The sequence below is a fragment of the Pelodiscus sinensis genome, chromosome 22 (genome assembly GCF_052426305.1).
Source record: "Pelodiscus sinensis isolate ZL-2025 chromosome 22, ASM5242630v1, whole genome shotgun sequence".
Taxonomy (NCBI): Eukaryota; Metazoa; Chordata; order Testudines; family Trionychidae; genus Pelodiscus; species Pelodiscus sinensis.
Window position 1 is genome coordinate 4,885,259 of NC_143073.1, and position 71,727 is coordinate 4,956,985.

At 44.8% G+C, this 71,727-nt stretch overlaps 2 protein-coding genes and 2 pseudogenes across 5 annotated transcripts in view; all 4 read left to right on the top strand.

Annotated features, from left to right (window-relative positions):
* LOC102460670 (immunoglobulin gamma-1 heavy chain-like) overlaps window positions 1-3,159 on the top strand; it is a 4,267-nt gene extending 1,108 nt beyond the window's left edge. The window contains exon 2 of the mRNA XM_075907591.2: window positions 2,653-3,159. Within this exon, the coding sequence (XP_075763706.2) occupies window positions 2,653-2,984 (332 nt within the window). The 3' untranslated portion in view covers window positions 2,985-3,159. The remainder of the gene's footprint in view (window positions 1-2,652) is intronic.
* Window positions 3,160-14,907: 11,748 nt separating this feature from the next.
* On the top strand, window positions 14,908-23,317 carry LOC102460416 (uncharacterized; annotated as a pseudogene). The gene is made up of 5 exons (XR_016347719.1): window positions 14,908-15,089; window positions 16,206-16,541; window positions 21,597-21,908; window positions 22,940-23,053; window positions 23,133-23,317. The product of XR_016347719.1 is annotated as an uncharacterized LOC102460416 (transcript).
* Window positions 23,318-29,506: 6,189 nt separating this feature from the next.
* LOC142819671 (immunoglobulin gamma-1 heavy chain-like) lies at window positions 29,507-40,811 on the top strand (annotated as a pseudogene). Its single transcript, XR_016347754.1, has 6 exons — window positions 29,507-29,616; window positions 30,743-31,078; window positions 34,795-35,106; window positions 36,054-36,164; window positions 36,244-36,418; window positions 40,780-40,811. The product of XR_016347754.1 is annotated as an immunoglobulin gamma-1 heavy chain-like (transcript).
* Window positions 40,812-44,147: 3,336 nt separating this feature from the next.
* LOC102450048 (immunoglobulin alpha-2 heavy chain-like) lies at window positions 44,148-54,618 on the top strand. 2 transcript variants are annotated; one of them, XM_006134665.5, is made up of 6 exons: window positions 44,148-44,499; window positions 45,620-45,955; window positions 49,630-49,938; window positions 52,963-53,076; window positions 53,156-53,208; window positions 54,579-54,618. In XM_006134665.5, the coding sequence occupies exons 1-6, from the start codon at window positions 44,283-44,285 to the stop codon at window positions 54,609-54,611; spliced, it is 1,062 nt and encodes a 353-aa protein (XP_006134727.4). In that variant the 5' UTR covers window positions 44,148-44,282; the 3' UTR covers window positions 54,612-54,618. The 2 variants fall into 2 exon arrangements, with proteins under 2 accessions (XP_006134727.4, XP_025046279.3); XM_025190494.3 differs by having other exon boundaries at window positions 52,963-53,208; window positions 54,579-54,609.
* Window positions 54,619-71,727: the final 17,109 nt, after the last annotated feature.

A 71,727-nucleotide genomic window follows, 5' to 3' on the forward strand; every position in this document is an offset into this window, starting at 1 on the left:
GCCCAGAGCTGTGGTCAAAGAGGAGCTTGCAAGGCGGGTATGGGGAGACCTCAAAGGTCCCTGGAGAGCTTGGCAGAGCCTTTTGGACCCTTGTGGGGACCGAGCTGATGGAACAGGAGGGAGCTGAAGTGTCATTAGAGGAGGTTTAGAAATTGATTGATAAACTGAACAGTAACAAGTACCCAGGACCAGATGGCATTCACCCAAGAGTTCTGAAAGAACTCAAAAGTGAAATTACGCAACTTCTAACTATGCTTTGTAAACTATCCTGTAAATGAGCTTCTGTACCCAATGACTGGAAGACAGCTAATTAATGCCAATATATAAAAAGGGCTCTAGAGGTGATCCCGGCAATTACAGACTGTAGGTCTAACATCAGTTCCAGGCAAATTAGTTGAAACAATGGTAAAGAATAAAATTGTCAGACACATAGAAGAACATAATTTGTAGGGCAAAAGTCAACATGGTTTCTGTAAAGGGAAATCATGTCTTACTAATCTGTTAAAGTTCTTTGAAGAGGTCAACAAACATGTGGACAAGGGGGATCCAGTAGATATAGTGTACTTAGATTTCCAGAAAGCCTTTGACAAGGTCCCTCACAAAAGGCTGTTATGTAAATTAAGTTGTCATGGGATAAGAGGGAAGACCCTTTCATGGACTGACCCTTTCATGGACTGAGAACTGGTTAAAAGGCAGGAAACAAAGGGTAGGAATAAATGGTAAATTTTCAGAATGGAGAGGGGTAACTAGTGGTGTTCCCGAAGGGTCAGTCCTAGGACCAATCCTTTTCAACTTATTCATAAATGATCTGGAGAAAGGGGTAAACAGTGAGGTGGCAAAGTTTGCGGATGATACTAAACTGCTCAAAGTAGTTAACACCAAAGCAGAGTGTGAAGAACTTCAAAAAGATCTCATAAAACTAAGTGTTTGGGCAACAAAACATCAAATGAAATTCAATATGGATAAATATAAAGTAATGCACATTGGAAAAACTAACCACAACTATACATATAATATGATGGTGGGATGGAGGCTAATTTAGCTACAACTAATCAGGAAAGAGATCTTGGAGTCATTGTGAATAGTTCTCTGGAGACATCAACGCAGTATGCAGTGACAGTCAAAAAGGCAAACAGGATGTTAGGAATCCTTAAAAAATGGATAGAGAATAAGACGAAGAGTATCTTATTGCCCTTATGTAAATCCATGGTACACCCACATCTTGACTACTGCATACAGATGTGGTCTCTTCATATAAAAAAATATATTGGCATTAGAAAAGGTTCAGAGAAGGGCAAATAACATAAGGGGTTTGGAACGGGCCCCATACGAGGAGAGATTAAAGAGACTAGGACTTTTCAGATTGGAAAAAAGGAGACTAAGGGGGGATATGATAGAGGTCTATAAAATCATGAGTGGTGTGGAGAAAGTGAATAAGGAAAAGTTATTTACTTGTTCCCATAATATAAGAACTAGGGGTCACTAAATGAAACTAATGGGCAGCGGGTTTAAAACAAATAAAAGGAAGTTTTTCTTCACTCAGCGCACAGTCAACCTCTGGAACTCCTTGCCTCAGGAGGTTGTGAAAGATAGGACTGTAACAGGGTTTAAAAGAGAACTAGATAAACTCATGGAGGTTAAGTCCATTAATGGCTATTAGCCAGTATGGATAAGGAATGGTGTTCCTAGCTTCTGTTTGTCCAAGGGTGGAAATGGATGGCAGGAGAGAGATCGCTGATCATTACCTGTTTGGACACCTGTCATTGGCCACTGTCAGCAGACAGGACGCTGGGCTGGATGGATGTTTGCTCTGGCCTAATGTGGTCATTCTTATGTTCTTATCTGATCTTTCCTTTCTGAAGATTTTTCCACCCACCGCTTCTCTGTGAGGCTGCCCCATTCTGGCTACAGCCCTGGTTCTTAGATAGAACCTTGGACTCTTACCCCCCACCCACTTAAAGCCCCATTTTGATTCTGAGTCATCAGTGTTCACTCCAAGAGGGAAAACGGTCCCGGTAGTGAATGCCGTATGAGACTGTTAATCAGGAAATCTACTTTGTCATCCTGAAGCTCTAGTCGCCCAGTAGGCCACCTCTAAAAGAGGGTGATGAGTCTCACTTGCCTTGGCAGAGTGCTTTGAGATCTATCCACTGTTGAGAGGTGCATTGGTCTGAGTCATTATTCTTCTCCGGCCCTCTGCTACTCACCCTCCCTGGTTGTGCCTCGTCACAGCAGCCTGAGTCCGGGGCGTGATGCGTCTTCCTGTTGGCCTTATGCACCTGTATTAATATAGCTCTTTACGAGACCTTCGTTGCGTTTCCTGAAATGATTGCCATCAGGTGGCTTGCACAGAGAAATCTCGAACAGGGCAGCAGGAGTTCTACATGCGAATAGGATGCAGTAAAGAGGGATCTTTGAGTCTCTGCCCTCAGCAGGCACCCAGAACTCTGAGACCATCCAGGAGCGGTGGACAAAGGAGTGTAACAGGATGAAATTAATAAGAGAACTCCGCCTTCATGCAAGGGAAGTCCCACTATTTAAAACATGGGAGACAAAACTAGCCAATGCACAATCCAGGGACAGAGGCAGGAGCTGGGGGGAGGAGGGACTAGCTGGCTGGTCTTTCCAATCTCTTGTTTCTTACTCTTTTAGATGCCTCCGAGCTGAGACTTTCCCTCCTGGTGCCCTCCACCCGGGAGGAAGCTGAGTTTCCCCACGACGTTCCCCTGCTCTGCCTGATCTCGGATTTCACTCCCACCTGGAGCGTTCTCTGGGACACCGGGGTGGGGGACTTGGCGGGCCAGATGGATGCTGGAGCCATAGATGGGGATGGGATCTACAGCGTCTGGAGCCTAACGACAATCCCATACAAGAGGTGGAACCAGGAGACAATCTGGACTTGTGCAGTCAAAGACAACAGCACGGGGAGAAACATCAGTGCTACCATGGCCAAGCAAACAGGTCCCGTATCGTACCCTATCTAACCTGTTCTCTCCTTTACATTGTGCTCATCGCCATAGTGTCTGGTACAAACGTCACCTCAAGTCAATACAAATATACAGATTTAAAGGGTTACTGCAGTGCCAAAGAACTGAAATGAGGCAGAGTGGGGACGAGGTATAAAAAACCCCCATCTAAACAGTGTTTCTTAAACCTTTTGACACCAAGGAACACCAAACAATAATATCTTTTTATGCAGAACACTATAAAAATGTTCATCAAAAAATTGTTTTGTCAGACAAGAAAAGACAAAAACAAAGAAGTAACAAAAACAAAGAAGAGGTCGTGGCACACCTGCAAGTTGCTCACGGAACACCACTGTTCCACAGAACATAGTTTAAGATTCTCTGACCTACTGGGCTTGGCCTGTAGGAGAGACATGGTGGATCGGGCTTTATCTTTTATTGGACAAGGCCGAGCTAATCAGCACTCTTCTTCAGATCTGTGTAGTTCAAAAGCTTGTCTCTCTGCCCCACAGAAGTTGGCTCAGTAGCAGATATTACCTCACCCATATCTAAGATCCTCGTTATTTAAAATCCTGGGAGCCATATGGCTACCACAGCGAATTGAGTCAGTCCATTATGGTAACTCCCTGTCCCCCGCCTTTCCTCGCTCTCTCTAAAAACCATTTTTCAGCTGTATTCACTGAGCAGCGGTAAGAGGCAGGGCTGTGGCAAACCTGCCCCGAGATCTTTCTCCTTGCAGGCCTGCTTGACACCCTACTGAAGTCAATGGAAAGATTCCTATTGGCTTGACTCAGTCTGGTGTCCGGCCTGATCACCCCAAGAGTGGGAGGAGTGTAAATGCCACGGAGACAGTAGGGTGACTTGGGGGCTCTAAGATGGAACAGCTAGGATAATGGGGTGAACTGAGCACATGAATAAATAAATAACTAACTTCAGTATGAATACCCAGGATTCCCGATAGTGAGATCTCCTGAGCTGTGGGCGTGTCTGTCACCTGACAGCGATGAAGGCCTATTTACAGTAGGACTGGATAAAGCTTAGTGGTTAAACCAAGGGTGGGGAACTCAAGGGCTTGCCTGGATCTATCCCCTTTCCCCAAGGTTCGGGCTCTGCCCTCCAGCATTGGGAGCTCGTGCTGATGCTCCCACCCCACACCGTCCTGCCCCCACACCTCTCCCCATGGGGCTAGAGAGCCAGCGCGGGCTCCCCACTGTGTGGGAAGGGCCCTGAGCCTCACCAGCTGGACTCGGGCAAGCCAGAGCTAGTTCCTATCCATGGCACTGCCTGAAGGGCCCCCGGCTGGCACAGCAAAGCACTGCCTGAAGGCTTTTCCCCCACAAAATCTACTAGCTCGGGCTCCCGTAGGCTCTGCTGTGCAAGGGGAATTTGGGAAGAGTCTTTCTGATTCTCAGTCGGGGGCCATGTCAGTGATTATTTTGTTTTGGTTTTCCTTCGCTTCTCACTTCTGTGTGGCCCCGACCGATTTTTCTGTGGGTCAACGGCCCACAACCCAAAATGCGTTAAACTGTACGGATTAGGCAGGTAAGTGAACTCCAGGAGACCTATAACAGGACTTTGCTTTCTCTAACATTTATGATGGTAGGATGTTTAACTCACCACAGCCCTCAATGGGACAGTGATTCTCAGACTGGATCCGTGATTGTCAGGATGAAATAAATCACCCCTTGTGGTAAAATAACTGACAGTGCAGGCAGGAAGAATTAATAAATACACACTCATAACTTACCTCAGACAATCAGTGGCCTGAATACAGCGCCAAAGACTCCTACGGGCCCCCCAAAGGTCACCTCTAGGTGGGGAGAGTGACAATGCCTTGAGGCAGTGGATTTTGAAGGAAAGGCCTCACTTCTGGGCATGGCATGCAGATGACACAGACCCCACGCCTTTTAATGGGATTTTTCCACTGCTCAGCACCGAACGTTATTCTCCTCTCTCTGCAGATGAGGCCGAGGAAGGAATCTGTGATTATGTGTTATATTTTGGCCTGCTTTGTATTTTCATCCTTGTCATCATCCAGATGATGATCCTGCTCTTCAGGAAGCGTCTCACCAAAGGTAACTTGTTTATAACCCTATCTGCCACACAGCAGCCCTTCATCGCACATCTTGTAACCGTCCTTTCCTTCTTCTCCAGCAGGGAGAACTGTGAAAACAGGGAACCAAATGCCCATGAGGCAGATTCCACAGGTAAAGTGTTTTTTTCAGCCACAGGCATGTCAGAAAGATACAACCAATTAACAGGGTATTTAACTAGTTCTCCTAGGCAAATTCCGGCACTGATGTTCACAGTCCAACTACCTGATATGTCTCTGTAAGGTTTCAGAGTGGTAGCCCTGGAAGTCTGTATCTTAAAGAAACCTTCAGATAAAGAGGTGGATTGTGCCCATGACAGCTCATTCTTTTGTTGGTCTCTATGGTGCTACAGGACCCACTAGCTGTTTTTTATACTTTGTTGGGTTGCCAGTGTAGAATTCCTATTGTACAGGTTGAACCTCTATAGTCCGGCACCCTTGGGACCTGGCTGGAGCTGACCTAGAGAATTTGCCGGACCACATGAGGTCAATATTGTCTAGCAGCATTACCAACACTTACTGGGCTCTTAGAAGACATTTAGGGATAAATTAGAGCTAAAGAACAGCACAGAATCATGGGAGATAGGACTGGTGGCTGTAAACTAACTTTATGGGACTGCAGAAAACTTGGCCACATCGACAATACGTGAACATCTGGCTAACTATAATTATGCTGCACCATAGATTTACCTGGACCGGGAAGTGCGCCTTAGACCATGTTACACTGCATGAAGCAGTACTTGATAGGTCTCTTTATGAGTTTTACATGGACCAGGAAAAAAAAATCTGGATACATGATTATACACTTTCAAATGTTGCTTTGAGTTCCACGGGCATATTTACTCTCCATCGGCATTAGTGAAGTTACTCAGCTCCTCACTGGTGTCTCATAATTCAAAAGCAGGAAAATTGGTGGCCAGCAAACATTTTTTTTTTAAATCACACTGAGGCCCAGTCTAGCATTAAAATATTTAATCCTTCTAGGAATTTTGTGAAGAGTGAAAATAGGAATTTAGAATGGAATGGCTCTAAAGACAGATTCTTGAAGCTGATGCCCCAATACTAATCCAGTCCCAGGGACTGTCCTGCAGTAACTGAGAAGAGAATTTAATTTGTGGTTACTACTGCAATCTTTAGGGTCACACTTTTCTGCCATTAGTAATACCCCACTGACTTCAGTGAAGTTAGTGGGGATTTACCCCAGTGTAGATTAGATCAGAATCTAACTTCTTGTCTATAAAACATCTCTACAGAAAATTCTTTCCTCTACACATGAAGTAACTCCATTGATTTCAGAGGAGTTACTTCACTATTATATCATTGAGAGTAAGAACAGAATTTGGTTTCCTGTCTTGTTATTCAAAAAAGTGGTATTAGCTCAATGTATGAAGTTATAGATTCACATTAAGACCATTAATAACTGGTATCTACTTTTTCTGTTTCAGACTGAATATGCAGCGGTGAGGTACAATAAATGAAAACTCCCTTTTTAACTGAGGTGGTCTGACCAATTTATATACAGAGTTTTTTAAAAAGCGCTGTACAAGAGGAAAAAAATGAAAGTGAAAGATAAATTCTGAGTCTAATTTATTACTAAGGTGTGAAGTGGTTGGGCTTAAAATACAACTTATTGTAAATGTATCTGTCTCCAAACCTTTTTTGTCACTGCATATTTGAAGAAATATTTTTCTTTTTGGTTATTATTGCGAATTACTTGTTTTTTATCCCAACATCCTACATAATTTTTGTCTGTGGGAGCTTTGCCCTTGACTTCTATGAGCATAGGATCGAACTTTTAAATGGGATTGTTTAACCAAGGAGATTTGATCCTAAATTCCTTGTGCCCCCCAAAGTCCCACTGAAGTAGATGGGAACTTAGAGTACACCAGAAAGCAGAACAGAACTTTAAGATTTATGATGTTTCATAAATTTATGAAGTTTGCATAGGGGGTACGATTGTCAAGTTTGCAGATGATACCAGGCTGGGAGGGGTTGCAAATGCTTTGGAAGATAGGGTCATAATTCAAAATGATCTAGACAAACTAGAGAAATGGTCTGAGCTCAATAGGATGAAATTCAATAAAGACAAATGCCAAGTGCCTCACTTAGGAAGGAACAATTTGTGTCTCATATACAAAACAGGAAGTGACTGTCTATAAGGAGTCCTGCTGCAATGGGTTTAGTGGTCTTAGTGGACGCCAAGCTAAATATGAGTCAACAGTCTGACACAGATGCAAAAAAAGCAAACGTGATTCTGGGATGCATTAACAGGCGTCTTGTAAACAAGCCATGAGAAGTCATTCTTCCGCTCTACTCTGCTCTACTTAGGCCTCCCGTGGAGTTTTGTGTCCAGTTCTGGACACCACATATGAAGAAAGATGTGGAGAAATTGAAGAATGTCCAGAGAAGAGCAACAAGAATGATTAAAGGACTAGAAAACATGACCTATGAGGGAAGACTGAAAAAAATGGGTTTCTTTAGTTTGGAAAAGAGAAGACTGAGAGGGGACATAATAGCGGTTTTCAAATATCTAAAAGGGTGTTACGGGGGGGGGGGGGGATTGGGAATTGTTCTCACTGGCTCTGAGGACAGGACAAGAAGCAATGGGCTTAAATTGCAGCAAGGCACATTTAAGTTGGACATTAGAAAACATTTCCTAACTGTCAGGGTGGTTAAACAGTGGAATAAATTGCCTAGGAGGTTGCGGAATCTCCACCACAGGTTAGACAGACTCCTGTCAGGGATGGTCTAGATGGTGCTTGGTTCTGCCAGGGGACTGGACTCGATGACCTCTCAAGCTCCCTTCCAGTTCTAGGATTCTAGGATTATCTCTGCATAATCTCCAATTATCATCATTTAAAAAATATTATTTACATTTTTTACATTTGTATTCTTAATTACTCCAATATATTCGTACCATCTTTGTGTTGGTAGCCTGGGACAAGAGATTTAGATCTGACTTTTACTCAGTGGCTGGCTGCCTTCAGCGTACAGTAAATCTGAAGCCCTGCATGAATTGGCTGAATGAAGGGAAGCATCATAGCAAATCATAAGCTAAGCACATCTACTGGTAGAAGAAATTAGGAGATACCTGCATCCCACTGCCATCTAATGGTGAAGAGGCAGATGGTCTTTTCCTTGCAGGAGGAATAACAGTAGTTCAAATTAGGAGCTTTAATTTGAACTACCTAGTCCGTGCCGAGTATAGCTGTGGGCAGGTAGTTCGAATTACGGGCATTTAAAAATGGCGCCCGCACAGGAACATGCAATTGAAGCCCGGGATATTTAAATCCCGGCCTTCATTTGCAAGTTCGAATGCCTACATTAGCCACCCTAGTTCTAGCTAGGGTGGCAGTGTAGACATACCCCAAGAGTTTTTCCGGGAAAACTCTTCCGTGTACAGGGACGCGTTTGCTCTTCCATTTTTTCCCTCTCTTCAATCCCAACAATCCGGTCTGTGAGTGGTAAAAGCATGGGCCACTATGACCAATTATTGCCTTAGAGTGAGGGCAAAGTCTCCTACCAAGCTCTAAGTGGATAAGGGAGTTTCTTACCACCGGCGTTATTAAGGAATCCTGAATTAGTGACAACCCAGCAAAACGTTGAGGCTGGTGGGAGATTTTACATCGCAACCATTTTCAGTGGAAAACCAGATCTGAAACAATGAATTTTTTCTTTGTTTTTTACTGAAAACAACTGCCTACTGGATGAGGGAGGTAACCTACTAACGGATGATGTGGGGAAAGCTGAAGTACTCAATGCTTTCTTTGCCTCTGTTTTCATGGACAAGGTCAGCTCCCAGACAAATGCACTAGGTGAGGCAATATGCCCGTGGTGGGGAAAGAACAGGTTAGGAACTATTTAGAAAAGCTAAACGTACAAAAATCTATGGGTCCGGATTTAATGCATCCGAGGGTACTGAGGGAGTTGGCAAATGCCATTGCACAGCCTTTTGCCATTGTCTTTGAACAGTCGTGGAGAACTAGGAGAGATCCCAGATGACTGGAAAAAGGTAAATGTAATGCCCATCTTTTAAAAAGAAAACAAAGACAATCCAGGGAACTATGGACCGGTTAGTCTTACCTCAGTCCCCAGAAAAATCATGGAGGGGATCCTCAAGGAATCCATTTTGAGGCAAGAATGGAAACACCCCTGTGGCTTGAAAACCTTTGGTTAAGATCATCAGAACAGCGAGACTTGGTCCCACCAAAGATCCAAATAGCCCAGTGTCCTGTCTGCTGACGGTGGCCAATGCCAAGTGATCCAGAAGAAATGAACGGAACAGTTGAGAAATGAACAGGCCAGCTGAGAAAATACTTCCTGCCTCCCTGCTCTGAGCTGAAAACAAAAACAGATAAACCACTGCAGACAGTATTTCCAGCCCAGCACAAACCAAGAATGAAACAGCTCTTTGGATCAGATGTTTGGGTCAGATTTTTCCAGCCCTATTTCCAAACTCTGTGTTACAACCTGTTGCTTCATTAGGCAAAATTCCCAGTGATGTACAATTTTGCCTGAGTGAGAACTGCAGAATCATAACCCAAAGCATGCCAGAGATTGATCCCAACTAACCCTCCAAATCTCTTATGGTTCAGATGACTCTCAGGCTGTGTCCAGACTCCATGCCTCGTGAAACCAGGTTTACCTGTGTCGATGAAGAAAGGCTTCTTTGTCGGGGCATCGCGTCCAGACTCTCCCGATCTGCCGACAAACAGCTGATCGGCAGATCGGGGCAGCCATTTAAATTTAAATGAAGCCGCGATTATTTTAATCGCGGCTTCATTTCCCTCTTCCGAGCTGGCTAATCTACATGCCTCCGTCGACGGAGGCATGGAGTCTGGACACAGCCTCAGGGTACACAGAGCTTATCTAGAGGGTACAGTAACTCATTTAAATATGTGCCTAGTTTTATGGGAAACCACACTGTGATGGGATGGATCACAGGGGTCCCTTTAAAGGTGTCACCCGGTGTGCTGGTCATGCCACTGAGCCTGCCCCCTACTTTCTGGAGCTCCCCTCCATGCTGTCCAGCTGGGCCAGACCCTCTGGTCTCCCCCAGCCAAGGCACAGAGTTGGGGTTACCGTCCCCCAACACAGCAACACAGATGCTTAACTGGCTCAGCTCTGGGAGGGTTCAGCTCTAAGGCCATTGATAACACCCAGAAACACAGCCCCAGAGAAGATCAAAACCTCAATAAAAACATTTTACCCAGAGAAAGCTTATAAGTTCATCCTCTTTATCAATGAAAGAAAGATATGCATGGTGGTTGCTCTCCCCTTCCCCACCCTGGGGTAACCATTATTTACATTGGGTAAACCACATAAAAACTGCAGAAAAAAACACCAGCAAAGTCAGTGCAAAGTAGAATTTCACACAATGACTAGTTCATACTGCTCTGCTATCTATTTAAAAGGATTTGTGCATCTTTCTGTGTGTCCGTCCATCCATCTGTGAGCCTGTTTGCTCAACAATTCCTTCTAAATGGTAAGAGCTAGGACCACCGAATTTAATACACTGCTTCCTCTTATCATAACTTAAAACAAGGTCATGGTTTGGTTGTGCCAGGATAAAGGGATGTGCCTGGAATCTGATTGTTTCTCATAAATTGGAAAGGGAGGGGTGTGGTAGGAGGGACAGTTATACTGCAGAATAACCACAGGGGGCACCAAAGGGCCAAAGATGGGGACTGGGACAGCTATAACCTCATTGGGCTAGCAGGGGGCCAAAAGGGACAGCTATCTGTTATATATTTCAGAGAGTTTGTCTGTGTGTCTGTCTGTCCCCCAGCCGGGGACATGGGCCCCTCTACCAGCAGTGCCTACTGCACCTGTTGTGGCCACAGAGAGACATTTCTCACCCGCCTCCAATCTACCGTGGTGAGAGAGGGCTGGGATTGTCCTCTCTCTCAAGGGCAGCCTATACCTGAACCACCCATCCCCACCCCACCCCATGATTTAAGTGAAGAAAACCAAAAATTGTTGGAGTTTGAACCCAAGCAATGCCAGATAAGTCTCCTAGTAAGGACAGTATTTATATTCCAATTGATTAAGTTTATAATTATATGGGGAAAAAGGAGAAAGTCTGCAACAGCAACAGTGTGTTGTGACACTTCTATTTTTATGCCCAATTTTGGAAGTAAGGCAAGTAAAGGGTACGCAAGGCAAGTCAGACTCCTCAATGGAGTGCAGTTGTCTGAAAAGATGTAGAGCCTCTGTCATAGGGGACAGAGAATGCAAAAGCTATTGCACCATATTGTTCTGTCTTTTCATGGAAGGCATGATATGGCCCACATAGCCTTCACACGTGCAATTTCAGGCAAATACGTATGCCAGGTAACCACTGTACTCACTTTAAGTCAATGAGATTACTCACGGTCAGCACAGTATTAGTGTTTGCCACACTAGGGCCATAAATCTACACATGCATCTTAATTTTTTTTCTTGATAGATGGGCTAAGATGATATGCAGAAGGTAAGAGAAAGAAAAATAAGGAGATATATTTAGATGCACATTACAAATACATGTAGGCTATTTTTTCCCCTGTGGTTCAGTGAGCCAGGAAGCTCATTACAAAGGCTGGCCCTTGTATGGTAAAACTGTTCGACAACAAGTGACCACAGACAATAAGAAAAGAAAGAGCTTTGCTGTGTGACAAAGAAACAAAAGCAGCAAGTAGAAACTGGCCAGAGCGAAGTGGAAATCTCCCAGCAGCCAGCTCTCGGCTTTTGCAAATGGTTTTGATACTCACCGCACTGATACCGCACTCCCTCCAAAAAAGCCCAACCCAACAAACAAAGCAAAAAGACAAGCTAACGATAAATAAATAAATAAATAAAAAACCCTAAGCCATCAAAACACTTCCCTGCAATGAACCAGCCTAACTAACTAAACAAACCAAATTGTAAAATAATAAAATCCAAACTATAAATAACAAAATCTCAACCCGAAATTGAGATTCATCCCTCTAGGGAGTTGAGCCAGAGACTTACTAAAGCCCACAAGATATTTTGCTATTTCTGTTACTTCTGCACGTCAGGTACTCAGATACAACAAAAAATAAAGGGCTTTGTTGTGTGAAAAACAAAACAAGAGCAGCAAGAAGAACCTGTCCACAGGCAGGTACAAATCTCCCAGCAGCCAGCTCTCAGCTTTTGCAAATGGTTTTGACGTTCTCCGTACTGATATGCTGCTCCCACCAAAAAATCCCAAAAAAGCAAAGGAAGAAGTTAAAAAAAACCCGAACAAACCCTAAGCCCTCCAAACATTTCTCCGCAATGAACCAGCCTAACTAACTAAACAACCCAACATGTAAAATAATAAAATCAAAATTATAAAAAACAAAATCTCAACCCCAAATCGAGATTTTATCCCTGCTAGGGAGGAGAGCCAGAGACTTACTAAAGCCCACAAGACATTTTGCTATTCATAAACAATCATATAGATGCATAAAAAAATTATATTAACACCGAGTGGTTCGTTGCCAATTAGATTTATCACCTAAAATGAAAAAAATACCACGTTTTTAAAATTTAAACTTGTCTGTTAACCATCCAGAGCTACTTTCTATAATTTTTACATTTTTATGCCCCACAACAAAAGCAACAGACAATCTGTAGCAAAAACAACAAATGGTCTGGTAGCACTTTATAGACAAATGAAAAATGTCTATGGTATCATGAGCTTTCGTGGGCATAGCCCACTTCTTCAGATGATCAGAGTTATGAGTTGGGGATATGAAAACACAAAATAAATAAATAGGAGAGGGAAGAGAAAGAAAAAGGAAGGGGATGGGGGGTAGGAGACAGAGCATCATTAAGTATCTGGAAATGGGTACTTACACCTAAGGAGATAAAAATCAAAGTCAATTGATAGATACCTACAACAGGAAGGACACCACTCTGGGAGCTGTTGGCACCTTTAATGGTTATTAAATAGGTAGAGTCCCCACCAGCCCATATCATGATTGAGTCCATTAGCATGTGAATTGAATTTGTGGATGAACTGGGATTCCAGGACTTCTCTGTGTATTTGGCTTTTAGAGCTGGTTTGTGACAACACAGCCATTTGCTGTCAATCATGATATGGGCTGGTGGGGACTCTACTTAGATTTTTATCTGCTTAAGCTTAAGTACCCATTCTCCACATAATTATAGAAATATAGCCGTGTTAGTCTGGGGTAGTTGAAGCAAAATGCAGGACAATGTAGCACTTTAAAGACTAACAAGATGGTTTATTAGATGATGAGCTTTCGTGGGCCAGACCCACTTCCTCAGATCAAATAGTGGAAGAAAGTAGTCACAACCATATATACCAAAGGATACAATTAAAAAAAATGAACAAATATGAAAAGGACAAATCACATTGCAGAACAGAAGGGGAATGCGGGGGGGTGGGAAGGGGGAGGAAGGAAGGTAAGGTGACTTAGCCACCTGCATTCTGCTATAAAGACCTTTTACATCTACACTTGAAAGGGAATCCTCTGAACTGTCATTCATGTTAAAATTCGACACTTGCCAACAAGGACTTAACAAGACTTTGAACTTTCTCACCCATTACCAAGACAGTTTCCCCAATTATCACCTGTAATACCATTAACTCACAAACATCCCACTCTCCCTACCTTTAATATCAGCAATTCACAGACACTTACCTTCCTTCCTCCCCCTTCCCACCCCCCCCCCCGTATCCCCCTTCTGTTCTGCAATGTGATTTGTCCTTTTCATATTTGTTCATTTTTTTTAATTGTATCCTTTGGTATATATGGTTGTGACTACTTTCTTCCACTATTTGATCTGAGGAAGTGGGTCTGGCCCACGAAAGCTCATCATCTAATAAACCATCTTGTTAGTCTTTAAAGTGCTACATTGTCCTGCATTTTGCTTCATCCACATAATTAATGATACTCTGTCTCCTACCTCTCCTCCCTTTTTCTACCAGACCATTTGTTGTTTTTTCTGTATCAGACTAATTTGGCTACTCCCTGAAGAATCAGTAGCAGCTGTCTGCTGAATTTCCTCGGTGTTGAAAGAGCCTTGGTCTCATAAATGAGAAATGGGCTAGTGAGGTGTGTGTGGCTGTTTCTGTCATACTGCATTCAACTGCCCATGGGGATTGACAGCAAGAAGACATGATTTCCAGATGATTTTAAGTAGTCAAAATATTTAAAAATATTCAAATAGAGAAGATGGCCAGGTTTCCGAATACATGACCGAAAAGGGTTTACAACAAAGGAACTGGAAATTCACGGTTTGTGTTTCAGATCTTTTTCTCTCTACATAATTTTGAATGTTATTGCCAGGAACACGCATTAAGCAGAGAGCTATGTGACCCACAATCAGTTTGTTTCTCGACTGGAGTTACACTATCATGTTTCCATTTGCTAGATGCTTTCATTCCTTTCCTCCAAGGCCTCTTCCCAAAATATTTATATCGTCTATGACAATAATTAAACAAGGTGAGGTATTTTTTACATTTCCTCCACTTCCACAGGCTACAACAAGTCTCTTTGATGATTTCCTCTATCCTTTGTTAAAATAGCAGGGGGGATCTGCCTTATCCTCTTTATTGGGGCTAATATACCCCAAATACATAAGACAGTCTGAAACCCTGAAGCACAGTAAATAATCCACATACTTTTCAGTTCAAAGACAGTATTGTTACATCTGTCCAATTATGAGATGAAAGATTCCATTTGAAATACACACTCTGTTGTCGCGGAGTCAGACCTGGAATTTGTTGTTTAATGAACTTTTAAAGTAAAGTTAATATGATTGCCTCTGGTTTACCCTGCTGGTTGTCAGAGTCAGATTTCAAATGGGTTTGTTAATATCTCCTAGCCCTCTTTTTTGTCAGGCATGTTGCCCCCACAGAACTTTAAGAGGAAACATGACATCCTCCTCTTCACGTGATAAAGTCTTTCATCAAGAGATCCATTTGCTAGCAGGCATCTACCATTCTCACAGCATCATGACTGAAGAAACCCAGAAAATGTCCTACCAGATCATTGGGATGATTCTAGTCTGTCTGCAGAGTAAGTATTTTACCTTGATACTTCATGCTTGTTCTCTACCTTGCTGCAAAAAATTATTTTCATGTGCAAAGATCTTCTGAACTGTGGGTAACAGCAAGAGAGGCTGATGGGGAGAGCTAAACAGTCATATGTTTTATTCTCCAGCTGAAATCCTAAGAGAGAGAGAATGAAATAATGTGTTGTGCTAACAACCTGTTGCACACAGTTTCACCTTTTGGATACTGGAACGGGCTGTTGGTCAAAATCAAGTCCTCTCTTAAGCACATGTATTTTATGTAGGCATCATGGGGCAGTACTTGTTTTTAGATAATCAAAACGACAATTTTAAACCTGAATGTCTTCTGGGCAAAATTTTGATCAAATAGAATTAATGTTATTGTTTTTAACTCTCATTCGAGGTTACCATGCCGTCTAGGACATCTGGGTTTTATTCACAATCATGTCACTGATTTGTGGGACTGTGGCTAAGCCTCTTCATTTACCTGTGACAGTTTCTTCATCTGTACTCGGGGATAATATTTCACCATCTCACAGGAACATTCTGAAGCGTAGCTTATTCACATCTGTAAAGCACTTTGTACACTCGGAGACAGGTTCCAAGTACCAAATATTATTAGGGTGACCAGAGAGGAAGTGTGAAAAACTGGTCTGCTTTTTTGGGAAGGGGGATTATAGTTATGTATATAAGACAATGCTAATTTCCATCCGGTCCTAATAATATCAGTATGTCAGGTCACAATAAGTATTATTTATTAGTATGGCTGTGAGGCTTAATTAATTGTGATAAGTACATTGAGGAGAGATTGATGTAAATGTGCAAAGGGATTGATTAGTGTCTATACAAACAGAGTGATTATTGTTTATGTTACAGCTATGCGGCACCTAACAACATGGCAAAAATATTACACCAGAAAAAAAATTCAGCTACATCTTTTTTAACTATATATAAGAAGGTTAAGAAAATAAATAACTAAAAAAAAAAGGTTCACCAACCTCCAATTTTTAAAATAACAGGGGTTTGCTTACATCGGATGTGTTATATTGAATATATTACAAAGGGTGAGTCTCCTACAAGTGATTATTGTATTCATGTTTTTTGTGCATTTCTCTTTACAGTGACTGCTTCACAGGAAGGGATGTGGATCCAACAGAGCCCGGCCCAGATTGTATTGGCCCCTGGAAATACTGCACGGATAGACTGTAAGCTCTCAACCGGGAGTGCTTATGTATATTGGTACAAAGAGCTTCAGAATGGAAGTCTGCATGGGATTTTCCGGAGTTATAAGAATGCACCTTCAGATGGAAAATACTTGAGTGAGGTGAACGAGGCATCAAACACCTTTTCTCTGAATATCACGGACGCACAAAGAAATGACTCTGGGGTGTATTACTGTGGCCTAGCTGCATATGCATATCCGAACTTCGGGAGTGGGACCAGACTAATTGTCACAGGTGAGTGTCCAGTGGGTTGGGAAAAAGTCATTCCGGAGGTCTCAGGGGTTCGAGCAGAGCTGGAGCTAGGCATTTTAGCCCCCGTTGGCTGAGTCCTACTGGAGTTGCTGTCTACTCTTGGCGGTTGGATTGGCCAGGGAATGCCCCTGATATTGTCTCCGGGCCTGATCCCGGAAAGCAGTCCCCCTTTGCACGGCGAGCCGCCGCAAGCCATTTTGGGGCACAGGAGCTTGGCTGAGTCATGTTCCTTCCTGCCCATCTGCCCTCGAGACTTTCCCAGCCAGGCTCCCCGGGAGATAAAAACTGCTGCAGGACATGGAGGCAGCTCAGTGCTGAGCCGAATTTCCAAACCCAGATCCCCATGAACCATCCCCTGCCGCTGGCCCAGCCCATGAGCGAGCTCCCTGCATCAGCCTGTGCCCGGTTTCCAGAGTGGGGTAGCGGCACTGTGCGGGCTGGGGCAGCTCCAGTAGTGGGGTCACCAGGGTGCCTGAAAGCTGGGGGGAGCCAGGACCCACCTCAGGACTCTTGGACAAAGGGTCAGGGGCCTGCAGGGGAGGGAAAGGACAAGGGTGGCTCGGGGCAGGTGTAGAGCATCTGAGGGAGGGGAGGCACCTGTGAAGCCCAGAGCTGTGGTCAAAGGGAAGCTTCCGAGGCCGGTATGGGGAGACCTCAAGGTTCCTGGAGAGCTTGGCGGAGCCTTTTGGACCCTAGTGGGGACCGAGCTGATGGAACAGGAGGGAGCTGAAGTATCATTAAAGAAGGCTTTGGAATTCATTGATAAACTGAACAGTAACAAGCCACCGGGACCAGATGGCATTCACCCAAGAGTTCTGAAAGGCCTCAAATGTGAAATTGCACAACTATTAACTATGGTTTGTAACCTATCCTTTAAATCAGCCTCTGTACCCAGTGACTGTAAGATAGCTAACACAATGCCAATATTTAAAAAGGGCTCTAGAAGTGATCCTGGCAATTACAGACCGGTAAGTCTAACGTCAGTACCGGGTAAAGGAGTTGAAGCAATAGTAAAGAATATAATTGTCAGGTACATAGAAGAACATAATTTGTTGGGCAAAAGTCAACATGATTTTCTGTAAAGGCAAATCAGGTCTCACTAATCTGTTAGGGTATGTCTACATTTGCCCCCTAATTTGAAGTAGGGAGGCAAATGAAGCATACCGAAGTTGCAAATCAAGCCTGGGATTTAAATATCCTGCGCTTGATTTGCAAGTTCCCGGCTGGTCGCGATTTTAGAAATTCTCTAGCCCAGAATAACTGCCCGCGTCTACATGCGCCAGTGAAACGGCCCCTAGTTTGAATTAGATGGTAAACCTCATTGCTGGAGGAATACCAGCTAATTCGAGTTAGGGCTTTAAATCAGACTCCCATTTCACTGCCGCGTGTAGACGCGGGCAGTTACTCCGGGCTAGTGAATTTCTAAAATGGCAACCGGACAGGAACATGCAAATTAAGCGCGGGATATTTAAATCCCAGGCTTGATTTGCAACTTCGGTATGCTTCATTTGCCTCCCTACTTCGAAGAAGGGGGCAAGTGTAGACATATCCTTAGAGTTCTTTGAAGGGGTCAACAAACATGTGGACAAGGGGGATCCAGAAGACATAGTGTACTTAGATTTCCAGAAAGCCTTTGACAAGTTCCCTCACCAAAAGCTCTTCCATAAATTAAGTTGTTATGGGATAAGAAGGAAGACCCTTTCATGGACTGAGAACTGGTTAAAAGACAGGAAACAAACAGTAGGAATAAATGGTAAATTTTCAGAATGGAGAGGGGTAACTAGTGGTGTTCCCTAAGGGTCAGTCCTAGGACCAATCCTATTCAACTTATTCATCAGTGATCTGGAGCAGAGATTCCCAAACTTTTTCATACTGGGGACCAATAAATCCATTCACGAGCTTTTGGAGGACCAGTAACATTTATTTGCATATTCATTAAGCAAGTGAAGAATATGCAAATAAATAGTTTCTGGTCCTCCCAAAGCAGCCAGTGCCAACTTTAGCCCACAGAAAAGTCAATCGGGGCCACACAAGTGAGATATAAAAACACAGCCCCTCAAACTTCACTAATGTGACCCCAACTGTGCTTGTGGGTGCTGGGACAGAGTTCTGGGGAAGGGTGCCAATGAATGCTGGGGCAGGGGACAGGGCACTTGCGGGTGCTAGGGCAAGGGACAGGGTGCTTGGGGGTGCTGGGGCAGAGTACTTGTGAGGGTCTGGGGGGGTGGAGTGGGGACAGAGACCGATACATGGGGATTCTGTAGCTGCCAAGGGCCAGGAGGTATGCGGGCTGCTCCCCCGTCCTCCAAACAGCAGCATGGTACCACACTGATCCGTTTCATGCCTGATGCCTTCCTGCGCAGGGGGAGGGGCAGTCCTAGACCGTGAGAGCCCCAACTGCTCGGGCAGTGTGTGCCTTGCTCCTCCACTCCCCATGGCAGTATGCGCCGCCCGAGCAGCTGAAGCCGATGCAGTCCCTGATCCCCACCCACTCCCCCGTGCGCAGGAAGGCAGCAGGGGAACAAAGTCCCCAGTGTGTGATAGACCAGCATTTTAGGTACTGCACTGGCTGTTGGGGCAGGAGAGAGAGCAGCTCACACACTTCTAGGACCTGGTGCACAGCTGCAGAACTGCCCCTTGATCCCACAGGAAGCCTCTGCTACCTCCGTTGACACTGGGAGTTCAGCGTGGCATTCATCTTGGGGGTTGCGGGCAGCGAGGCGGGCTCTCAGGAACATTTTTCTGAGGCCCAGTATTTTTTTCCTAAGGACCAGTATTGGGCTCCAGACCACAGTTTGGGAAACACTGATCTGGAGAAAGGGGTAAACGGTGAGGTGGTAAAGTTTGCAGACTATACTAAACTGCTAAAGGTAGTTAAGACCAAAGCAGAGTGTGAAGAACTTCAAAAAGATCTCACCAAACTAACTGATTGGGCAACAAAATGGCAAATGAAATGTAATGTGGATAAATGTAAAGTAATGCATATTGGAAAGAATAACCCCAACTATACATGCAATACGATAGGGGCTAATTCAGCTACAGCTAATCAGGAAAGAGATCTTGGAGTATCTGAAGACATCCACCAATCCACGCAGTGTGCAGCGACAGTCAAAAAAGCAAACAGGATGTTAGGAAACCTTAAAAAATGGATAGAGAATAAGACGGAGAATATCTTATTGCCCTTACATAAATTATACACCCACATCTTGAATACTGCATACAGATGTGGTCTCCTCATCTCAAAAAAGATATATTGGCATTAGAAGAGGTTCAGGGAAGGGCAACTAACATGATGAGGGGTTTGGAACAGGCCCCATAAGAGGAGAGATTAAAGAGACTTGGGCTACATCTACACTGGCACCCTTTTCCGGAAATGCTTAAAACAGAACAGTTTTCCGTTATAAGTATTTCTGGAAAAAGCATGTCTACATTGGCAGGATGCTTTTCTGGAAAAGCACTTTTTCCGGAAAAGCGTCCATGGCCAATGTAGACGCGCTTTTCCAGAAAAAAGCCCCGATCGTCATTTTCGTGATCGGGGCTTTTTTGCGGAAAAGACTACTGTGCTGTCTACACTGGCCCTTTTCCAGAACAGTTTTTCCGGAAAAGGACTTTTGCCCGAATGGGAGCAGCATAGTTTTTCCGGAAAAACACTGACAATTTTACAGTAGATCGTCATTGCTTTTCTGGAAAAGCAAGCGGCCAGTGTTGACAGCTGGCGAGTTATTCCGGAAAAGCAGCTGCTTTTCCGGAATAAGTGGCCCAGTGTAGACACAGCCTTAGACTTTTCAGCTTGGAAAAAAGGAGACTAAAGAGAGATATGATAAAGGTCTATAAAGTCATGAGTGGTGTGGAAAAAGTGAATAAGGAAAAGTTATTTACTTGTTCCCATAATATAAGAACTAGGGGTCACCAAATGAAAATAATGGGCAGCAGGTTTTTAAACAAATAAAAGGAAGTTTTTCTTCACTCAGCGCACAGTCAACCTCTGGAACTCCTTGCCTGAGGAGGTTGCGTTAGGAATGGTGTCGCTAGCTTCTGTTTGTCAGAGAGTGGAGATGGATGGCAGGAGAGAGATCATTGGTCATTAAATGTTCAGTTCACTCCCTCTGGGAGACCTGGCATTGGCCACTGTCGGCAGACAGGATACTGGGCTGGATGGACCTTTGGTCTGACCCAGTATGGTCGTTCTTATGTTCTTATCTGATCTTTCCTTTCCGCCCATTTTTCCGCCCTCTGCATCTCTGTGCACTGGATGGCTGCCCCATCCTGGCTATAGCCCTGGTTCCAAGACAAAACCTTAGACTCTTACCCACCAACCACTTAAAGCCCCATTTTGGTTCTGAGTCATCAGCGTTCATGCCGAGAGGGAAAATGATCCCGGTAGTGGATGTCGTATGAGACTGTGAATCAGGAAATCTATACTTTAACCTGCAGCGCTGGTCACCCAGCAGGCCGCAAATAAAAGGGGGTGATGAATTGCACTCACCTTTGCAGAGTGCTTTGAGGTCTATCCACTGTTGAGAGGCATGTTTTTGTGAGTCATTATTCTTCTCCGGCCTTCTGCTACTCGTGCTCCCTGGTTGTGCATCGTCACAGCCGCCTGAGTCCGGGGCGTGATGCGTCTTCCTGCTGGCCTTATGCGCCTGTATTAATCTAGCTCTTTACGAGACCTTCGTTGCCCTTCTTGAAATGATTGCCACCAAGTGGCTTCCACAGGGAAACCTCGAACAGGGCAGCAGGAGTTGAAAATGTGACTAGGACGCAGTAAAGAGGACTCTGATTTTTGAGTCTCTGCCCTCAACAGGCACCCAGAACTCAGACCATCCAGGAGCGGTGGACAAAGGAGTGTGATAGGATGAAATTAATAAGAGAACTCCGCCTTCATGCAAGAGAAGCCCTATTAATTAAAAAATGGAGACTAGACTAGCCAATGCACAAGATAACTGATCTGTGGTCAGGGGCTAGTGTTGGGGGAAGAGGGACTAGCTAAGCTATCACTGGCAGGCCTTTCTAATATCTTCTTTCTGGCTCTTTTAGATGCCTCTGAACCAAGACTTTCCGTCCTGGTGCCCTCCACCCAGGAGGATGCTGAACCACCCCAGGACGTGCCCCTGCTCTGCCTGCTCTCGGATTCCACTCCTGCCTGGAGCAACGTTCTCTGGGACACAGGGGAAGGGGCATTGGAAGGCCAGGCAGATTCTGGAGCCATAGACGGGGATGGGATCTACAGCGTCTGGAGCCTAACGACAATCCCATATGAGACATGGAATCAGGAGACAATCTGGACTTTGACAGTCAAAGACAACAGCACGGGGAGAAACTTCAGTGCTACCATTGCCAAGCAAACAGGTCCCGTATCGTACCCTATCTAACCTGTTCTCTCATTTACACTGTGCTCATTGCCATGGTGTCTGGTGCAAAATTCATCTCAAATCAGTACAAATATACCGATTTAAAGGGTTACTACAGGGCCAAAGAACTCAAATGAGTGTGGACTAGGTATAAAAAATACCCATCTAAACAGTGTTTCTTAAATTTTTTGAGACCACGGAACACCAGACAATAATGTCTTTTTGTGCAGAACACCTATAAAAATGTTCCTCAAAAAAAATGTTTTGTCAGACAAGAAAAGTTCCCATCCATGGCTCTGTCTGTAGCGGGGAGGAAGTGGCGCCATGCATTGCTGCTCTCCCTGCCCCCCAGCTCGCACAACAAAGCCCTGCCTGAAAGATTTCTCCACAAAATCTACTAGCCTGGGCCCCAGTAGGCTCTGCTATGCAAGGAGAATTTGGGGGGACTCTTTCTGATTCTCAGTCTGGAGCCATGTCAATTATTATTTTGTTTTCGTTGTGCTTTGCTTCTCATTTTTGTGTGGCCACGACCAATTTTTCTGTGTGTCAATAGCCCCCAACCCAAAATGGGTTAAACTTTAGGGACTAGGCAGGGAAGTGAACTTCATGAGACCTATAACAGGCCTTTGCTCTCTCTAACATTTATGATGCTACGACGTTTCCTAAAACGATTTTCATTCTAAGTCTGCTTAACTCACCACAGACCTCAGCGGGACAGCGATTCTGAGACTGGATCCGTGATTGTCAAGCTGAAATAAATCACAACTTGTAGTAAAATAATTGACAGTGCAGGAGGCAGAATTAATAAATATACACACTTAGCTTACCTCAGGTGACCAATGGCCTGAATCCCGCGCCAAACAGTCAACTGGCCCCCTAAAGGCAGGGAGACTGACAATGCCTTGAGGCGGTGGATTTTGTAGGAAAGGCCTCACTTCCGGGCATGGCATGCAGATGACACGGACCCCACATCTTTTAATGGTATTTTCCCACTGCTCAGCACCGAACGTTATTCTCCTCTCTCTGCAGATGAGCCTGGAAAAGAATACTGCGCTTATGTGTTATATTTTGGCCTGCTTTGTATTTTCATCCTTGTCATCATCCAGATGATGATCCTGCTCTTCAGGAAGCGTCTCACCAGAGGTAACTGGTTTATAACCCTACCTCCTACACAGCAGCCCTTCACCGCATGACTTGTAACCGTCCTTTCCTTCTTCTCCAGCAGGGAGAGCTGTGAAAAAAGGGAACCAAATGCCCATGAGGCAGATTCCACAGGTAAAGTGTTTTTTTCAGCCACAGGCACGTCAGAAAGATACAACTGATTGGCAGGGTATTTTGCTAGTTATCCTGGGCAAATCCCAGAACTGGTGTCTAAAGTCCAACTACATGATATGGCTGTATAGGATTTCCTAGGGGTAGCCCTGTGAGTTTCTATCTTAAAAAAACCTTCAGATGAAGAGATGGGTTGTGCCCATGAAAGCTCATTCTTCTGTCGGGCCTTATGATGCTACAGGAGCACTCATTGTTTTTTATACTTTGTTGGGTTGCCTGTGTAGAATTGCTATTGTACAGGTTGAATCTCTCTAGTCTGGCACCCTTGGGAGCTGATCAGTGCTGAACCAGAGAATTTGCTAGACCACAGGAGGTCAATATGTCGAGTAGCATTACTAACAGTGGTGGCCCGTTAATACAGGCGAACTAGACGGTCGCCTAGGTTGCCAAGATAAACGGCCGTTGAGGGCTTTGGAGGCGGGGGCACCGATCACGCGCTGATCGCGCGTTTCGGCTAGGGCGCCAGTTGCCTACAGCTCGTCTAGTGCTGCTCCTGATTACCGACACCTACGGGGCTCTTAGAAGACATGTAGGGATAAATTAGAGCTAAAGAACAGCACAGAATCATGAGAGTCAGGACTGGTGGCTGTAAACAAACTTTATGGGACTGCAGAAAACTTGGCCACACCCACAATCATGCCAGACCATGGATTTACCCAGACCAGGAAGGTTTCAAATATGTTACCACCAGGCTAAAGGGGCTACCCATCACTGGTGGATGAAGCAGTACTTGATAGGTCTCTTTATGAGTTTTACATGGACCAAGAAAAAAAATCTGAACAAATGACTGCATACGTCCAAATGTTGATTTGAGCTCCATGGGCATAAATCAAGAGTTACTCCCCATCGGCATTAGAGGAATTACTCAGATTCTCACTGGTGTCTCATAATTCAAAAGCAGGGAAATTGGTGGCCAGCAATCACACTAAGGCCCAGTCTAGCGTTAAAATGTTTACTCCTTCTAGGAATTTTGTGAAGAATGAAAATAGGAATTTAGAAAGGGATGGCTCTAAGGACAGATTCTTGTAGCAGATGCCCCGATACTAGTCCAGTTAGTGGGGATTTACTTCAGTGTAGATTAGATCTGAATCGAACCTCGTGTCTATAAAACACCTCTACAGAAAATTCAGCCCTCTACACATGAAGTAACACCACTGATTTCAGAGGAGTTACTTTAGATTTATATCACTGAGAGTAAGAACAGAATTTGGTTTCCTGTCTTGTTATCTAAAAAATGATATTAGCTCAATGTATGAAGTTATAGATTCACATTAAGACTATTAATAGCTGGTATCTACTTTTTCTGTTTCAGACTGAATATGCAGCTGTGAGGTATAATAAATGAAAACTCCCTTTTTAACTGACATGGTCTGACCAATTTATTTATTGTGTTTTTTAAAAAGCGCAGTACAAGAGGAAAAAAATTAAAGTGAAAGATAAATTCTGAGTGTAATTTATTACTAAGGTATGAAGTGGTTGGGCTTAAAATACAACTTGTTGTAAATGTATCTGTCTCCAAAACTTTTTTGTTACCACTTATTTGAAGAAATAGTTTTCTTCTTGGTTATTATTGCGAATTACTTGTTTTGTTATCCCCACATCCCGCATCATTCTTGTCTGTTGGAGCTTTGCCCTTGACTTCTATGAGTATAGGATCGATCTTTTAAATGGGATTGTTTAACAAAGGAGATTTGATCCTAGATTCCTTCTGCCCCCCAAAGTCCCACTGTAGTAGATGGGAGCTTGTAATACACTGGAAAGTAGAACAGAGCTTTAAGATTCATGATGTTTCATAAATGTATGGAGTTCGCATTCTCAAGTTTGCAGATGATAGCAGAGTCAAAGGGGTTGCAAATGCTTTGGAGGATAGGGTCATAATTCAAAATGATCTGAACAAACTGAAGAAATGGTCTGAGCTCAATAGGATGAAATTCAATAAAGACAAATGCAAAGTGCTCCAGATTGTAGGGACAATCTGTTTCACAGATACAGAATGGGAAGTGACTGTCTAGAAGGAGTCCTGCTGCAACAGGTTTAGGGGTCATAGTGGACGACAAGCTAAATATGAGTCAACAGTATGACACTGATGCAAAAAAAGCAAACATGATTCTGAGATGCATTAACAGGCATGTTGTGAGCAAGACACGAGAAGTCATGCTTTCGCTCTACTCTGCACTAATTAGGCCTCAGGTGGAGTTTTGTGTCCAGTTCTGGGCATCACATTTCAAGGAAGATGTGGAGAAATTGAAGAAGATCCAGAGAAGAGCAACAAGAATGATTAAAGGACTAGAAAACATGACCTATGAGGAAGACTGAAAAAAATTGGGTTTCTTTAGTTTGGAAAAGAGAAGACTGAGAGGGGATATGATAGTGGTTTTCAAATATCTAAAAGGATGTTACAAGGAGGAGGGGGTTGGGAATTGTTGTCCCTGGCCTCTGAGGACAGGAAAAGAAGCAATGGCCTTAAATTGCAGCATGGCAGATTTAGGTTAGACATTAGGAAAAACTTCCTAATTTTCAGGGTGGTTAAACACTGGAATAAATTGCCTAGGAGGTTGTGCAATCTCCATCACAGGTTAGACAGACACCTGTCAGGGATGGTCTAGATGGTGCTTGGTCCTGCCATGAGGGCAGGGGACTGGACTCGATGAGCTCTTCAGGGCCCTTCCAGTTCTAGGATTCTAGGATTATCTCTGCATAATCTCCAATTATCATCATTTAAAAATATTATTTACATTTTTTTATATTTGTATTCTTAATTACTCCAATATATTAGTTCCACCTTTGTGCTGGTAGCCTGGGTCAGCTCACAGCAGGCCAGCACTGCTTTATTTATCTTTGAAAAAGCAGATACAGCTGCTTGAAGCTCCCATTGGTCACAGCCAATGGGAGCTGCAAGAAATGGCTCCATGTCCCTTGCCACTTCCAGTCACCGCCCCCTGCTGCTTCTTTGGCTGTGATTCCAGCCATTCGGTGCAGAGGAGGAAAGCCTCCAGGAAGCATTTTGCTGTGCTGCCCTATCCCCAGCCAGGGGAAGAGGGAAGGGAAGCAACATGCTCGGAGCCACTTCCAGCTACCCACTAAGCACACCCGTGGGCCGGATATGGCCCCAGCTTGCCTGACTCTATCCCACAGGGATTAAGGCTCTCCTGGAGCTTTGTGGGGGGAGCCTTCATACATACAATTTCAGACAAATACTTAAGCCAGGGCACGACAAATACTTAAGCAAATACAGTCGTGCCCTGGCTTAAGTATTTGTTTGAAGAATCCCATTGAAGTAAATGAGATTACTCACAGTCATCACATGTATTAGTGTTTGCAAGACTACGGCTATAAATCTACAAATGTATCCTTTTTTTTTTTTTTTTTGCACACATGGGCTTAGATGATATGCAGAAGACTATACAGACAGAAAAATAAGGAGATATATTTAGATGTATATTACAAAAACATGTACGCTATTTTTTCCCCTGTGGTTCAGTGAGCCAGAAAGCTCATTAACAAAGGCTGGCCCTTGTGTGGTAAAACTGTTCGATAACAAGCGATCACAGAGAACAAAAAATAAAGGGCTTTGTTGTGTGACAAACCAAAGAAGAGCATAAAGAAGAATCTGTCCATAGGCAGGTACAAATCTCCCAGCAGCCAGCTCTCAGTTTTGCAAATGGTTTTGATGCTCTCTGTACTGATATCCCGCTCCCACCAAAAAAGCCCAAAGAAGCAAAGAAGGAAGACCAGCCAACGGTTAAAAAAACCCAAACAAACCCTAAGCCCTCAAAACATTTCTCTGCAACGAACCAGCCTAACTAAACAAACCAACATGTAAAATAATAAAATCAAAACTATAAAAAACAAAACCTCAACCCCAAATCGAGATTTTATCTCCACTAGGGAGGAGAGCCAGAGACTTACTAAAGCCCACAAGACATTTTGCTATTCATAAACAATCAAATAGCTGCATAAAAAAATATATTAAATGCCGAGTGGTTCATTGCCAATTAGATTTATCACCTAAAATGAAAAACACACCACATCTTTTTAAAAATTAAACTTGCCTATTAATCATCCAGAGCTGCTTTCTATAATGTTTTACATTTTTATGCCCCCACAACAAAAGCAACAGACAATCTGTAGCAAAAACAACAAATGGTCTGGTAGCACTTTATAGACTAACGAAACATGTGGATGGTATCATGAGCTTTCGTTGGCACAGCCCACTTCTTCAGATGACCAGAGTTATGAGTTGGGGATATGAAAACTCAAAATAAATAAATAGGAGAGGGGAGAGAAATAAAAAGGAAGGGGATAGGGGGTAGGAGACAGAGCACCATTAAGTATCTGGAGAATGGGTACTTAAACCTCAGCAGATAAAAATCGAAGTCAATAGATATCTACAACTGGAAGGATACAACTCTGAGAGCTGTTGGCACCTTCAATAGTTATTAAATAGGTTGAGTCCCCACCAGCCCATATCATGATTGAGTCCATTAGCATGTGAATTGAATTGGTGGATGAACTGGGATTCCAGGGCTTCTCTGTGTATTTGGCTTTTAGAGCTGGTTTGTGGCAAGACAGCCATTGCTGTCAATCATGATATGGGCTGGTGGGGACTCTACTTAGATTTTTATCTGCTTAAGCTTAAGTACCCATTCTCCAGATAATTAATGATGCTCTGTCTCCTACCTCTCCTCCCTTTTTCTACCAGACCATTTGTTGTTTTTTCTGTAAGGGTATGTCTACACTACAAAGTTAATTCGAAATAACAGCTGTTATTTCAAATTAACTTTAATAGCGTCTACACATACAAAGCACTATTTCAAAATTAATTTGATATAGTGGAGCCTTTATTTTGAATTTGGTAAACCTCATTCTATGAGGAATAACACCAAATTCGTAATAGCTAATTCGAAATAAATGCTGTGTAGACATTATTTCAAATTAGGGAGCCTCCAGCCCTTCCCAGTTTCCCCTGGTGGCCATTCTGAGCCAAACCAGAAAAACGCCTCTCCTCTCCCCCAGCCCCAGGGACCTTAAAGGGGTAGACTCTGGCCACTGGGCATGTGCAAGAGCCAGGACTGCCAGCAACCGCAGACCCTGAGCCAGTGGCCACATGATGGCAGCCTGCTGTCCCCCGCCCAGTTCCCCAGGGGCCAGCCAGGGGCCGTAGATGGCGCGCGCCCTCATGGACTAGCGCGGAGATCGTGGACCTCATTGAGGTTTGGGGGGAGGCCCCCAACGTCCATGATTTCCACATTAGGCAGAGGAAGGCGGCCGTCTATGGCCGCATAGTGGCCACCATGGCCAGAAAAAGCCACAGGTGCACCCAGGAGGAGGTGCACCTGAAGGTGAAGGAGCTATGGCAGGTGTACACCAGGGCCACCAGGGGTGGCGCTGCAGCAGGGGCTGCCACCTGCCCCTATTTCCACCCCCTCGACCAACTCCTGGGGGACGGGGCGGTCCGTGCCAGACCAGAAGGCAGCAAGCCGGGAGCTGAAGGCCCTTACCTGGGCGCACAAGACGGGCCACCACCAGCTGCCCCAGCACTGGAGTCAGCAGAGTCGTCCAGGGAGACCATACCAGGTAAGTGCCAGCACTGTCCCCTACCCGGGGGGGAGGCGGAGAGGGAGACCAGGGACTGCGCGTGTGGGCCATGCCTCCCATGGATCATGCAGCCACCTGCGCACGTGCGAGCACGTGCCATGCCACCCTTAGGCTGGTGGCTTCTGCTGCATGACACCCAAGGGCTGTGATCCAATAGGCACATGCGTGTGTGAAGATACCTGACACGTTCCCGACCCAGGCTGCACTATATATGGCAGAAGGGCATAGGTGCAGTCTTGGGGCAGCTCCCAGTCCTGGGGAGAGCCCGATATCCTGACCATGGCCTCTGTGCAAGCACATCGGCTCTGACGGTGCAGGGCATGGTTGCCCTCACGTTGCAGGGGGAGCTGGGCATCATCCACTGCATCCCCAGGAAGAACTGACCACTTCTCTTCTTTCTCTACAGCTGCACCAGCTGCTCGTGAAGTGCGCTCCCACACCCGCAGCCTCAGCAGGACCACCACCAAGCAGCAGGGGTACCGGGACCAGCACCTGGGGGCCCTGCGAACCCTGCACCACACCATCCAGACCTGGTATGCCCTGCTGGGAGTCAGAATTCAAATGGGTTTGTTAATATCTCCTGGCCTTCTCCTTTGTCAGGCATGTTGCCCCCACAGAACTTTAAGAGGAAACATGACATCCTCCTCTCCACGTGATAGTCTTTAATCAAGAGATCCATTTGCTAGCAGGCATCTACCGTTTTCAGAGCATCATGACTGAAGAAAGCCAGAAAATGTCCTACCAGATCGTTGGGATGATTCTAGTCTGTCTACAGAGTAAGTATTTTAGCCTGATACTTCATGCTTGTTGTTTACCTTGCTACAAAAAATTACTTTCATGTGCAAAGATCTTCTGAACTGCGGGTAATAGCAAGACAGGCTGATGGGGAGAGCTAAACAGTCTTATGTTTTATTCTCCAACTGAAATCCTAAGAGAGAGAGAATGAAATAATGTGTGGAGCTAACAACCCCTTGAACACAGTTTCACCTTTTGGATACTGGAACGGGCTGTTGGTCAAAATTCAGGTCTCTGGTAAGCTCGTGTATTTTATGTTGGCATCAAGGGGCAGTACTTGTTTAAAGTAATCAGAAAGACAATTTTAAACCTGAATGTCTGAGATAATAAAGCACTTCCTTCCGGGCAAGATTTTGATAAAATAACATTAATTTTATTGTTTTTTACTCTCATTCGAGGTTACTATGCTGTCTAGGACATCTGGGTTTTATTCACAATTATATCACTGATTTGTGGGACCATGGCTAACCCTCTTCATTTACCTGTGATAGTTTCTTCATCTGTACACGGGGATAATATTTCAGCATCTCACAGGAACATTCTGAAGCGTAGCTTATTCACATCTGTAAAGCACTTTGAATATTGTGTGACAGGATCCAAGTACCAAATATTATTACGGTGACCAGAGAGGAAGTGGTCTGCTTTTTTGGGGAGGGGGATTATAGTTATGGATATAAGAATGCTAATTTCCATCCGGTCCTAATAATATCAGTATGTCAGGTCACAATAAGTATTATTTATTAGTATGGCTCTGAGGCTTCATTAATTGTGATAAGTACGTTGAGGAGAGCTCGATGTAAATGTGCAAAGGGATTGATTAGTGTCTATACAAACAGAGTGATTATCATTTATGTTACAGCTATGCGGCACCTAAAAACATGGCAAAAATACTATACCAGAAAATTTTTTTAGCAACATCTGTTTTAACTATATATAAGAAGGTTAAGAAAATGAATAACTAAAAAAAAAAAAGGTTCACCAACCTCCAATTTTTAAAATAATGGGTGGTTTGCTTACATTGTATGTGTTATATTTAATATATTGCAAAGAGTGAATCTCCTACAAGTGATTATTGTATTCGTGGTTTTTGTGCGTTTCTCTTTACAGTGACTGCTTCACAGGAAGGGATGTGGATCCAACAGAGCCCGGCCCAGATTGTATTGGCCCCTGGAAATACTGCACGGATAGACTGTAAGCTCTCAACCAGGAGAGCATATGTATATTGGTACAAAGAGCTTCAGAATGGAAGTCTGCATGGGATTTTCCAGAGTTATAAGAATGCACCTTCTGATGGAAAATACTCGAGTGAGGTGAACGAGGCATCGGACACGTTTTCTCTGATTATCACAGACGCACAAAGAAACGACTCCGGGGTGTATTACTGTGGCCTAGCTGCATATGCATATCCGAACTTCGGGAGTGGGACCAGACTAATTGTCACAGGTGAGTGTCCAGTGGGTTGGGAAAATGTCATTCCGGAGGCCTGAGGGGTTAGAACAGAGCTGGAGCTAGGCATTTTAGCCCCTGCCGGCTGAGTCCTACTGGAGTTGCTGTCTCCTCTTGGTGGCTGGATTGGCGAGGGAATGCCCCTGCCATTGTCTCCAGGCCTGATCCCCAAGAGCAGTCCCCCACTGAATGGTGAGCCACAGCGAGCCGTGTTGGGGCCAGTGGATCTCGGTTGTGTCTTATTTCTCTCAGCCTGTCTGCCCCTGAGACTTTCCCAGCCAGGCTCCCCTGGGGAAAAAAACAGCTGCAGGGCTGAGCCGAGCTTCAAAACCCAGATCCCCGTGAACCAGCCCTGCCGCTAGCACAGCCCATGAGCGAGCCCCCGGCACCAGCCTGTGCCCAGTTTCCAGAGTGGCGTGGCGGCACTGTGCTGGCTGGGGCAGCTCCAGTAGTGAGCTCACCAGGGTGCCTGAAAGCTGGGGGGAGCCAGGACCCACCCCAGGACTCTTGGACAAAGGGTCAGAGGCCTGCAGGGGAGGGAAAGCACAAGGGTGGCTCGGGGCAGGTGCAGAGCATCTAAGGGAGGGGAGGCACCTGTGAAGCCCAGAGCTCTGGTCAAAGGGAAGCTTCCAAGGCCAGTATGGGGAGACCTCAAGGTCCCTGGAGAGCTTGGCAGAGCCTTTTGGACCCTAGTGGGGACCGAGCTGATGGAACAGGAGGGAGCTGAAGTGTCATTAGAGGAGGCTTTGGAATTAATTGATAAACTGAACAGTAACAAGCCACCGGGACCAGATGGCATTCACCCAAGAGTTCTGAAAGGCCTCAAATGTGAAATTGCACAACTATTAACTATGGTTTGGAACCTATCCTGTAAATAAGCCTCTGTACCCAGTGACTGAAAGACAGCTAACACAATGCCAATATTTAAAAAGGGCTCTAGAGGTGATCCCGGCAATTACAGACCGGTAAGTCTAACATCACTACCGGGCAAAGTAGTGGAAGCAATAGTAAAGAATGAAATAGTCAGGAACATAGAAGAACATAATTTGTTGGGCAAAAGCCAACATGGCTTCAGTACAGGGAAATCAGGTCTCACTAATCTGTTAGGGTATGTCTACACTTGCCTCCTACTTCGAAGTGGGGAGGCAAATGAAGCATACTGAAGTTGCAAATCAAGTAGGGATTTACATATCCCGCGCTTGATTTGCAAGTTCACAGCCGGTCGCCATTTTAGAAATTCACTAGCCCGGAGTAATTGCCAGAGTGTACAGGCGGCAGTGAAACGGGAGTCCGATTTAAAGCCCCTAATTCGAATTAGATGGTAAACCTCATTGCAGGAGAAATACCAGCTAATTCGAGTTAGGGCTTTACATCGGACTCCCGTTTCACTGCCGCATGTAGATGTGGGCAGTTACTCCGGGCTAGTGAATTTCTAAAACGGCGACCAGCCGGGAACATGCAAATCAAGCGCGGGATATTTAAATCCTGGGCTTGATTTGCAACTTCGGTGTGCTTCATTTGCCTCCCTACTTCGAATTAGGGGGCAAGTGTAGACATACCCTTAGAGTTCTTTGAAGGGGTCAACAAACATGTGGATAAGGGGGATCCAGTAGACATAGTGTACTTAGATTTCCAGAAAGCCTTTGACAAGGTCCCTCACTAAAGGCTCTTACATAAATCAAGTTGTCATGGGATAAGAGGGAAGACCTTTTCCTGGACTGAGAACTGGTTAAAAGACAGGAAAAAAAGGGTAGGAATAAATGGTAGATTTTCAGAATGGAGAGGGGTAACTAGTGGTATTCCACAAGGGTCAGTCCTAGGACCAATCCTATTCAATTTATTCATCAGTGATCTGGAGAAAGGGGTAAACAGTGAGGTGGTAAAGTTTGCAGACAATACTAAACTATTCAAGGTAGTTAAGACCAAAGCAGAATGTGAAAAACTTCAAAAAGATCTCACAAAACTAACTGATTCGGCAACAAAATGGCAAATGAAATTTAATGTGGATAAATGTAAAGTAATGCATATTGGAAAAAATAACCCCAACTAAACATACAATATAATGGGGGCTAATTTAGCTCCAACTACTCAGGAAAGAGATCTTGGAGACTCTAAAGACATCCACCGATCAACGCAGCGTGCAGCGACAGTCAAAAAACCAAACAGGATATTAGGAATCCTTAAAAACTGGATAGAGAAGAAGATGGAGAATATCTTATTGCCCTTATAAAAATCCATGGTACACCCACATCTTGAATATTGTGTACAGATGTGGTCTCCTCATATCAAAATGACATACTGGCATTAGAAAAGATTCAGAGAAGGGCAACTAAAATGATGAGGGGTTTGGAATGGGCCCCATATGAGGAGTGATTAAAGAGACTAGGACTTTCCAGATTGGAAAAAAGGAGACTAAGGAGGGATATGATAGAGGTCTATAAAATCATGAGTGAATAAGGAAAAGTTATTTTCTTGTTCCCATAATATAAGAACTAGGGGTCACCAAATGAAATGAATGGGCAGCGGGTTTAAAACAAATAAAAGGAAGTTTTTCTTCACTCAGCGCACAGTCAACCTGTGGAACTCCTTGCCTGAGGAGGTTGTGAAGGCTAGGACTAAAACAGCGTTTAAAAGAGAACTAGATACATTCATGGAGTTTAAGTCCATTAATGGCTATTAGCCAGGATGGGTAAGGAATGATGTCGCTAGCTTCTGTTTGTCAGAGAGTGGAGGTGGATGGCAGGATAGATATCATTAATCATTGAATGTTTGGTTCATTGCCTCTGGGGCACCTGGCATTGGCCACTGGGGGCAGACAGGATACCGGGCTGGATGGACCTTTGGTCTGACCCAGTATGGTCGTTCTTATGTTCTTATCTGATCTTTCCTTTCTGCCCATTTTTCCGCCCTCTGCATCTCTGTGCCCTGGATGGCTGCCCCATCCTGGCTATAGCCCTGGTGCCAAGACAGAACCTTGGACTCTTACCCACCAACCACTTAAAGCCCCATTTTGGTTCTGAGTCATCAGTGTTCATGCCGAGAGGGAAAATGATCCCGGTAGTGGGTGTCGTATGAGACTGTGAATCAGGAAAACTACTTTGTCATCCTGCTGCGCTGGTCGCCCAGCAGGCTGCAACTAAAGGGGTAATGAGCTTCACTCGCTTTTGCAGAGTGTTTTGAGATCTATCCACTGTTGAGAGGCATGTTTTTGTGAGTCATTATTCTTCTCTGGCCTTCTGCTACTCGTGCTCCCTGGTTGTGCCTCGTCACAGCCACCTGAGTCTGGGGCGTGATGCGTCTTCCTGCTGGCCTTATGCACCTGTATTAATCTAGCTCTTTACGAGACCTTCGTTGAGCTTCCTGAAATGATTGCCACCTGGTGGCTTGCATTGAGAAACCTCGAACAGGGCAGCAGGAGTTGAATATGCGACTAGGATGCGGTAAAGAGGGGTCTGATTTTTGAGTCTCTGCCCTCAGCAGGCACCCAGAACTCAGACCATCCAGGAGCGGTGGACAAAGGAGTGTAACAGGATGAAATTAATAAGCGAACTCCACCTTCATGCAGAGGAAGTCCCATTATTTAAAACATGGAGACTAGACTAGCCAATGCACAATATAATGCATCCACGGGCAGGGGCAGGAGTTGGGGGAAAAGGGACCAGCTAAGCTATAACTGGCAGGTCTTTCCAATCTCTTGTTTCTGACTATTTTAGATGCCTCTGAGCCAAGACTTTCCATCCTGGTGCCCTCCACCCAGAAGGATGCTGAACATCGCCAGAACATACCCCTGCTCTTCCTGCTCTCGGATTGCACGCCCTCCTGGAGCAACGTTCTCTGGGACACAGGGGAGGGGGCATCAGTGGGCCAGACAGATTCCGGAGCCATAGACGGGGACGGGATCTACAGCGTCTGGAGCCTCATGACAATCCCGTACGATAGGTGGAACCAGGAGACAATCTTGAATTTTACAGTCAAAGACAATAGTACGGGGAGAAACATCAGTGCTACCATGGCCAAGCAAACAGGTCCCGTATCGTATCCTATCTAACCTGCTCTCTCGTTTACACTGTGCTCATTGCCATGGTGTCTGGTGCAAACGTCACCTCAAGTCAGGGCAAATATACAGATTTAAAGGGTTACTGCAGTGCCAAAGAACTAAAAGGACGCAGAATGGGGACGAGGTATAAAAAAACCCACCTAGAACAGTGTTTCTTAAACTTTTTGAGACCACGAAACACCAAAATAATATCTTTTTATGCAGAACACCCCTGAGCCTCATGGGCTGGACTCTGCCTGTCAGGGGGAGGAAGTGGCTCCATGCGTTGCCTCTTTCCCTGACCTCGGCTGGCTCAGCAAAGCACTGCCTGAAGGCTTTTCCCAAACAAAATCTATTACCCTGGGTCCTCGTACGCTCTGCGGTGCAAGGGGAATTTTGGGGAAAATCTTTCTGATTCTCAGTCGGGGGCCATGTCAGTGATTATTTTGTTTTTGTTTTGCTTCGCTTCTCAATTTTCTGAGGCACCGACCAATTTTTCTGCGGGTCAATGGTTCCCAACCCAAAATGGTTAAATGATAGGCAAGGAAGTGAACTCCATGAGACCTACAACAGGCCTTTGCTCTCTCTAACATTTATGATGCTATGATGTTCCCTAAACCGATTTTCATTCTAAGTCCGTTTAACTCACCACAGACCTCAGTGGGACAGTGATTCTCAGACTGGATCTGTAATTTTCAAGCTGAAATAAATCAACCCTTGTGGTAAAATAACTGACAGTGCAGGCAGACAGAATAAATAAATACACACACTTAGCTTACCTCAGACGATTAGTGGCCTGAATCCTGCACCAAACAGTCATATGGGCCCCAAAGGCCACCTCCAGGAGAGGCTTCACTTCTGATGACACGGACCCCATGCCTTTTAATGGGATTTTTCCACTGCTCGGCACTGAACATTATTCTCCTCTCTCTGCAGATGAAGCTGGGAAAGGAAACTGCAGTTATGTGTTACATTTTGGCCGGTTTTGTATTTTCCTTGTCATCATCCAGCTGATGATCCTGCTCTTCAGGAAACGACTCATCAGAGGTAACTTGTTTATAACCCTATATGCCACACAGCAGCCCTTCATCGCATGTCCTGTAACCGTCCTTTCATTCTCCTCCAGCAGGGAGAGCTGTGGAAACAGAGAACCAAATGCCCATGAGGTAAAGTGTTTTTTTCAACCACAGGCATGTCAGAAAGATACACCCGATTATCAGGGTATTTAACTAGTTCTCCTGAGCAAATCCCGACACTGGTGTCAACAGTCCAACTACCTGATTTCCTCAGAAGAGTCACATGTAGCTGCTCTTCATTTCCTTCTGTGTGTAGACAGAAATGGCATTATATGGTTTTAGAGGGGTAGTGCTCTGAAGCTGTATCTTAAAAAAAACTTCAGATGAAGAGGTGGATTGTGGTCATGAAAGCTCATGATTCTTTTGTCGGTCTCTATGGTGGTACAGGACCACTCATTGATTTTTATACTTTGTAGGGTTGCCAGTGTAGAATTGTTATTGTATAGGTTGAACCTCTCTAATCCGACACCTGGCCAGAGCCAAATCAAAGCATTTGCCAGATCCCAGGAGGTCAATATTGTCTAGCAGCATTACTCACACTTCCACTGCTTACTGGGTTCTGAGAAGACATTTAGGGGTAAATTAGAGCTAAAGAACAACACAGAACACAGAGAGACAGGACCGGTGGCTGTAAACCAACTTTATGGGACTGCAGGAAACGCAGCCACATCCACAATAAGTGAACATCTGGCTAACTACAATCATGCTAGACCATGGATTTACCAGATCAGGAAGTGACGGACTAGAAATGTTTCAACTTGTATAATTATGTTTCTACATATCTGAGGGAGGCGTCACATCACTGGTGGATGAAAGGCTCTGTGAGTTTTACATAGACCAAGAAAAATAATCTGAACACATGATTATACACATCCAAATGTTGCTCTAATTTCCATGGACATAAATTGAGAGTTACTCCCCATCGGCATTAGTCAGATCCTCACTGGCGTCTCATAATTCAAAAACAGAGCAATTGACAGCTAGCAAACTTTTTTTTTTAATCACACTGAGGCCCAGTCTGGCATTAAAACATTTAGGCTACGTCTACACTGGCCCCTTTTCCGGAAGGGGCATGTAAATTTCACCAGTCGTCGTAGGGAAATCCGCGGGGGATTTAAATATCCCCCGCGGCATTTAAATAAAAATGTCCGCCGCTTTTTTCCGGCTTTTAAAAAAGCCGGAAAAGAGCGTCTACACTGGCCCCGATCCTCCGGAAAAAGTGCCCTTTTCTGGAGGGTCTTATTCCTACTTTGAATAAGGGCCAGTGTAGACGCTCTTTTCCGGCTTTTTTAAAAGCCGGAAAAAAGCGGCGGACATTTTTATTTAAATGCCGCGGGGGATATTTAAATCCCCCGCGGATTTCCCTACGACGACTGGTGAAATTTACATGCCCCTTCCGGAAAAGGGGCCAGTGTAGACGTAGCCTAAATCCTTCTAGGAATTTTGCAAAGAGTGAAAACAGGAATTTAGAATGGAATGGCTCTAAAGACAGATTCTTGTAGCAGATGCCCCAATACAAGTCTAGTTCTATGGACTGTTCTGGGGTAACTGAGATGAGTATTTATCTTGTGTTTACAACTGCAATCTTTAGGGCCACACTTTTCTGTCATTTGCAAAACCCCATTGACTTCAGTGAAGTTAGTGGGGATTTACGCCAGCGCAGATTAGATCCAAATCAAACCTTTTGTCTATAAAACACCTCTACAAAAAGTTCTACACTCTACACATGAAGTAACTCCATTGATTTCAGAGGAATTGCTTTACTTTTATATCACTGAGAGTAAGAACTGAATTTGGTTTCCTGTCTTGTTATCTAAAAAATGGTATTGGCTAAATGTATGACATTATAGATTCACATTAAAACTATTAATATCTAGTATCATCTTTTTCTGTTCCAGACTGAATACGCAGCTGTGAGGTACAATAAATGAAAACTCCTTTTTTAACTAATGTGGTCGGACAAATTTATTTCTAGGGTTTTTTGAAAAGCACTGTACAAGAGGAAAAAATGAAAGTGAAAGATAAATTCTGAGTCTAATTTATTACTAAGGTGTGAAGTGGTTGGGCTTAAAATATAACTTCTTGTAAATGTATCTGTCTCCAAACCCTTTTTGTCACCACATATTTGAAGAAATGGGGGGTTTTTTGGTTATAATTGAGAATTACTTGTTTTATTATCCCCACATCCCGCATCATTCTTGTCTGTGGGAGCTTTGCCCTTGACTTCTATGAGCATAGGATCGAACTTTTAAATGGGATTGTTTAACAAAGGAGATTTGATCCTATATTCCTTCTGCCCCCCAAAGTCCCACTGAAGTAGATGGGAGCTTGGAGTACACCGGAAACAGAACAGAACTTTAAGATTTATGAAGTTTCATAGATTTATGATGTTCACATAGAGAGTATGATTGTTAAGTTTGCAGATGATACCAAGCTGGAAGGGGCTGCAAGTTCTTTGGAGGACAGGGTTATAATTCAAAATGACCTGGACAAACTGGAGAAATGGTCTGAGGTCAACAGGATGAAACTCAAAAAGGACAAATGCAAAGTGCTCCACTTAGGAAGGAACAATCCGTTTCACACATACAGAATGGGAAGTGACTGTCTAGAAGTAGTCCTGTTGAAACTGGTTTAGGGGGTCATAGTGGACGACAAGCTAAATATGAGTCAACAGTATGACGCTGCCCCTGTCTTAGGGGAAATACGGCCTCCCGGCCTAGTCCTTAGTACACAGGCTCTGAGACCTAGTCCTTTAGCTGAGCCCCCACTTGCCAGGATTCAGGGCAGGAGGGGTAGGGGGGCCTGGGCCCTCCCTTCCACCGGGCCGCGACCCAGGGCCCTATCAGTGGTGGGTGGCTCCCACCACTGGCTCGGCGGGGGTTCCTCCCCGCAACACGCCGAGCCCTCAGGGGTTTTTCCAGCTCCCTGCCCTGGGTCACTTTCTACCCCCTTCTCCCATCCCATAGCGGTCCCACCTGTCGGCATGAGTCGGGTGGCTGTTGCAGCACTTCCCCAGTCAGCATCGGGGTTGGCGGTGGCTGGTCCAGTGCCTGGGTCGCGGGGGGTTGGCCTGCGGCTCCGTCGTTGGGGTGGAGCCCAGCTTGGGCCTGGCAGCAGCATGTTCAGCGGGCCTGGCGGCTCCTTCTCTGGTGGTATGGTCTGCAACTCGGGCGGTTGGGCGCTAGCTCCAGCTTTGGCCGCCGTCTGTCCCTGCTGAGCAGGCCTGCAGCGTTTTGTACCTTGGCTCCCCTGGGAGCATGCCCAGTAGGGAGGTGTGAGTGGGGCTCTCTCTGCCCCCGGCGCCAGTTGGTTTCCCTGGGCTTGAGTGCGGGGTGGGGCCACCCCATCATAGATGGGTTGGATTAAAGGGGTCCTTGTGGGGTTGTCACCCAGTGTGTTGGTCATGCCACTGAGCCAGACCCCCTGCTTTCTGGAGCTCCCCTCCACCCTGTCCTGCTGGGCCAGACCCTCTGGTCTCCCCCAGCCAAGGCACAGAGTTGGAGTTATCGTACCCCAACACAGCAACACAGATGCTTAACTGGCTCAGCTCTGGGAGGGCTCAGCTGTAAAGTCATTGATAACACACAGGAAGACAGCCCCAAAGAAGATCAAAACCCCAATAAATACATTTTACACAGAGAAAGCTTATAAGTTCACCCTCTTTATCAATGAAAAAGATATGGTGGTTACTCTCCCCTCCCCGACTCCGGATAAGAATTATTTACGTTTGATAAACCACATAAAAACTGCAGAAAAAACACCAGCAAAGTCAGTGCAAAGAAAATTTCACACAATGACTTGTTTATACTGCCCTACTATATATTTGAAAGGGTTTATGCATCTGTCTGTGTGTCTGTCTGTCTATCTGTGAGGCTGTTTGCTCAAGAATTCCTCCTAAAAAGCAAGAACTAGGACCACTGAATTTAATACGCAGCTTCCTTTTATCATAACTTAAAGCAAGGTCAGGATTTGGTTGTGCCAGAATAAAAGGATGTGCCTGGAATCTGATTGTTTTTCATAAAATGGAAAGGGAGGGGTGTGGTAGGAGGGACAGTTATACTGCTGAGTGACCACAGGGGGCACCAAAGGGCCAGAGATGGGGACTGGGACAGCTATAACCTCATTGGGCCAGCAGGGTGCAAGGGTGGAGAAAGGGCAGCTATCTGTTATATATTTCAGAGAGTTTATTCATTTGTGTGTGTTTATGTGTTTCTGTCTGTCCCCCAGCTGGTCCTTTGTCCCCCCAGCTGGCCCCTCTCCTAGCTGTGCCTGCTGCAGCTGCTGCAGCCATGGAGAGGCACTTCTCATCTGGCCCCAAACTGCTATGGTGAAAGAGGGCGGGGATTGTCCTCTCTCTTAAGGGCAGCCTACACCTGAACCACCCTTCGCCAGCCCCACCCCAGACCAATGATTTAAATGAGGAAAACCAAAAATTGTTAGAGTTAAGAACCCGAGTAATGTTGGATAAGTCTCCCAGTAAGGACAATATTTATATTCCAATGATTAATTTTATAATTACATGGTGAAAAATTAGAAAGTCTGCAATTGTTCAGTAACTGTGTTGTGACACTTTTACTTTTATGTAGGTTTAAGGTTAAGTAGGTTTCAAGTGAGTTGAAACTTGGGAGTACACAAGTCAGACTCCTCAATGGCATGCACTTCCCTGAAAAGATTTAGAGTCACTGTCATAGGGGACAGAGAATGCAAAAGCTATTGCACCATATGGTCCTGTCTTATCATGGAAGGCATGATATGGCCCACATAGCCTTCATATATACAATTTCAGGCATATAGCTATGCCAGGGCACGACTGTATTCGCTCTAAGAATCCCACTGAAATCAATGGGTATGTCTACACTACCCCGCTAGTTCGAACTAGCGGGGTAATGTATGCATACCGAACTTGCTAATGAAGCCCGGGATTTGAATTTCCCGGGCTTCATTAGCATAAAGCCGGCGCCGCCATTTTTAAAAGCCGGCTAGTGCGAACCCCGTGCCGCGCGGCTACACGCGGCACGGGCTAGATAGTTCGAACTACGTAGCCATTCCGAACTATCTGTACACCTCGTTCCACGTTCCACCTCGTTCCACGAGGCGTACAGATAGTTCGGAATGGCTACGTAGTTCGAACTATCTAGCCCGTGCCGCGTGTAGCCGCGCGGCACGGGGTTCGCACTAGCCGGCTTTTAAAAATGGCGGCGCCGGCTTTATGCTAATGAAGCCCGGGAAATTCAAATCCCGGGCTTCATTAGCAAGTTCGGTATGCATACATTACCCCGCTAGTTCGAACTAGCGGGGTAGTGTAGACATACCCAATGAGATTATTCACAGTCAGCACATGTATTAGTGTTTACCAGACTACAACCATAAATTTACAAATGCATCTTAATTTTTTTTTTTTTGCACACATGGGCTAAGATGATACGCAGAAGATAAGAGAGAAAGAAAAATAAGAAGATACATTTAGATGTACATTACAAAAACAAGTACGCTATTTTTTCCCCTGTGGTTCAGTGAGCCAGGAAGCCCATTAACAAAGCGTGGCCGTTGTATGGTAAAACTGTTCAACAACAAGTTATCACACACAACAAGAAAATAAACAGCTTTGCTTAGTGACAAACAAAACAAGAACAGCAAGTAGAAACTGGCCACAGGCAGGTGCAAATCTCCCAGCAGCCAGCTCTCAGCTTTTGCAAATGGTTTTGATGCTCACCACACTGACACCCCGCCCCCTTCAAAAAAGCCCAAATAAACAAGCAAAGGAAAATGACCAGCTAACTGTAAAAAATAAAAATAAGAAAAAAACCCTAAGCCATCAAAACGCTTTCCTGCAACAAATCAGCCTAACTAACTAAACAAACCAAACTGTAAAAAAATAAAATCTAATCTATAAAAAGCAAAATCCCAATCCCAAATTGAGATTTTATCCCCACTAGGGAGGAGAGCCAGAGAAAACTAAAGCCCACAAGATATTTTGCTATTTCTGTTACTTCTACACGTCAGGTACTCCGATATAGTAGGTGTGCGGATCATGATAAAACCTAGAGATACACAACTGATCTATGTTAAAAATACTCAACATTCTGGATTGCGGCTTGCCATTAATTTTTACACTATAGGGACACACACTTCAAAGTGTGTCCAAAGTGCAGTCGGGTCAATTTTTCAAATATAGAAGAAATGGGATGTGGAATTAGCCCTTTTCTTTCCTGGAAGGTCCCTTTTGGGTGAAAGAGCATATTTATTAGCTGCAGCAAACACTCTGGCTAATTAAAAGCACAACAATTCTTTGTGTGGGGCTGAGATATTCTAACAAAGGGGTTTTGCATAGCAGATTCCTATGTATCAAATGAAAAAATGTACTCCTAAAGGTTCAGCTATTCCAGCTGGCCTTTCTAAAACTTATCAGAAAAGCCTGGACCCTGGGTAGGGACTTTTTATCACAGAAATAAAAATTCTAATGCCAGTAGTAGCTGTAAACTTTCCCTTCACTTTTAATATCCAGCGGACTTTCATTACCGAAGATCAATTTGATACAAAAGAAATTCAACTGAGTAAAATACTCTCCATTTCCTTTAGCTGAACTAAAGGAAATTCTATGGTTTTATTGAAGTTTTTTAAAAATGTGAGGATTTTTATTTTAAATACAAATAGGTAGATTTAGTACAGTGAAAGGAGAGAATGAGGAACAGGTAGAGCACAATCTTCTTTCATGCAGCCTGGCCAAGATGTCGGAATTGCTTCTTTTTTACAATTATAGCAGGAATTATTTGCTTGACTGATTGGAATTTCATGTGTGCATTACATCATTACCATACCTGTGCCATAAATGTCTAAAGTACAACAGAATTAATTAACAACAACAATAATATAAACATCATTGGGATAAAGTGGTCTCCGCATTGCCTGCTATTTGGTGTTCAGGCCATAGTATCACTCCTGGTCCCATTGGGATGCAATGCAACATACAAGTGATTAATTAGGTCAGAAAAGTTCTGAAGTTATTTTTACAAAACATTAGATTGCTCTATTTTTTAGGAGATTGGCAAATATGTTACATTCTCAGCATGTCATATGGTTTTAGGCCATCCATAAACAATCAAATAGCTGCATAAAAAAAAAGAATATTGAAGCCAAGTCCCAATTAGATTGATCACCTAAAATGTAAAACACACCAGGTGTTTTTAAAATTTAAACTTGCCTATTAACCATCCACAGCTACTCTTTATAATGTTTTACATTTCTATGCACCACGACAAAAGCAACAGACAAGCTGTAGCAGCTGTCTGCTAAGTTTCCTGGATGTTGAAATAATCTTGGTCTCATAAATGGGACATGGGCTAATGAGGTGTGTGTGGCTGTTTGTGCCATACTGCATTCAACTTCCCATGGAGACTGACAGCAAGGAGACATGATTTTCAAATGAATTTTTAAATATTCAAATAGGGAAGATGGCCATGTTTCCGAATACGCGACCAAAAAGGGTTTACAACAAAGGAATTGGAATATTGCAGTTTGCATTTCAGATCTTTTTCTCTCTTCATAATTTTGAATGTTATTGCCAGGAACATGCATTAGGCACAGAGCTATGTGACCCACAATTAGTTTGTTTCTAAACTGGAGTCACCCTACCACATTTCCATTTTCTTTCATTGCTTTCCTCCGAGGCCTCTTCCCAAAACATTTATTTCATCTATGATAATAATTAAACAAGGTGAGGTATTTGTCACATTACCTCCACTTTCATAGGCTACAACAAGCCTCTTTGATAATTTCCTCTGAATTTTGTTTAAATAGCAGGGGGAACCGCCCCGGGCATGGTGACACATCTGATCCTCTTTATTGGGGCTAACATCCCCCAAATACATAAGACATCTCAAACCCTGAAGCACAGAAAATAATCCACGTCTGTTTCGGTTCAAAGAGGGGCTTGTTCCATCCGTCCAATTATGAGATGAAAGATTCCATTTGAAATACACACTCTGTTGTCGCGGAGTCAGACCTGGAATTTGTCGTTTAATGAATTTTAAAGGCAACTGAATATGATTCCCCCTTGTTTGCCCTGCTGGTTGTCAGAGTCAGAGTTCAAATGGGTCTGTTAATATCTCCTGGCCCTCTCTTTTCTCAGGCATGTTGCCCCCACAGAACTATAAGAGGAAATATGACATCCTCCTCTCCACGTGATAAAGTCTTTCATCAAGAGATCCATTTGCTAGCAGGCATCTACCATTCTCACAGCATCATGACTGAAGAAAGCCAGAAAATGTCCTACCAGATCGTTGCGATGATTTTAGTCTGTCTACAGAGTAAGTATTTTAGCCTGGTATTTCATGATTGTTCTCTACCTTGCTACAAAAAAATTACTTTTATGTGCAAAGATCTTCTGAACTGCAGGTAAGAGCAAGAGAGGCTGATGGGGAGACCTAAACAGTCAGATATTTTATTCACTAACTGAAATCCTAAGAGAGCGAATGAAATAATGTGTTGTGCTAACAACCCCTTGCACACAGTTTCACCTTTTGGATATTGTAATGCATTGTTGGTCAAAATCCAGTTCTCTCTTAAGCGTGTGTATTTTATGTAGGCATCACGGGGAAGTATTTGTTTTTAGGTAATCAAAAAGATAATTTTAAGCCTGAATGTCTAAGATAATAAAGTGCTTCCTTCTGGGCAAGATTTTGATCAAATAACATTAATTTTATTATTTTTAACTCTGATTCAAGGTTTCTATTAGGACATTTGAGTTTTATTCACAGTCATCTCACTGATTTGTGGGACAGTGGCTATGCCTCTTCATTAACCTGTGATAGTTTCTCCATCTATGCACAGGGATAATATTTCAGGAACATTGCGAGGCTTAGCTCATTCACATCTGTAAAGCACTTTGAATACCGTGTGACCGGTTCCAAGTACCCAATATTATTAGGGTGACCAGAGAGGAAGTGTGAAAAATCGGTCTGCTTTTTTGAGGAGAGGGATTATAGTTACAGATATAAGACAACCCTAATTTTGATTCGGTCCTAATATTGGTATGTCAGGTTACATACCGATACATTTTATTTATTATGGCTGTGAGGCTTAATTAATTGTGATAAGTGCTTTGAGGAGAGGTTGATGTAGATGTGCAAAAGGATTGGTTAGTGTCTATATATGAAGAGTGATTATTGTTTCTGTTACAGCTATGTGGCACCTGAAAATTTGGTAAAACTACTATGCCAGAAAAAAAAACTCAGCAATGTCTGTTTTAATTATACTAAAAAAGGCTTAAAAAATAAATAACTACAAAAATAAGTTCCTCCAGCCCCCAATTTTTAAAATTAGGGGCTTTTTGCTTGCATCGGATGTGCTATATTTAATACATTGCAAAGGGTGAATCTCCAACAAGGGATTCTTGTATTTGTGTTTTTTGTGTGCTCCTCTTTACAGTGACTGCTTCACAGGAAGGGATCTGGATCCAACAGAGCCCGGCCCAGATTGAACTGACCCCTGGAAAATCTGCACGGATAGACTGTAAGCTCTCAGCCGGGATAGCAGCTGTATTGTGGTACAAAGAACTTCAGAATGGAAGCTTGCATGGGATTTTCCAGAGTTATAAGAATGCACCTGCACAAGGAAAATACTCGAGTGAGGTGAACGAGGCATCGGACACATTTTCTCTGATTATCAAGGACGCACAAAGAAACGACTCCGGGGTGTATTACTGTGGCCTAGCTGCATATGCATATCCAAACTTCGGGAGTGGGACCAGACTAATTGTCACAGGTGAGTGTCCAGTGGGTTGGGAAAATGTCATTCCGGAGGCCTGAGGGGTTCGAGCAGAGCTGGAGCTAGGCATTTTAGCCCCCGCCGGCTGAGTCCTACTGGAGTTGCTGTCTCTTCTTGGTGGCTGGGCTGGCCAGGGAATGCCCCTGCTATTATTTCCGGTCCTGATCCCCTCAAATAGCCCCTCTTTGGATGGCAAGCCGTAGCGAGCCGTATTGGGGAGGTGGAGCTCGGCTGAGTCATGTTCCTCCCGGCCCATCTGCCCCTGAGACTTTCCCAGACAGGCTCCTCTGGGGATAAAAACAGCTGCAGGGCATGGAGGTGGCTCACACCTGAGCCAAGTTTCCAAACGCAGATTCCCAAGAACCAGCCCCTACCGCTCGCCCAGCCCATGAGTGAGCCCCCTGCACCAGCCTGTGCCTGGTTTCCGGAGGAGGGGGTGGTGGTAGCACTGTGCCGACTTGGGGCAGCTGGCTGCGTTCGTTGCGTGAGTAGATCCAGGAGTGGGGTCACCAGGATGCCTGAAAGCTGGGGGGGGCAGCCAGGACCCGCCCCCAGACTCTTGGACAAAGGGTCAGGGGCCTGCAGGGGAGGGAAAGGACAAGGGGGGCTCAGGGGAGGTGCAGATCAGCTGGGGGAGGGGAAGCAGCTGGGAAGCCCAGAGCTGTGGTCAAAGAGGAGCATGCAAGGCCTGGATGGGGAGATCTTGAAGGTCGCTGGAGGGCTTGGCAGAGCCTTTTGGACCCTTGTGAGGACAGAGCTGATGGTACAGGAGGGAGCTGAAGTGTTATTGGAGGAGGTTTTGGAATTAATTGATAAACTTAACAGTAACAAGTTACCAGGACCAGATGGCATTCACGCAAGAGTTCTGAAAGAACTCAAATGTGGAATTGCACAACTATTAACTATGGTTTGTAACCTATCCTTTAAATAAGCTTCTGTACCCAATGACTGGAAGACAGCTAACATAATGTCAATATTTAAAATGCGCTCTAGAGGCGATCCTGGCAATTACACACCGGTAAGTCTAACATTAGTACTGGGCAAATTAGTTGAAACAATAGTAAAGAATAAAATTGTCAGACACATAGAAGAACATAATTTGTTGGGGGAAAGTCAACATAATATCTGTAAATGGAAATCATAGCTTACTAATCTGATACAATTCTTTGAAGGAGTCAACAAACATTGATAAAAGGGACCCAGTAGATATAGTGTATTTAGATTTTCAGAAAGCCTTTGACAAGGTCCCTCACCAAAAGCTCTTACACAAATTAGTTATCGTGGGATAAGAGGGAAGATCCTTTCATAGATTGAGAACTGGTTAAAAGACAGGAAATAAAGGGTAGGAATAAATGGTAAATTTTCAGAATGGAGAAGGGTAATTAGTGAGGTCCCCCAAGAGTCAGTCCTAGGACCAATCCTATATAACTTATTCAAAAATGAACTGGAGAAAGGGGTAAAGAGTAAGGTTGCAAAGTTTGCAGACGACACTAAACTGCTCAAGATAGTTAAGACCAAAAAAGACTCTGAAGAACTTCAAAAAGATCTGATAAAACTAAGTAATTGGGCAACAAAATGGCAAGTGAAATTTAATGTGGATAAATGCAAAGTAATGCACATTGGAAAAAATAACCCCAACTATACATACAATATGATGGGGGCAAATTTAGCTACAACCAATGAAGAAAGAGATCTTGGAGTCATTGCAGATAGGTCTCTGAAGACATCCACGCAATGTGCAGTGACAGTCAAAAAAGAAACAGGATGTTAGCAATCATTAAAAAAGGAATAGAGAATAAGGTGGAGAATATCTTATTGCCCTTATAAAAATCCATGGTATACCCACATCTTGAATACAGCATATAGTTGTGGTCTCCTCATCTCAAAAAAAATATACTGGCATTAGAAAAGGTTCAGAGAAGGGCAACTAAAATGATTAGGGGTTTGGAACAGGTCCCATATGAGGAGAGATTAAAGAGACCTGGACTTTTCAGCTTGGAAAAGAGGAGACCAAGGGGGGATATGATAAGAGCTCTATAAAATCATGAGTGGTGTGGAGAAGGTGAATAAGAAAAAGTGATTTACTTGTTCCCATAACATAAGAACTAGGGGCCACCAAATGAAATTAATGGGCAGCAGGTTTAAAACAAATAAAAGGAAGTTTTTCGTCACTCAGCGCACAAGCAACCTCTGGAACTCATTCCCTGAGGTTGTGAAGGCTAGGACTAAAATAGGGTTTAAAAGAGAACTGGATAAATTCATGGAGGTATGTCTCGATTTCAGGCTTTTGTTGACAGAGGCTTTGTCGACAGATACTGTTGACAAAGTTTCTGTTGACAAAGAGCATCTAGACTGCATCCAGTTCTGTCGACACAGCAAGCCGCTTTGAAGACATGAGAGTGTAGATGCAAAGGACAGTGTAGATGCAATAACGCCTTCTGTCGACAGAATTCTGTCGACAAAAAGCGTTATTCCTCGTAGAATGAGGTTTACCGCCGTCAACAAAACTGCCAAGTTCTGTCGACGTTATGTCGACAGAACTCAGCGGTAGTGTAGACACAGGTATAGTTTTGTAGACAAAAGGCAATTTTGTCGACAAAAACCTGTAGTCTAGACACACCCTTAATGGCTATTAGCCAATATGGGTAAGGAATGGTGTCCCTAGCTTCTTTTTGTCACAGGGTGGAGATGGATGGCAGGATAGAGATAATTGATCATTCCCTATTCAGTTCACTCCCTCTGGGACATCTGGCATTGGCCACTGGGGGCAGACAGGATATTGGGCTGAATGGACCTTTGGTCTTACTCAGTATGGCTGTTCTTATGTTCTTCTCTGATCTTTCCTTTCCACCCATTTTCCTGCCCTCTGCATCTCTGTACCCTGGGCAGCTACCCCATCCTGGCTACAGCCCTGGTTCTGAGACAGAACCGTGGACTCTTACCCCCCACCCACTTAAAGCCCCATTTCAGTTTCGAGTCCTCAGTGTTCATGCCGAGATGGAAAACGATCCTGGTAGTGGATGCCATATGAGACTGTGAATCAGGAAATCTACCTTGTCATCTTGAAATGCTGGTTTCCCAGCAGGCCACAACCAAAAGAGGGTGATCAGTCTCACTTGCCTTTGCAGAATGCTTTGAGATCTATCCGCTGTTGAGAGGCACTTTGGTGTGAATCATTATTCTCTGGCCTTCTGCTACTTACACTGCCTGGTTGTGCCTCATCAAAGTCTCCTGAGTCTGGGGTGTGATGTGTCATCCTGCTGGCCTCATACACCTGTATTAATCTAGCTCTTTATGAGACCTTCGTTGCTCTTCCTGAAATGATTGCCACCAGGTGGCTTGAACAGGGCAACCTCGAACAGGGCAGCAGGAGTTGAACATGCAAATAGGACGCAGTAAAGAGGGGTCTGATTTTTGAGTCTCCTTCCTCGGCAGGCACCCAGAACTCTGAGACAGTCCAGAAGCGGTGGACAAAGGAGTGTAATAGGATGAAATTAATAAGAGAACTCCGCCTTCATGCAAGAAAAGTCCCATAATTTAAAACTTGGAGACTAGACTAGCCAATGCACAAGATAAATTGAACTACGGGCAGGGGCAGGAGCTGGGGGGAGGGGAACTAGCTGATCTATCACTGGCAGGTCTTACCAGTCTCTTGTTTCTGACACTCTTAGATGCCTCTGAGACAAGACTTTCCCTCCTGGTTCCCTCCACCTGGGAGGACACTGAGCTTCCCCACGATGTGCCCCTGCTCTGCCTGATCTCAGATTTCACTCCCTCCTGGAGCGTTGTCTGGGACACCGGAGAGGGGAATTTGGAGGGCCAGACAGATGCTGGAGCCATAGACGGGGATGGGATCTACAGTGTCTGGAGCCTGACCACAGTCAAGTCTGAGAGGTGGAACCAGGAGACAATCTGGACTTGTACAATCAAAGACAACAGTACGGCAAGAAACATCAGTGCTACCATTGCCAAGAACACAGGTCCTGTATTGTACCCTATCTAACCTGCTCTCTCATTTACACTGTGCTCACTGTCATGTTTTCTGGTGGAAACTTCACCTCAAGTCAGCACAAATATACCGATTTAAAGGGTTACTGCAGTGCCAAAGAACTAAAATGAGGCAGAGTGGGGACTAGGCATAAAAAATACCCATCTAGAACAGTTTTTCTTAAGTTTTTTGAGACCACGGAACACAAAACAATAATATCTCTCTATGTAGAACACCTATAAAAACTTTCTTAAAAAAAATTGTTGTCAGAGAAAAAAAAGACAAAAATAAAGAAGTAACAAAAACAAAGAAGAGGTCACAGCATACCTGCAAGTTCATGTAACACCGGTGTTCCATGGAACATAGTTTAAGAAACACTGACCTAGAGGGCTTAACTTGTAGGAAAGACATGGTGGATCAGATTTATCTTTTATTGGACAAGGCCGACCTACTCAGAGCTCTTCTTCAGGTCCGTGTAGCTCAAAAGCTTGTCTCTCTTGCCCACAGAAGTTGGCTCAGTAGGAGATATTACCGCACCCACCGTGGCTCTCTAAGGGTATGTCTAGAATACATGCTTCTGCCGATAGAGGCATGTAAATTAGACTACCTGAGATAGTCAATGAAGCGGGGATTTAAATATCCCCTGCTTCATTAAAATAAAAATGGCTGCCGCGCTGTGCCAGCTCAGCTGATTGTCGGCACAGCACGGCAGTCAAAATGTGGATGGGTCGACAGGTAGCGCCTTTGTCGACCGCTCCCTTATGCCTCATGAAATGAGGTTTACAGGAGCGAAGGGAGAGGTCAACAAAGGCGTTCCCTGTTGACCGATCCGCCTCTTCACTGCCGCGCTATGCCGATGATCAGCTAAGTGGGCACAGCACAGCAGCCATTTTTTTTGAATGAAGCCGGGGATATTTAAATCCCTGCTTCATTGACTATGTCGGGTAGTCTAGATATACCTTCATATCCTGGGAGCCATATGGCTACCGCAGCGAATTGAGACAGCCCATTACGGCAACTCCTTCTTCCCTGCCTTTCCTCACTCTTTCACAAAACCATTTTTCAGCTGTATTCACTGAGCAGCGGTAAGAGGTAGGGCTGTGTCAAACCTGCCCTGACATCTTTCTCCTTGCAGGCCTGCTTGAAACCCTATTGAAGTCAATGGAAAGATTTCTATTGGCTTGACTCAGTCTTGTGTCCGGCCCTGTTCTCCCTAGTGTGGTTCTCCCTAGTTCTCCCTAGTGTGGAGTGTAAATGCCACGGAGACAGGAGGGTGATTTGGGGTCTCTAGAATAATGGGGGCGAACTGAGCCAATAAATAAATGAATAAATAAATTGAAATGAATGCCCAGGATTCCCAGTAGTGGGATCTCTTGAGCTGTGGGATTGTCTGTCACATGCATTAAGAGGTGTGTTGTGAGCAAGACACGAGAAGTCATTCTTCCGCTCTACTCTACACTAGTTAGGCCTCAGTTGGAGTATTGTGTCCAGTTCTGGGCACCGCATTTCAAGAAAGATGTGGAGAAACTGGAGAGAGTCCAGAGAAGAGCAACAAGAATGATTAAAGGTCTTGAGAATATGACCTATAAAGGAAGGCTGAAAGAACTGGGTTTGTTTAGTTTAGAAAAGAGAAGATTGAGGGGGGGACATGATAGTAGTTTCAGGTAACTAAAAGGGTGTTATAAGGAGGAGGGAGAAAACTTGTTCGTCTTGGCCTCTGAGGATAGAACAAGAAGCAATGGCTTACACTGCAGCAAGGGAGGTTTATATTGGACAGTAGGAAAAAGTTCCTACCTGTCAGTGTGGTTAAACACTGGAATACATTTCTCAGGGATGTTGTGGAATCTCCATCTCTGGAGATATTTAAGAGTAGGTTAGATAATTGTCCATCAGGGATGGTCTAGACAGTATTTGGTCCTGCCATGAGGGCAGAGGACTGGACTTGATGACCTCTCGAGGTCCCTTCCAGTCCTAGTATTCTATGAGTCTATGACAGGGATGAAGCCCTGTTTACAGTAGGATTCGATAAAGCTTAGGGTTAAACCAAGGGTGGGGAACCTAAGGGCTTGCCTGGATCTACCCCTCTCACCCAAGGCTCGGGCTCTGTCCCCCAGCACTGGGGAGCTTCTGCTAGAGCTCCAATCCCACAGTCTTGCCACCCCTCTCCCCCGCATGGAGCTAGAGCGCCAGCTTGGGCTCCCTGTAGTGAGGGGAACAGCTGTGAGCTTCATGGGCTAGACTCAGGCAAGCCAGAGCCAGAACTGATCCATGGCTCTGCCTGTTGGGGTGAGGAAACAGCTTTATGAATTGTCTCTCTCCCTGCCCCGGCTGGCACAGCAAAGCACTGCCTGAAGGCTTTTCCCCCACAAAATCTACTAGCTCAGGCCCCTGTAAGCTCTGCTGTGCAAGGGGAATTTGGGGAGAGTCTTTCTGATTCTCAGTCGGGGGCCATGTCAGTGATTATTTTGTTTTTGTTTTGTTTTGCTTCGCTTCTCACTTTTCTGCGGGTCAACAGACCCCAACCCAAAATGGTTCCCCACTGCTGGGTTAAACGATAGGGCTAGGCAGGAAAGTGAACTCCATGAGACCTACAATAGGCCTGTGCTCTCTCTAACATTTATGATGCTACGATGTTCCCTAAACCGATTTTCATTCTACGTGCATTTACCTCACCACGGACCTCAGTGGGACAGTGATTCTCAGACTGGATCCATGATTGTCAGGATGAAATAAATCACCACGTGTGATAAAATAATTGACAGTGCAGGCAAGCAGAATTAATAAATACACATACTTAGCTTACCGCAGGCAACCAGTGGCTCGAATCCAACGCTGAACAGTTAAATGGCCCCCCAGAGGCCACCTCCAGGTGGGGAGAGTGACAATGCCTTGAGGCAGTGGATTTTGGAGGAAAGGCCTCACTTCTGGGCATGGCATGCAGCTGACATGGACCCCACGCCTTTTAATGGGATTTTTCCACTGCTCAGCACCGAACGTTATTCTCCTCTCTCTGCAGATGAGGCCGGGGAAGGAATCTGTGATTATGTGTTATATTTGGGCCTGCTTTGTATTTTCATCCTTGTCATCATCCAGCTGATGATCCTGCTCTTCAGGAAGCGTCTCACCGGAGGTAACTTGTTTATAACTCTACCTGCTCCACAGCAGCACTTCATCGCATGTCTTGTAACCGTCCTTTCCTTCTTCTCCAGCAGGGAGAGCTGTGAAAACAGGGAAGCAAGTGCCCATGAGGCAGATTCCACAGGTAAAGTGGTTATTTTTAGTCACAGGCACGTAAGAAAGATACAACTGATTAACAAGGTATTTAGCTAGTTCTCCTGGGCAAATTCCGGTACTACAGTCCAACTATCTGATACGATTTTGTATGGTTTCAGAGGGAAAGCCCTGTGAGTCTGTATCTTAAAAAAACTTCAGACAAAGAGGTGGGTTGTGTTCATGAAAATTCCTTCTTTTGTCGGTCTCTACGGTGCTACAGGAGCACTCGTTGTTTTTTATACTTTGTTGGGTTGCCAGTGTAGAATTGCTATTGTACAGGTTGAATCTCTCTAGTCCGGCACCCTCAGGAGCTGATCAGTACTGAACCAGAGAATTTGCCGGACCACAGGAGGTCAATATTGTCTAGCAGCATTACCAACACTTGTTGGGCTCTTAGAAGACATTTATGAATATATTAGAGCTAAAGAACATCACAGAATCATGAGAGTCAGGACTGATGGCTGTCGACAAACTTCATGCGACTGTAGAAAACTTGGCCACATTCACAATAAGTGAACATCTGGCTAACTACAATCATGCCAGACCATGGATTTACCCAGACCAAGAAGAGCCGTACTAGAAAGGTTTTAACTATGTTACCACCTGTCTAAGGGGCTACCCATCACTGGTGGATGAAGCAGTACTTAATAGATCTCTTTATGAGTTTTACATGGACCAGGAAAAAAAACTGAACAAATGACTGCATACGTCCAAATGTTGCTTTGAGTTTCATGGGCATAAATCGAGAGTTATTCCCCATCAGTATTAGTGGAGTTTCTCAGATCCGCACTGGTGTCTCATAATTCAAAAACAGGGCAACTGATGGCCAGGAAACCTTTTTTAAAAAAATCACACTGAGGCTCAGTCTAGTGTTAAAACATTTAATCCTTCTAGGATTTTGAGAAGAGTGAAAACAGGAATTGAGAATGGAATGGCTCTAAGGACAGATTCTTGTAGCAGATGCCCCGATACTAGTCCAGTCTCACGGATTGCCCTGTGGTAACTGAAATGAGAATTTAGCTTGTGGTTACTACTGAAATTTTTGGAGATACATGTTTCTGTCATTTTCAAACCCCATTGAGTTCAGAGAAGTTAGTGGGGGTTTATACCAGCATAGATTAGATCCCAAATCGAACCTCTTGTCTATAAAACACCTCTACAGAAAATTCTTCCCTCTACACATAACATTGAAGGAATTACATTGACTTCAGAGCAGTTACTTTAGTTTTACATCACTGAGAGTAAGAATAGAATTTGGTTTCTTTTCTTGTTATCTAAAAAATGGTATTAGCTAATTGTATGATGTTATAGATTCACATTAAGACTATTAATATCTGGTATCTACTTTTTCTGTTCCAGACTGAATATGCAGCTGTGAGGTACAATAAATGAAAACTCCCTTTTTAACTGATGTGGTCTGATAAATTTATTTCTAGGGTTTTTTAAAAAGCGCTGTACAAGAGGAAAAAAATGAAAGTGAAAAGATACATTCTGAGTCTAATTAATTACTAAGATGTGAAATGCTTGGGCTTAAAATACAACTTCTTGTATATGTATCTGTCTCCAAACCCTTTTTGTCACCACATATTTAAAGAAATAGTTTTCTTTTTGGTTATTATTGAGAATTACTTGTTTTGTTATCCCCACATCCTGCACCATTCTTGTCTGTGGGGGCTTTCCCCTTGACTTCTATGAGCATAGGGTCAAACTTTTAAATGGGATTGTTTAACACAGGAGATTTAATCCTAGATTCCTTCTGTCCTACAAAGTCCCACTGAAGTAGACGGGATCTTGGACTACACCAGAAAGCAGAACAGAGCTTTAAGATTTATGACGTTTCATAGATTTATGATGTTCGCATAGAGAGTACAATTGTTAAATTTGCAGATACCAGGCTGAAAGGGGTTGCAAGTGCTTTGGAGGGCAGGGTCATAATTCAAAATGATCTGGACAAACTGGAGAAATGGTCTTAACTGAATAGGATAAAATTCAATAAGGACAAATGCAAAGTGCTCCACTTAGGAAGGAACAATCCGTTTCACACATTCAGAATGGGACATGACTGTCTAGGAAGGAGTCCTGCTGAAATGGGTTTAGGGGTCATAGTGGACAACAAGCTAAATATGAGTCAACAGTGTGACACAGATGCAAAAAAAGCAAACGTGATTCTGGGATGCATTAACAAGCGTGTTGTGAGCAAGACATGAGAAGTCAGTCTACCCCTCCACTCTGCACTGATTAGGCCTGTCATGGCTAAATCCCCATTCTGGCATGATATATGCAGAAGAGGGGGCCTGCAAAAGTATCCAAAAACCTTCTCTTTCCAGGTTTTGGTATAAAGCTTCCTCCCATAATCTTAAAACGTTATATTTGAGAATAAAATCCGCTCCCACCACACAAGTAATGATAAGGAAACCAGGGAGAGACCACTTGGGAAATCTCAGCCCCAAAAGTAAAAACCAGGACACAAAAATTAACCAATACCAGGTTAATACAAAGAAAAGAGAAAGAACTTTTATTATCACCACAATATTCTTGTTGCAAGCATAATGACCAGATGGAAAAATCAAATTAATATACTCATGGGGGAAACCCCACCATGGGCCAAAAACTTAATTACAAAGGAAAGCAAAACACATTTTTAAATGTACAGACATCAGATTCCCATTCCCAAACCATAAAACAATAAACCCAAATGGATTTATCTAAACTGTACCCTACTTACAGATAGTGAAGAGTTCATTCTTGGAGGGAGACATAGTGTCTGTCTCCCTCAGTAGCTGGAGAGAAACTGCCTCAGAGACAAGGGAGGGAAAACCCCAAAATTTCTTTGCCCGTTTGAAATTCCTACCTACATTCCTATTGGCCGACTCTACCTGGCTTAGGTATAGTTAACCCCTTAGTCCCCAGGCTGCTGGCTAACCCTCATGATCATGACAAGGCCACAGTTGGAGTTTTGTGTCCAGTTCTGGTCACCACATTTCATGAAAAATGTGGAGAAATTGAAGAAGGTCCAGAGAAGAGCAACAGGAATGATTAAAGGACTAGAACACAACTTATGAGGGAAGACTGAATGAATTGGGCTTGTTTAGCTTGGAAAAGAGAAGACTGAGAGGGGACATGAGAGCAGTTTTCAAGTATCTAAAAGGGTGTTCGAAGGGGGGGCGGGGAAATCGTTCTCCTTCGCCTCCAAGGATAGGACAAGAAGCAATGGGCTTAAATTGCAGCAAAGGTGGCTTAGGTTGGATATTAGGAAAAACTTCCCGTCAGAGTGGTTAAACACTGGAATAAATTGTCTAGGGAGGTGGTGGAATCTCCTTCACTGGAGATATTTAAGAGCAGGTTGGACAGACACCTGTCAGGAATGGTCTAGACCCACGGTCACCAACAGGTCAATCATGATCGACTGGTCGATTGCGAGGCCTCGACCAGTCGATCACGAGGAGTCCTGTCCGCCCCGCCCCATTTCCCTCCCACCCCCGAGAAGCCCCACTACTTACCTCAAGTGAAAATGGAGGTAGTGTCGGCTTCCCGGGGATGGACAGAAGTCCTGCAGCTTAGCGCCACTTCCAGTGATTCTGGAAGTGCGCTAGCTGCTCTGCCGGGTGTACTGCGGGAGAGAACATCGGTTCCCTGCACCGCACAGGAGGGGTGAGTCAGCCCCAGGGGAGGCGTGCGCGGGGTTTCGCAGTGCACGCGGGGGGTTTCCCTGCGCCGGGGGGGAGGGGTCGGCCCTGGGGCAGGCGCACGCATTGCTTCCCTGTGCCAGGCCGGGGGGTTGGTACCGGGGCAGGCGCGCGCGCAGAGCTTCCCTGCACGGGGGGAGGGGGTCGGCCCCGGGGCAGCACGTGCTGTTTTCCCTCTGGGGGGGGGGGGAATCCTGGAAGGAGACAGATGCAGGGGACTCTCTGCCTCCACTGGCATCCCACTCCCCAGCCACATAACGCTGTCCCCACTCCCCTGTCCCCAGCTACAGAACGCTGTCCCCACTCCCCGAACGCTGTCCCCACTCTCCTGCCCCCAGCCGCAGAACTCTGTCCCCACAAAATGTATAATTATAAATGCTTCATTTTAGATTTAAATAGCATGAATAAAAACAGACCATTTATTTCATAACTATAAACATGTGATTTTAATTTTATATATCGCATAATTTAAAAATAAACTGTTTATCAGAGTGTGTAAGTAAGGGCTGGGGATAGCAAGTGATGGACAGGAGGAGAATAGAGAGGGTGGGACTTCAAGGAAGGAGCGGGGCTTCCAGGAAGGGGCGGGGCGGTAGATCTTCTCCTGTTCTGAGATTTAAAAAGTGATCTTGGGTGTAAAAAAGTTGGAGATCACTGGTCTAGACGGTCGGCTTGGTCCTGCCGTGAGGGCAGCGGACTGGACTCAATGACCTTTCGAGGTCCTTTTCACTTCTAGAATTCTAGGATTATCGCTGCATAATCTCCAATTATTATCACTTAAAAATATTATGTACATTTTTTACATTTGTATTTTTAATTACTCCAGCTTTGTGCACATAGCACATATCCTGGCACAAGAGTTTTAGATCTGACTTTTGCTCAGTAGTAGGCTGCCTGCCGCAAACAGTAAATCTGAAGCCCTGCATGAATTGGCTGGTAAGCATCATAGCAAATCATAAGCTAAGCTTATCTACTGGTACAAGAAATAAAGAAATACCTGTATCCCACTGCCATCTAGTGGTGAGGAGGCAAAAAGACTTTTCCCAGTTATACCAAGACCCTTTTAAACTTTGGAAAGATCCTGTAAAGTAGGTTAAAGACAAATGTACAGGGGGGATGAACCGGTTTAAAAGTCTTGTTGGCACTAATTGGGAGGCAGGTAGGAAAGCACCAGACCAAATATTATTGTTAAGCTTTTAGGTCAGTGTCAAATCCAGAACTTAAACAATGACAAGTCCAGGCACTATAGCTTGCATGACGTGTGTTTATTACAGCGCCTCTGCAAAGCCAAAAACCCAGGTTGTTGGCAGGAGGGCTTGAACTTTGGACTTAGGCCATGTGCCTCTACCACATAAGCTAAACGCTATCTGACCCTTAGCCAAGGCTTTAGAGCATACTTCACTCTCCCTTTATCAGTGGTCTCAGTGCCATGTATATCAGTGGGGTTCAAGTAGTGATCCCCAGGCTGGACTTGGTTCACCAGGGTCAGCCCTCAACGGGACTCTGGTGCATTATTTACCTTTGTAACAGCAGATACAGCTGCTTGCAGCTCCCATTGGTCACAGCTAATGGGAGCAGCAGAAAATGTCTGTGTCCCTTGACACTCCGAGGCACCACCCTCTGCTGCTGCTATTGGCTCTGATTCTGGCCATTCGGAGTGGTGGGGAAAAGGCTCCAGGATGCGTTTTGCCACACTGCCCTTCCCCAGCCAGGGGCAGTGGGAAGGGAAGCAGCATGCTCGGAGCCACTTCCAGCCCCCTACTAAGCACAGCCTGAGGGCCCAATACAACCCCACCTTGCCTGACTTGGTTGCACAAGGATCAAAGCTCCCCTGGAGAGCTTTTTGGGGGGAGCACAGGACCGAACCACGAACACCGGCTCCCCGATGCTGGGAGTGGGGGAGCCCCAAGCCTCAGGAGCCAGATCCAGGCAAGATGGGTACCACATCCAGCCTCTTGGCCGTAGGTTCCCCACCGCTGCTCTGTAGCATGTCACAGGCCTTTTCAGTGTGTACAAAGGCAGCTATCATCTACTAATTTAGCAATGTGATCGAGGGTGCATAACAGGGAGGGAATAATACCAGGGAATTCAGGTCCACATCCCAGGTGTTCAGCAATTAGTCAAAGCAAATGGAGGTTTTGATTGTCATAGGGTGAACATAAGAATATAAGAACGGCCATACTGGCTCAGACCAAAGGTCCATCTAGACCAGTATCCTTTCTGCCGACAGTGGCCAGTACCAGGTGCCCCAGAGGGGGTGGACAGAAGACAATGATCAAGCGATTTGTCTCCTGCCATCCCTCTCCAGCCTTTGACAAACAAAGGCCAGGGGCACCATTCTTTATGCCCTGGCTAATAGCCTTTTATGGACCTAACCTCCATGAATTTATGTCGCTCTTTTTAAAACTCTGTTATAGTCCTAGCCTTCACAGCCTCCTCTGGCAAGGAGTTCCACAGGTTGACTGTGCACTGTATGAAGAATAACTTTCTTTTATTAGTTTTAAACCTGCTACCCATTAATTTCATTTGGTGTCCTCTAGTTCTTATGTTATGGGAACAAGTAAGTAACTTTTCTTTATTCACCCTCCCCACACTACTCATGATTTTGTATACCTCTATCATATTCTCCCTCAGTCTCCTCTTTTCTAAACTGAAAAGTCCCAGTCTCTTTAGCCTCTCCTCATATGGGACCCGTTCCAAACCCCTAATCATTTTAGTTGCTCTTTTCTGAACCTTTTCTAATGCCAACATATCTTTTTTGAGGTGAGGAGACCACATCTGTACACAGCATTCAAGATGTGGGCATACTATAGTTTTATATAGGGGCAGTAAGATATTCTTCGTCTTATTTTCTATCCCTTTTTTAATAATTCCTAGCATCCTATTTGTTTTTTTGAGTCCCACTGCACACTGCGTGGACGTTTTCAGAGAGCTATCCATAATAACTCCAAGATCTCTTTCCTGATTAGTTGTAGCTAAATTAGCCCCCATCATACTGAATATATAGTTGGGGTTATTTTTTCCAATGTTCATTATTTTACACTTACCCACATTAAATTTTATTTGCCATTTTGTTGCCCAGTCACTCAGTTTGGTGAGATCATCTGGTTCCCTCTTTCTGACTCTGTCTGATCAAGACAATTTTTTTGTATCAGCATCACAAAGGCCCAATGGGGAGAAAATGAATTCCAGGACCTCAGCAGATAGTAGGGGCAGCAGAAAACAAAATATTTCCTCCCATTTCTGCTCATTTTGATGTCAACCTTACCCGTAAATAATAAGATGCAATGTCTCCCACTTGAGCTTGTTTCTTGTTTACATGACGATCCTTTTGCATCTGTCTGACAGCATAAGGTGTGTCTACACTGCACTGTTATTTTGAGATATCTAGCGTTATTTCAAAATAACAACGCGAGCGTCTCCATAGCCGTTCTGTTATTTCGAAATAATGGACGGTTTATTCCGAAATCTGTAAACCTCATTTTACAAGGAATAACACCTATTCCAAAATCACTATTTCAAAATAAGGCGTGTGTAGATGCTCCACTGCTGCTATTTCAAAATAGCCCCTCCCTAGGGCCATCCTAAGTTGTTCCTCACCAGTGCTTTGGTTGTCTTTTTTTTCTTCTCAATTGATTTTTCTGAGGCTCAGCAGTGGCCCCCGACCGCAAAAAGGTTCCCCACCCCGATACAGAACTAGCAATTCTCTTTTGCCTGAGTAACACTTCCTTCTTAGGCAATTTATATGACTTAACTTCCAAAGGGGAAATCTAGAAAATGTCTTTGACCTATTGCCTGCAAGTTAAAGGCACTGATTTCTGCTGAAACAAGAGAACAAAAATAGAGAACAAGAGCAAAACAATCCACTATCCGTGGTAACTGGTTGCAGTACAAACTCGGCAACTCACTGGTCAGCCCAATATCCACCTCCGCCCCTGCAGCCAGCGGGGGAGAAAATGTGTAATTTGCTTAGGCCTTTTGCAACCACACTGTTACGAACGAAGATCCACAGCTCTTCACCTCCCACAGAACAGCGTGGCCATGCTGGATAACACAATGTTTCTCAATCAGCGGTCTGAGTACCTTTAGGGGTACTCAAAAGAAGTCTGGGAGATATGTCAACACAACTGAAATTTGGAGAAAACTGAATTTTAGTTTTAAGTTTTACAGAGTTTTATTATTTTTGTGCTTTTTACACCCAAAAATTTCATCGCCCACCTGGCTACGATTAAGTTGTTTAAAGAAATGTGTTGCAAAGGTAGAAAATTTTTGTGTGTGTCTGAACACTGTAGGTACTGGGGGTACTTATAATATTTTTAAAGGGGTACTTTATAAAAAAGGTTGAGAAACACTGGGATAACAGACCTAGACAAATGGGGGTGGAAGTGGAAGGAGTACGAGGAGAGGTCTGAGGATGGGGTGTTTAAATGCCCTCCTTCACGTGTATGCGACAAAAAGAAGTGTCAAAACTGTCGTGGAGATTTGGCCATGAATTTTCTTGTTTTGGCTGCTATCACAACATTGTGGTAGCAGCCTCCTAAGTGACAAAGACCAGAAAGATGCTCAGTATGATGACAAGAAAAAAGTGACTGTCATGAGAAGAGAAGAACACCCCTCCTAAGGCCAGAGAGCAATCTGTCCTCCAGCTATCGGCAACCGGTCTGGAAATGACACAAGTTCGGCACCTGGTCAGGCCCATATGAAGGAAAGGCTGAGTTAAGTGGTCAGTAGGGGAATTTGCCATATCCATTCACCAACAGTCTCAAAAATGGCATCAGGCTAGGAAGCTGCCAGCAGCAACTCACTCACGGAGCAGGCGGAAAATGCAGACAAATAAGGCAAAGCCAAACAAAGCTCCTGAAATATTGTGAGTCTAGGTAAACAACACATTGTAGTGCCCATTTGCAAATGACAATGGCAGTCATACATGCAGAAGGTGTAGATGGAAACGTTCCTGAGCAGGAAAGTTATTTTTATAATAAGAATAGTAAAAAGAAAAATGGCATTTTTCATTCCTAAGGATCTAATCATTTATTGCAAATTTGCATATGTATAGCACCACTGTATTAGAGCTCCATCTGGGCTGGATCAAAGCACCCATGGCAAGTACTTATTACAAAACAGGGGAAACAAAACTATAATCAGGTATTCTGGTAAACACCTCCTTTTGCGGAAAGTACCAATTTCTCTGAGGATGCTGAAAAGCCTATGGGATCTTATTTTTTCATGACTCCTCTGGAAAGACTATCAGATTGCAATTCCATGACTGCATTTCCATTTGGATATGATAACCCATATGGTTTTGGGCACACACAAGCTAACAAGAAGCGGAAGTCTTGTTTAGAAACAGAGAAAGACAGTACAGGCATGGGAAATTCCTCAGGCTTCCTTCCTCCACAGTACATTATACTGTGAAAATGAACAAAGCCCATCTTGTGTCCCCCTATTCTTCTCTAAATCACCAAACAATGTCTTTCCTCAGCTGCTTCCTCAGGAATGTTGTAATGTAATCCTTGTGGGCTTGATTTATTGTTAGTTTAGAATAATCTTATTTGCTCATCCATCCAATATTTAATTTTCCTGTTAGTTTCGTTTCCCTCCATGAAGGCTGGGATATGACGTTCTGCTTCCTAAAGCAAAGAGTACTTAACAACTTTGTCTACATGTCCATCTCCTCCCCTACCTCCACTTAAAATTAAACCTCCAACCCTGGGGAACCAAGCACTCAATAATCATAATTCTTTAACTTGTTATTTAATAAGTAGATACATACTCAGAAAGACTGAGAGGGCTGTATCATGATCTCACCATTGGAAGTTTGTGTAGTAAGAACAATGTATGGTAGGGCCACATCCAACTTAATAGAAAATTTTCCATATACTTTATTTGGGTCTCACGAGCAAAGTCTTTCATCTGGTTGGGCTTTAAAACTGAGACCAGCAAGGTCTTGGAGAGGATCACAAAATGAAGCCCTGCATCAGAGTAATTTGTAAAACCCTGAAACACTAAGGCCTTGTTTACACCACAAGACTAGGTTGAATTTATTAAGGTTGATTTTTAGCACCTGATTTTATAAAGTTGAAGGTGCATGTCCCTTCTGTGCACAAGAATTCAACATAGTACATCTCCACCAGGGTGGCTACCATCAACTGTGACAGCAGTGCACTGTGGGTAGCTATCCCACAGTTCCTGTCGCTCTTTTGCATTCTGGGAAAGGCTCGCAGTGCCTGATGGGACAAAAACAGCAATGGGTGTATGGTGCACTTATCTTCTCCCTGTCTCTCCCTGCTTGAAAGCAATAGCAAACAACCTCTTTTGTGGCCTTTTTTCCCTAGTTATCCATGCAGGGCAAGTACAGACCCTTTCAGCTGCAAAATGCTACGGAAACACTTTGCACCTTATGCTGCGGTATGTCCAAAGCCCAACCAGGAGCCACTGGAGCAAGGAGGAAAGTGAGGAGAGCATGAACACAGATATGTATGAAACACTTGAGTGGAGCCACTGGCAGATGTTGACACAGCTGAATGTCAGTTCCGGTGCCATGAGACAAGCACAGACGGGCGGGCCCACATAATTATGCAGCTAGAGGAGGAGCTGCCGTGGCTGCAAAATTTTAGGAGATAGATCATAGAACGCAGGAGCTAGTCTCTTGGCATGACAGAATGTCTATCAAACTCAACAGCCATGTTATGGACAAAGCCAAAGTGATGTTTTAAAGTGCCACAAGGCAGCAGGTGCAGCACACTGATATGAAGGGAGGAGCTGATCTCGGTGTGGGGGCAGGCATGGTAAGGAATGGGTCAGGGCTTGCCCTTTTGCTTCCTCTTTGAAAGGATGTGCAACACATTGGCTGCAAATAGCAGCTCCCACAGCGAGGCAAGCATATATGTTTGCAAAGGGGGGGCATGGCTGCGAAGGGATGTGTTCAGCATCCCCTTGTTTGCCAGATCTACTTTCCCTTCCCACATGCACCTGCCAGAGGAAGGGGGGCCAGGAGTAGTGGCAGGACAGAGGCTCCCATTGTCACTGTGTGTTTGTCATCCCCCCATTTGCTAGGAGAGTGCAACTTTCCCTTTTCACAGGCGCCTATTGGGGGGGCGAGGGGATTGAGGGGCGGGTGAGTTGGCAGGGCAGGAGCTCCGGCCGTCAGCAAACCATACTTTGTTGGGGATGAGTGATGGAGGTGCACTGCCTTGGTGGTATCGCAGAGCACCCCCTAGGTTGCCATGCATCGTATCAGTCTTCCCCAAATCACTCGGAACGACAAGGAGTGGATGCTGATGGACTGTGGACAAAAACCTGGGCCTTATACTTCAATGATGCCAGATCACTTACTGCTGGCTTGGCATGGGCAGGTGTCCTGTCATGGAGGACGGAATAAGGCAGCCTCCCCAGACACCTTGTGAGAAGGATTATAGAGAACCTCTGAGGGCTTTATGGAGAGGCACAGGGCAGATTTCAGCTCCATCTCCAGACACATTCACACACTGTTCCGGGGAGCCCCCTCTGTAGGCAGAGTGGCTGCTGCAGATCACACCAAACTGCCTTAACCCACCTGTAGCATGATTAAAACTGTGAGCTCTCCAGACGTGCCCTTCCCACCATCAGGGCCCAGCAGCAGTATGTCCTGGGGGGAAGGGATTGTCTCGTAAGTTTAAAAAATGGTCCTGGATGATGCTAAGATCGGATGCTCCGTTCGCCTGCTCCCACTCTCCTTCTCCTCCTCAACAATGTTCTTCCTGCTGTTGACCGAGGCTGCATGAAGAGTCTCTTTGGAGGTATCTACAGACTCCTGTGGACACGGATCGGGTCCCCTCTCTCCTAGAATCCCATGTAGCTGCATATAGAAGTAGCATGTTTGGGCATTGATCCAGACCATCCATTTGCCTCCTTTGTCTTCTCATACACCTGCCTGAGCTCCTTTATTTTCACGCTGCACTGATGGGTGTCCCTGACCTATCCTTTCTCCACCATGCCCTGTGAGATCTTGGCACAAATGTCACTATTTCTTTTGCTGCTTCGTAGTTCTGTCTGCACAGATTTCATTCACCACACAGCAATCAGGTCCAGGATCTCCTGCATGCTCCACGCTGAAGCGCATTTGTAACCCTGGGCATTCATGGTCAGGTGGGCTGCTGAGGAGTGCGGCCTGTTCTGCTTGTTACTCTGGCCACACAGGCTTTCATGGGGCTTTTCTGTGCATCTGGAGAGCAGCAGAGTTGAAAGAGTTGGCCAGAGTGGTCACATTGGGGCACTGCAGAATGCCTCCCAGAGGCCAAGGATTTTGACTTTCGCAGAGCTGTGTCTGCACTACCGTAATGTCGACCATGCAAGGTCAAAAGCGAAGTTACTCACCTTGGTGTAGTAACTGTCATTCTTCGAGATGTTTGTCCCTGTGGGTGCTCCACTGTAGGTGCTGGGCTCATCCCGGCACCGCAGATCGGAGAGTTTTCCATTGCGGTATTCGGCCGGACTGCGCATGTGTGGTCAGCACCTCACAGCGTTCATGCCCTTTTGCACACAAATGCAGTCCGGCTCCCGCCAGTTCCTTGAATCCGCCTTGGAATCTGAAAGATATAAGAAAAGAGACTCTAAAGCGGGGAGGAAGGCAGGTAGTGGAGCACCCACGGGGACACACATCTCGAAGAATGACAGTTACTGCACCAAGGTGAGTAACTTCACTTTCTTCTTTGAGTAAAGTCCCTGAGGGTGCTCCACTGTAGGTGACGGAGTAGCAGAACCCTGGGATGGTAGGAAGGCGGGACTTGAAGTCACTATGTAGTTGTCGCTGAGACCAACTGCTGAAACCAATGAGGTATCTAAGCCATTGGTGTTGGATTGCATAGTGCTTCACGAATGTGTCGTGAGATGACCAGGTGGCTGCTCTGCAAATGTCTCTGAAGATAACACCCTTCAGAAAAGCTGTTGAAGTTGCCACCGCTCTTGTGGAGTGAGGTCTGGGTTGCGTTGGGAGTGGTATACGATGCGCAGAATAGCATTTGACTATGCGTGAAGTTATGATTTTTGCTACTTGTTGAGATGATATTGGCTCGCCTTTGGATCAATCAGCAAGTGAGACTATCAGACGGTCAGTCTTTAGGAATGGTTTGCTCCTTTCTATATAAAAGGCAAGTGCCCTATGAACATCGAGGGTGTGGAGTGATGCCTCGTGTAGTGAGACGTGTGGTTTAGGATAAAAGGAGGTTAGGATAATTGGCTCATTCACATGGAATTCAGAGCAGACCTTGGGAATGAAGGCTGGGTGGTGTCTCAAAACTATTCCATTCTCATTGAAGATTGTATATGGAGGCACTGCCATCAGAGCTGATATCTCACTGATCCTGCAGGCCAATGTGATGGCAAGGAGAAAGACCACTTTCATAGTCATCTTTTGTAAGGGAGTAGTAGCTAGTGGTTCAAACAGTGCCACAGTCAGAGCCCCAAGCACTATGTCCAGGTTCCATGGTGGAGGGACAGGTCTTCGAGGAGGGTTCAAATTGATAAACCCTTTGATGAACCTCTGGGTAGTGAGATGGGCAAACACTGAAGTGCCTTTAATGGGTTGTCTGAAGACAGCAATAGCTGTGAGATGCACTTTCAAGAAAGCTAAGGCCAAACCTGTCTGTTTTAGGTGTAGGATATAGTCGAGGATGATGTGCAGAGGGGCTGCATGCAATTCCATGTGATGCACGGAGCACCAGGAAGCAAACCTGTGCCATTTGGAAAGGTAAGTGGTTCGACTATTCTGCCTTCTGCAGAATTTCTTTTGACTTGTGTCTACACAGATCTTCGGATGCATTGAGACAACTAGGAGCCATGCAGTGAGTTATAGGGCGTGTATTTGGGGACAAAGCAGGGATCCCCAGTTCTGAGTCAGGAGGTCCGGAAGGACCGGGAAGGGGTAAGGAGGTCATGGCGACATTCACTGAAGGAAGGGGAACCAATGTTGGTGTGCCCACACGTGTGCCACTAGTATCATGGTAGCTTTGTCTGTCTTGACTTTCTCTAGGACTCTCGGGATGAGGAATATGGGGGAAAGGTGTAAAGGAGAGGTCCCTTCCATTTGAGGAGAAATGTGTTGCCCAGGGATCCGCGGCCCACTCCTACTTGGGAGCAGTAATGATGGCATTTCTTGTTGTGATAGGTGGCAAAGACGTCTATGGTGGGAATTCCCCAACATCAGAACAGAAGATGGAGGACCCCGTTGTGGAGCTCCCACTCGTAGTCTGGCGCGAAGTGTCTGCTCAAAGAGTCTGCAGCAACGTTGTTGACACCAGGTAAGTAAGATGCCACAAGCATGATATTGTTCCAAATGCACCAGTTCCAGAGTCGGATTGCTTCTACACTCAGGGTGTGTCTAGACTACAGGGTTTTTTCAAAAAAAGAGTGGCCTTTTTCGAACGCAGCAGTTTTTTCAACTGCGGAAAACCTCGTTTTACAAGGAATAATGCCTTTTTTCGAAAGTACACTTTCGAAAAAAGGTGTTCTTGAATGCAAATAGGGCTTTTTCAAAAGAGAGCACCCAAGCAGTTTGGATGCTCTCTTTCGAAAAAGTGGCTCACTTTTTCAAAAGAAGTGGTTGCAGTCTACACGCTCTCTTTCGAAAGAAGCTTTTTCAAAAGATGATTTCAAAAAAGCCTCTTTTGAAAGAGGCTTGTAGTCTAGATGTAGCCATAGGGAGCGAGAACTTGCCCCGACTTGACAAATGATGTAATATATCATCGTGATAGTGTCTGAGAGAATTTTAACTGTAGTGCTGCGAATATATCTGTGGAAGTGCTTGCAAGCGTTAAAGATTGCTCTGAGTTCCAAAAGGTATTTATATGGAGTGATGTCTTCTGAGATGACCACCGACCTTGGACCGACACAGTGTCCATGTGCGCTCCCCAACCTAGGAGGGAGGCATCTGTGGTGATATGCCATGAGGATTGTTGTTGATGAAAGGGAACACCAGACAGAAGATTTCTCTGGTCTGTCCACCATTTGAGGGAATCTCAAACTTGAGCCGGAGGTGTCACTGATCTGTGAACATCGTGCTTCGTGTGGTTGTAAACAGAAGCTAACCAATGTTGTAGTCTGTGGAAATGTAATCTCTCATGACGGACTACATATGTTATTGCAGCCATGTGGCCCATCAGTTTTAGACAGATAATTATCTGTATGGTGAGGCTATGCAATAGAATGTCTATCAAGCTCTGAATAGCTTGGAATCTTTGAAGAGGCAAATAAGCCCTTATTTTGACAGTGTTCTAAATTGTTAATACAGGCAGTCCCTGGGTTACATGGATCCGACTTACATCAGATCCCTTTTTACAAATGGGGTGAGGCAACCCAGCACTAGCTGCTTCCCCCCAGCAGACCAAGAAGACGTGAAGCTAGCGCCCCCCCCCCCACCCCCGCCAGCAGACCAGGGAGACAAGGAGCGGCTTTTCTCAGCAGACACCTCAGCTTGAGAATAAAGGACTGAGGGAAGTGAGGTGTGGGAGAATAAAACTGAGCTTTGGAGAAATGTTTGGCTAGAGTTTCCCCTACAATATGTACCAGTTCCGACTTACATACAAATTCAACTTAAGTACAAACCTACAGTCCCTATCTTGTTCGTAACCCGGGGACTGCCTGTAGTTCATAGTTTAATAGTTACTTAGTTAATATCACTGCGTTGTTGCTTGTTTAAAAAAAATAGAAAAGAAATCCTTTTTTCCTTACATCGTAGATAGATAGACAGATACCTTGGTTCCTTCAAGGCACATAGAGAACCTTACGTTTAAAAAAAAAAAACTTTAAAATGCCTGGCTCCCCAGGGTTTTAAAAGGGCAACACATGTCACAAAGCCATGCCCATCTCTGACAGACACTCGGCCTGTATTCGTTGTCTCAACGATGGCCATGTCGGGCCCTCATTGCAGCAAGTTACCTGCAAGGGCCCGCAGAGACAGGGAGATGAGGCTGCGAATGATCCTTTTTGATAAGGCTCTCCTACCGACAGGATCAGACTCCATAGCCTCTTCAGACCAGCCAGCTCAAAAGTGGAAAGCTTCATCGCCTACTGCTGTTCTGCTCAAGAAAGTCAGGGAATCACCTACAAGATCTCTGCCTGCTACTTTGCAGAGCAAATGGAAGCATCAGGGACAAGCCCAGTATGTCCAGCACTGCCACTTCCCGTTCAAGGGCAGTCTCAGGCTCGAAAATAAAAAAGTCAACGACTACAGTGCCAACACCACGTGCACCGACGGAACTGAGGGCAACCTCAGCACCGGCAGCTTCCACAACCAAACCTTCGGCACTGGCAATCATATCCATGCTGCGCTCGTCATCAACACCGCCGGCACTACCAACACCAGAGGGGCAGTCGGCATGGGAATGGCAAACAGATACTACGGCACTGAGGAAGACAACATTGAAAACAGCTCGGCACTGAGGCCCTACACCGCACACTCCTTCACCTACTTTCTCTCCAGCACTGTCACCTTTACCGCCAGCACCAAGGTCACCGACACTGAGATCCCACCCCATGGAACAGTGCATCTCTCCCCACTCTCTGCACCAGAGATTGCCATCCCCCTTTCTCAGGGCACTGAGGATACGTCTACATTAGCCCCCTAGTTCGAACTAGGGAGGCTAATGAAGGCGACCAAAATTGCAAATGAAGCGCGGGATTTAAATATCCCACGCTTCATTAACATGTTCCCGGGCGGTCGCCATTTTGGAAATGACTAGCCTGGAATAACTGCCCGCATCTACATGCGGCAGTGAAACGGAAGTTCGAAGTAACCCCTTAACTCGAATTAGCTGTTAAACCTCATTCCAGGAGGAATAATAGCTAATTCGAGTTAAGGGGTTACTTCGAACTCCCGTTTCACTGCCGCGTGTAGACGCGGACAGTTATTCTGGGCTAGTCAGTTTCCAAAATGGCGACCACCCGGGAACATGCTAATGAAGCGTGGGATATTTAAATCCCGCACTTCATTTGCAATTTCGGTCGCCCTCATTAGTCTCCCTAGTTCAAACTAGAGGGCTAGCGTAGACATACCCTGAGAGATCACGCCCTCTAGTCTCACCGCCATTTTTCTGCCTCCTCATTGCCATCTCCCAGAATGTCATGCACCCGCTTCTATTCACCACGATCACCGCGAGCAACGTATTCAGAAAACTATAGACATCTAGACTTCATGAGACAGTCACCTCCCGGCAGGTCATGTTACCATCATGATTACTACCACCACTACTCGCCTCGTTGCTATTCCTACCACTATAGATCTAGGTCCAGGGGATGGTCTCTACACGAATGCACATCCTCTAGGCAATCACCCTACTTCACCTCAGCTGCAACAGTCGGAACTGGAGGAAGGGCAAGTTTTTGACATGGAAGGCCAACTGCCCGATATCTCTCCAACGGACCAATCCTCCTCCTCATCTGATGAAGACATTGTTCTGGGAAATGTCTCTCCTCCCGATGGCCTCAAACAATTTCAAGAATTGTTTCAGAAGATGGCAGCAAGCCAGGACATGCAGCTGGCAGAAATACAAGACAAACAACAGTGTCTCCTTAAAAACCTCCAGCCGGCCCTCAGCTCCAAAATAACCATTCCGTTAGATGAGGCTATACTTGAAGAGTGGACCTGATTTTCAGTTATTCTATTTCTGCACTTGTAGCAAGGATAGTGGGGAGGCAGCAGTTGCCCCTGTACTCTGAGGTGATTTAGGCAACTGCCCAGCTCCCTGTATGAGTTAGAGCAGTCCTGAGACTGCTCTAATTTATTATTGGTTTCTCCTAAAGGCCCTGAGAAGTAGAGAATTCCTATAATACAGCAGGTTCTAGATATACCCCAGATCTGCCCCGTGTGCCGGAGTCTGGGAGTAGAACTATTACAACAGCTCAGCACCAGCCAGGAAACACATCAGTGGAGTATGGATTGCCAGGGTACTGTCTCCATTCATTTTAAGGCCAAAGTTACATTCAGTATATTAGGACACAAGGACAGGACATGTTCTCTCATCACTCTAGCTAATTCATCTTCAGCAGAGGGAGTAACTAGGTTGACAAAAGAACTCTTACTTCTTCTTAGCACTGTATATACCAGGGATCAGCTCAGCTAAATGACAGTGTTCAGAAACATGTGTTTTTCATACCTCTGAACAAGGTAGTTGGGTCAACCTAGTTTTTTAGCAGAGGCCTGGCCTTAATATATTTTAGTATTAGGCAAAATGAATTTGTCTGATTGGGATGTAAATGGTATAAACACCATTGTATGACTGAGTGAATTTTTTGGCTTGCTTCTATTCCTGGAAAAAACGATTTCTCTGCCACACACTCAAAAGATATCTTCCACTCCATCTAAGGGCACATCTTCACTACCCACCAGATCAATGGGCAACAGATTGATCCAAAAAGGTCAATTTATCACATCTGATACAGAGAACTATCAAGCGCTCTCCCATCAGCACTGGTACTCCACCAAAACGAGTTGACGGGAGAGCATCAGCTGTCAACTTACCGCAGTAAGTAGATCTAAGTTTGTCGACTTTAGCTACGTTATTTACTTAAGAGAGGTGAAATGAATTAGCTCAGGTAAAAGGAGTCAACGGGAGATCCAAAAGCTGAATTCAGCAGTCCTGAGTCTCAGGTTCCAGAACTTTTCTTGGTTATCTGATTGTTAATTGCAAGACCTCATTCTGACACACACCTGCAAAAAGCAGAGCCCCATTTCCTGAAACCTTCTGGGTGCATCTACACAGCACCCTAAACTCAAAATAAGATATGCAATTTGCACTATGCAAATTGCATCTTATTTTGAATAGATTTTGAAATAGCTTATTTAGAAA

Bases quoted from the DNA above. Each gene is read 5' to 3' on its own strand.
- LOC102450048 (XM_025190494.3), top strand. From the start codon at position 44,283: ATGGGTCTGTTAATATCTCCTGGCCCTCTCTTTTCTCAGGCATGTTGC. The intron at 44,500-45,619 runs GTAAGTATTTTA...TCCTCTTTACAG, and splicing joins GATTTTAGTCTGTCTACAGA to TGACTGCTTCACAGGAAGGG. The intron at 45,956-49,629 runs GTGAGTGTCCAG...TGACACTCTTAG, and splicing joins GACCAGACTAATTGTCACAG to ATGCCTCTGAGACAAGACTT.